The following is a 72089-nucleotide window of genomic DNA, read 5'->3' as shown; positions in this document are numbered from 1 at the left end:
CACATACAATTTCTATATGGATACATGTATAATTTGGGTATCCAATCAATATTTGTTTATCTAAACATAGGTTAAATTCGTATACAATTATAATCATGATTATATGTTTTTCATAATACTAATTTGTTGCTAAAACACTTCTACTTATGATCGCACTTTCAAATATAATTTCTTTATGACAAAGTTTCCCAGATCATTAGATACCAAACCACAATATCTCCTTGTTGTGACCTATATATATATATAATTTGAATGGCTTAGAAAAATATGGATGATACTGGTATATGAATCTTACTCCAACATTGTGACACAACACCCCAGATACATGCACCTGTCATTCGACTCTCGGTTTTTATAACTGTTATCATCCTAGCGTGTGAATCTCTCCTGCCATTGTTTCATGAGAAGCTAGGACAATACTGACTACTTGGCTTATTGATCTCTCACTTTCTGAGACAATGGGATATTTGTTCTGGTCATTCAGGTTTAATGGCTGTTGGTCACAGGTACTCCTAGGTATAGCCCAAACCTTGCCATATATATTTGCATGGCCTTCTTTGACCCTTCAAGGAGCTAGATAAGATTTTTTTTTGTGTTTGTGACCAAACATCCCTTTTGTTCAGACCACACATTTCTCAATACAGACTTGTAGAATTTTAAAAGATAGCTAATCCCTTTAACATTTGGAAAAACCTGTGAGATCTTGTACTTTGCTTTTTCAAGTTCTCCGAGAGGTCATAGTTCAATAATATCAAAATCGTGGTTCATCCACCTTTTTTTAGGCCTACGGAAATCTCTCATCTCTCTGACAGTAAATATTAAATGTATTATTTATTATAATTTTTTTTTTTAATTAATTCCCAACAATATATATATATATATATATATATATATATATATATATATATATATATACATACACATACACACACACACACACACACATATAAAGGTGCACCCTGCATCTCATAAAAACAGTTAATTTATTTCAATAATCAAATTCACAAAGTGAAACTCATATATTTTATATAGGTGCGTTACACACAGAGTGATATATTTCAAGCATTTCTTTCATTTGATTTTGATGATTGGGGCTCACAGCTAGTGAAAACCCCAAATTCAGTATCTCAGAAAATTAGAATATCACATAAAACCAATTAAAAAAAAGGATTTTTAATACAGAAATGTAGGCTTACTGAAACGTATGTCCATACGTTTAGTATAGTCTAGTATAGTATGCACTCAATACTTCGGGAGTACTGATTTTAATGACGATTAAGGTGAAAAAAAAATATTCCTTTCAATATCGTGCCTGGGGGGTGTCTATAGTATGCCTGTGAAGTGCCACGTGTTTCCTGTGTTTAGAATAGTCCCTGCACAAAATGACATTTAATGGAAAAAAAGTAATTTAAAACTGCTTGCGGTTTTAATGTGATATCTGGTTCCGGCAATATTGATGAAAATCATTGAGAAAAATGGCATAGGTAGCCCCCCCTGCCCATTATCAGCCCCTTTAGGTCTTGTACGCATATTAAGGGGAACCCCGTACCCATATTAAATAAAGGAAAGGTGTGGGGTCCCCAGGCCCTATATACTCAGAACAGGAGTATACAGGCGGTGTAAACAAGACAGGGACTGTGTAGGTTTGTTGTGTTAAGTAGAATCTGTTTGTAATTTTGAAACTGGTACATTTTTAAAGTGTAGCTCCAGTCAAAAAATCAATTTTTAAGTTTTTTGGAAAACATAGGGAAGGGTTATCACCCCTGTATAATTTGTTTTGTCGTCCGTCTTTTTTCATCTCACTTCCTGTTATCTCCTTCCGTTTGCAAGTAGGAGACGTTTGTAAGTTGGATGTTTGAAAGTAGGGGCCTGCCCTATATGCTCTGCAGAAATGGCGGAGCAAGGTGTTCGTGTTGCCACAACATTGTAAGCCCTCAAAGTGACTCTTGGTGGGCGCTGGAGCGCCCTGCTGTGAACGATTATATCAAGAATTGTAATTACATGCCATTGTTGAACAGTGGTAGAAAAACTGGGCCTTTGGTGGTTGTGGTGGTGGTGCTGGTGCCACAACACTATAAGTCCTCACAGTTACTCTCGGTGGGCACAGGAACGGGCCCTGCTGTGAAATATTATATCAAGAATTGTAATTACATGCCCCTGTTAAACAGGGGCTGAAAATCGGGCCTTAGGCACTGCTTGCTGGTGCCACAACACTGCAACCTCTCCCAGATACTCTAGTTGGAGTGCAGGAATGAGCCCTGCTGCAAAGCATTGCATCAAAAATTGCAATTACATTCCTCTGTTAAACAGGGGCTGAAAAATTGGGCCTTAGACACTGGTGCTGGTGCCATGACACTGCAACCTCTCCCATATACTCTATTTGTAGTGCAGGAATGAGCCCTGCTGCAAAGCGTTGTATTAAAAATTGTAATTACATGCCCCTGTTAAACAGGGGCTGAAAAATTGGGCCTTAGGCACTGGTGCCACGACACTGCAACCTCTCCCATATACTCTATTTGTAGTGCAGGAATGAGCCATGCTGCAAAGCATTGCATCAAAAATTGTATTTACACTCCCCTGTTAAACAGAGGCTGAAAAATTGGTCTGGTGGCATCACCCAGAACCAAAAATGTTCTTCCAAGATATCAGCGGAAGAGGATAGACAGTCAACATAACAGGACAGTCACTCAGCATCAGCATAGGCAGTCTTGAAGGGATGTGATATTTCAAAAAAAATTATTCGGTTACATCAGCTTCAGGTGCTTGGTAGCTGGTGGTGATCCAAGACTGATTCATCTTATGAAGGTCCCGCCTTCTGGAGCCTGCACGTCTATGATGGACATCCCACTGGTCCAATGCCGGGACAGCGGGACATGTGACGTCCATCATAGGCGCTGTTGGCTCCAGAAGGCGGTAATTACAAAGAGGCTGCCGCGCCACATCCCTGCTTGGCGCTCGGGCGAGCCGCTCTCCTCTCCTCCTCGGCTTCTCCTCTCCTCCTCGGCTTCTCCTCTGAGGACTGGCTGCTGTGACACCATGGCTCAGACAGGTCAGTGTATGATGTTAATGTCAGTGTAGGTAGGTCAGTGTAGGTAAATCAGTGTGTGTTAATGTCAGTGTAGGTAGGTCAGAGTGGGTAGTTCAGAGTAGGTAGGTCAGTGTATGTAAATGTCAGTGTAGGTAGGTCAGTGTGTGTAAATGTCAGTGTAGGTAGGTCAGTGTGTGTAAATGTCAGTGTAGGTAGGTCAGTGTGTGTAAATATCAGTGTAGGTAGGTCAGAGTAGGTAGTTCAGAGTAGGTAGGTCAGTGTATGTAAATGTCAGTGTAGGTAGGTCAGTGTGTGTAAATGTCAGTGTAGGTAGGTCAGTGTGTGTAAATGTCAGTGTAGGTAGGTCAGTGTGTGTTAATGCCAGTGTAGGTAGGTCAGTGTAGGTATGTTAGTGTAGGTAAATGTCAGTGTAGGTAGGTCACTACCGTTAGTGTATGTATATGTCCAGTGTATGTAGGTCAGGCAGGTGAGTGTAGGTAGGTCACTATTGTCAGTGTAGGTAGGTCAGGTAGGTAGGTCACTGCCAGCAGTGTAGGTAGGTTAGTGTATGTAAGTCACTACCGTCAGTGTCACGGCCCAGCCAAAAAAAACCTGCGTCACGTACAACACCCGACCCCCCCCCCCCCCCCGTTTTCCAGCTTGGACTCTGGGCTGAAGCCCCTGGTCCTTTTGCCACCTAGCAACGCCCCTGGGCTGCGGACTAAAAAATTGTCTGAATGCATCGGTCAGACGGCCACCTTCTGACCGAAGCCTCAGCATTACGTTGTCCAGGACCAGGAGTTTGTAACCTCCCAGTCTCTGGGAACGCTTTGCACAGACCTTTCTGCAAGGCCTCCCGGAGATGTCTCATCCTCTGCTCCCTCTGCGACGGCAAGATAAGGTCCGCAACCTTACCCTTGTACCGTGGATCAAGGAGAGTGGCCAACCAGTAATGGTCCCTCTCCTTGATCCGAAGAATACGAGGATCCTTCCGCAGGCTTTGCCGGATCAGGGAGGCCATGCAGTGTAGGTCAGCTGAGACATTCGGTCCACTGGGTCACTAAGGACAACATGATCCGCAGCCACCTCCTCCCAGCCACGTAGAAGTCCACGGGTTTCTTGGGACTGTAAATCATCCCTACAAGACTGCTGCTGCTGAGTGCCAGGCTCCACCTCCATGCTGACACAATCATCCTCCTCCTCCTCCTCCTCATCCTCTTCCTGTGTGATGGGTGGGACAGCAGGAACACTGTCTGGATAAAGGGGGCCTTGAGAGGCAAGGAAGTCCTCCTCTTCCTGCCTCTGTTCTGCCTCAAGTGCCCTGTCCATTATTCCACGCAGCGTATGCTCCAACAGGTGGACAAGAGGTACAGTGTCACTGATGCATGCAATGTCACTGCTCACCATCCTTGTGGCCTCCTCAAACGGTGACAGGACAGTGCATGCATCCCTGATCATGCCCCACTGGCGTGGTGAGAAAAAACCGAGCTCCCCCTGACCCTGTCCTGGTGCCGTAGTCGCACAGGTACTCATTGATGGCCCTCTGCTGCATGTGCAGCCGCTGCAGCATGGCCAACGCTGCGTTCCACCTGGTGGGCATGTCACATATAAGGCGGTTCTTGGGCAGGTTCAACTCCTTTTGGAGCTCAGCCAGCCGAGCACTGGCATTAAATGATCGGCGGAAATGCACACAGACTTTCTTGGCCTGCTTCAGGACATCCTGTAAGCCCAGGTACCTGCCCATGAACCGCTGCACCACCAGGTTAAGGACGTAAGCCACACAGGGCACATGGGTCAGTTGTCCCTGTCAGAGGGCGGAGAGGAGGTTGGTGCCATTGTCGCAAACCACCATTCCTGGCTTAAGCTGGCGTGGCGTCAACCACCTCTCGGCCTGCCCCTGCAGAAAAACAAAAAACAGAAGGGGATCAATCCCCTTCCGCCTGGGCAGATCGGAGGACCCATAGAGTAGAGTGGGTTTTGTCCGTGTCCTCTCTGCACGGACCTGTCATCCGCCTGCTCTGCTCTCTGTGTACCAAGTCGCTTAAGTGGCCCTTGCTCTTCAAAAGGTTGGGCACCCCTGTTCTTGAGAATCCCCTCTCTCTGCGCTCACGCTACTGCCTTCCTCTAGCTGAGTATCATCAGCAGAGCCTACAAAACACTGGGCATCCTCCTGGAGCATGTACCCAACACTGTGCTCAAACAGTTCGGGGGACTCCTCAGGAGGACATGGTGGATCTAGGGAAGGAGTGACTGATGATGACATTGAGATGAGGGAAGAGGATGCGTTGGCAGCTGCTTTGCTAGTACCGTGAGCCTGGGTGAGAGAGGATGAGGAGGATGAAGAGGGCTTGGTCATCCACTCTACCAAGTCTTCGGCATGATGCGGCTCAACACGTCCAGCTGCCGAAAATAAGGACAAGCGTGTCCCATGGCCACGTGCTGATGACGATGCACCGCGTCCACGACCAGAACTGTTGTCTCTAGACACAGAGCCTGCTTGCCCTCTTTTATTGGCTCATGCCTGTCTGCCTCTCCTTGTTGGCCTTCCAGACATGGTAATGGCCTGCAGGGAGATGGGAAAACCAGCAATTGGGTAGTGTATATTGTGCTGGAGGCACACAACACCCACTAACTCCTACAGATGCCTGTATGATAAAACACCAGCAATAAAGGGTAGATACAGGTGTATACTGCGCTGGAGGCACACAACACCAACTAACTCCTGCAGATGGCTGTATTAGAGAACACCAGCAATAGAGGGTAGATACAGGTGTATATTGTGCTGTGCTGGAGGCACACAACACCCACTAACTCCTGCAGATGCCTTATTATAGAACACCCGAAATTAAAGGGTAGATACTGGTGTATACTGTGCTGGAGGCACACAACACCCACTAACTCCTGCCGATGGCTCTACTTGAGAACAGCAATAAAGGGTAGATACAGGTGTATACTGCGCTGGAGGCACACAACACCCACTAACTCCTGCAGATGGCTGTATTAGAGAACACCAGCAATAAAGGGTAATTACAGGTGTATATTGTGCTGTGCTGGAGGCACACAACACCCACTAACTCCTGCAGATGGCTCTATTAGAGAACAGCAATAAAGGGTAGATACAAGTGTATACTGCGCTGGAGGCACACAACACCAACTAACTCCTGCTGATGGCTGTATTAGAGAACACCAGCAATAAAGGGTAGATACAGGTGTATATTGTGCTGTGCTGGAGGCACACAACACCCACTAACTCCTGTAGATGCCTTTATTATAGAACACCAGCAATTAAAGGGTAGATACAGGTGTATACTGTGCTGTGCTGGAGGCACACAACACCCACTAACTCCTGCAGATGGCTCTATTTGAGAACAGCAATAAAGGGTAGATACAGGTGTATACTGCAGGGTTAGGTTGTAAAAAAATATCCCAAGCTTTGAACATCTCACAGAGCTCTGTTCAATCCATCATCCGAAAATGGAAAGAGTATGGCACAACTGCAAACCTACCAAGACATGGCCGTCCACCTAAACTGACAGGCCGGGCAAGGAGAGAGTTCATCAGAGAAGCAGCCAAGAAGCCCATGGTAACTCTGGAGGAGCTGCAGAAATCCACAGCTGAGGTGGGAGAATCTGTCCACAGGACAACTATTAGTCGTGCTCTCCACAAATCTGGCCTTTATGGAAGAGTGGCAAGAAGAAAGCTATTGTTGAAAGAAAGCCATAAGAAGTCCCGTTTGCAGTTTGCGAGAAGCCATGTGGGGGACACAACAAACATGTGGAAGAAGGTGCTCTGGCCAGAAGAGACCAAAAGACCTAAAAGCAAAATGCTATGTGTGGCAGAAAACGAACACTGCACATCACCCTGAACACACCATCCTCACCGTGAAACATGAAGGTGGCAGCATCATGTTGTGGGGATGCTTTTCTTCAGCAGGGACAGGGAAGCTGGTCAGAGTTGATGAGAAGATGGATGGAGCCAAATACAGGGCAATCTTAGAAGAAAACCTGTTATGCCACGTACACACGACCGGACTTTTTGACAGCAAAGGTACGACAGAACGAATCCGTCGGACAATTCGATCGTGTGTTCAGACTTTTGCTGTCCAAAAATCTGATGGATTTTAGAATAAGAACATGTTTTAATTTTTTCCCGCCGGAACTCCGCCAGACCCAGTTCCTATAGGGAAACCCGTTCGTCTCTATGCTGGTCCAACGGACCAAATACGACGCAAGGGCAGCTGCAGCACCTGCCCGCGAGAAAGTTTCTCGCGCTTGTTCTCAGCTGCAGGGTACTGTACATCTTGCGCTCGCTGCAATAGGAAAAACTCATTTTCCTATTGCAGTGAGCGAGAGAGAGAGGCGACAATGTCCCTTGGGTCTGGTATGGATTTTAAGGGGAACCCCCTGTGCCGAAAAAACGACGTGGGGGTCCCCCCAAGGTCCATACCAGACCCTTATCCAAGCACGCAGCCCGACCAGTCAGGAAAGGGGGTGGGGACGAGCGAGCTCCCCCAGAACCGTACCAGGCCGCATGCCCTCAACATGGGGGTTGGATGCTTTGGGGAAGGGGGGTGCCCTGCGGCCCCCCACCCCAAAGCACCTTGTCCCCATGTTGATGAGGACAAGGACCTCTTCCCGACAACCCTGGCCGTTAGTTGTCAGGGTCTATGGGTGGGGGGCTTATCGGAATCCAGGAGCCCTCTTTAATAAGGGGGCCCCCAGATCCCGGCCCCCCACCCCATGTGAATAAGTATGGGGTACATCGTACCCCTACCCATTCACCTGGGGGGAAAAAAAACACGCTCTCCGGGTTCTTCTGCCAGGCTCCTTCGCTATCTTCTTCCAGCTCTTTTACTAGCGTTGGCCCGGTCTTCTCCTTCGTCATCTTCTTCCTTCTTCTGTTCTCCACGCTGTCTCCCGCTGTAATGCTGTGTACACTGTGCGCAACAACTTATATAGGCATGGGGCGGGGGTCACCGGGTGATGTCATCCAGTGATCCCGCCCCTTATGACGGCACAGTCCCAGCATGCCCCGGGCGGGGACGAACCCGGAGAGCGTGGAGAAGAACCGGAGACCGGGAGAAGAGGCCGTAGAGCCGGAGAAGAACCGGAAAGCGCAGAGAAGTCATAAGAGACCCCCGAAGTCGTAAGAAGACCCCCGGAGCTGCCTAATAAATTACTTTACAAACCCGTCGAGTGTGTTTTTTTATTGACACTTTTTTTTCCCCAGGTGAATGGGTAGGGGTACTATGTACCCCATACTTATTCACATAGGGTGGGGGGCCGGGATTTGGGGGCCTGTTATTAAAGGGGGCTCCCAGATTCCGATAAGCCCCCTGCCTGCAGACCCCGACAACCAACGGCCAGGGTTGTCGGGAAGAGGCCCTTGTCTTCATCAACATGGGGACAAAGTGCTTTGGGGTGGGGGGGCCGCAGGGTGCCCCCCCTTCCCCAAAGCACCCACCCCCCATGTTGAGGACATGTGGCCTGGTACGGTTCAGGAGCGGGGCCAGAGAAGTCGGAAGAGACCCCCGAAGTCGGAAGAAGACCCCCCAGAGCTGCCTAATAAATTACCTTAAAAACCTGTCTAGTGTGTTTTTTTATTGACACTTTTTCCCCCAGGTGAATGGGTAGGGGTACGATGTACCTCATACTTATTCACATAGGGTGGGGGGCTGGGATCCACCACCCATGTTGAGGGCATGGGGCCTGGTACGGTTCAGGAGGGGGGGGGCTCGCTCGTCTCCACTCCCTTTCCTGACCGGCCGGGCTGCGTGCTCGGATAAGGGTCTGGTATGGACTTTGGGGGGACCCCACGCCGTTTTCTCAGCGTACGGGGTTCCCCTTAAAATCCATACCAGGCGCCGGCTCCTGCGACGGGGCTGGCAAGGTGTCAATCTCACCGATAAAAGCGGCAAGATTGACTTCTTTTTCTAGTCCCGTCGTACCTGGAGTCACAATCAAAATGAACGGACTTTAGTCCATGTGTGGGCAAGTCCGTTCATTCAGTCCGTCGGAACTCTGTCGAATGTCCGTCGGAAAGTCCGTTGGACCTAGTCTGCTGGAAAGTCCAGTCGCGTGTACGCGGCATTAGAGTCTGCAAAAGACTTGAGACTGGGGCCGAGATTCACCTTCCAGTAGGACAGCAACCCTAAGGGCCGATTCACACAGCGATGCGCGGCGAGGCGTCTCCGACTTGCCTCACCGCGACCTGCACGGACCTCAGCGGCGACTTGCAGAGGACTTCTGTATAGAAGTCAATGCAAGTCGCCCCCGAAGTCGCCCCAAAGTAGTACAGGAACCTTTTTTCTGAGTCGGAGCGACTCGAGTCGCTCCTCTCAGAACGGTTCCATTGTACAGAATGGGGGCGACTTGCGGGAGCGAGGCGAGGCGAGCCGTGTCGCCTCGCCTCGCGTCGCAGTATGAACCGGCCCTAAACATACAGCCAGAGCTACAATGGAATGGCTTAGATCAAAGCATATTCATGTGTTAGAATAGCCCAAAAGTCCTCAAAAGGCTCAAAGTCCAGACCTAAATCCAATTGAGAATCTGTGGCAAGACTTCAAAATTGCTATTCACAGACGCTCTCCATCCAATCTGATACATTGAGCTTGAGCTATTTTGCAAAGAAGAATGGGCAAAAATGTCCCTCTCTAGATGTGCAAAGCTGGTAGATGTTGGAAGGACAACAGCATGTAATGTAAAGTGTGTGTCTTTATGTAACATTGTAGAAAATACCTTATTTACAGCGACACTTCGCACTCACGTGACTTGCTCTGGAGCTCTTCTTTCCCGCTCCGAGCACTGCTGAGAGAGATGCCGAGATCCCCGCTGATGTCAGCCCTGCTCCGAGCACTGCATAGGAAGGGGCCGCTGATGTCACGTGGAAGGAGAGGAGGAGAGATCTGGCGGGTCACATGAGCGCCCAGCGGTTCTGTAAATAAGGAATTTTCTAGATATGTGCAATTCGTTTAGTTCCGAATAATTTTTTTAACAAATTTCGACAAATTTGTTAATTTGAAAATATCCAAATTAATGAGAACCCGTTTAACAAATCTTTCCAAATATTCGTAAATTCAAATATTAAAAAATTCGTAAATTTGTACATTCAAAAATTCGTACATTCAAAAATTCGTAAATTTGTAAATTTGTATATTCGTACATTTGTAAATTCTTAAATTCGTACATGCGTAAATTTGTAAATTCAGAAATTAAAAAATTCAGAAATTCAAATATTCGGAAATCTGAAATAATAATTAAGTAATAATAACTTAACTATTAGTAACTATTAAATTCTAGGTATTGGAATTTCCTTTCAAATTTGGCTGTTAGTGAATGTAACAAATACAAATTTATCGGAAGTGACGAATGATCCGAAATAACGAATGCTGTATCTAAACGAATGAAACATAATGAATTAATAATAATAAATAAAAATAATAATAATAAAAACCTTTTATTATTATTATTTATTATTCATTTGTTAGGTTCCATTTGTTTAGATGCAGCATTCGTCATTTCGGATAATACTTAACTTCGGATAAATTCGTATTCGTTACGTTTATTAACAGCCAAATTTGAAAGGAAACTCCAATACCTAGAATTTAATAGTTAGGTATTTCAGATTTTTGAATATATCGGGTTTTCGGATTATCGAATCTTGAATTTCCATATTTCCGAATTTTTGAATGTACGAATTTACAAATTTACGAATGTACGAATTGCGATCATAACGAAAAAAAACAAAAAAAAACAAAACAAATGAAACGAAAGCGTGCAAATTTTTTGGCAGATGTCTAGTATTTTCTACAGTAATGTTACATAAAGACACACACTGGACACTATATAATCCTTTTACAGCGTGGATTACATGATTTTGCAAGGACTTTAACTAGGGCTTATTTTTTGGGTAGGGCTTATATTGAAGCCATCCTAGAAAATCGAGATAGGTCTTATTTGCGGGGTAGGTCTTATTTTCTGGGAAAAACGGTAGTAGCTATAGACCGACTTCACTTATCAAAGTTGATTAAAAAATATATGAAAAAATGATAGCCCATAGACTTCAATCATTTATCCCTTCCCTGATCCATTTGGACCAAGTAGGGTTTGTCCCTAGCAGAGAAGTGGGGGATAATACTATCAAAACAATTACCCTTTTGGACTACGCAAAGAAAAAACATCTCCCTCTTTGCCTTTTAGCGGTAGACGCCGAGAAGGTGTTTGACCGCATATCCTGGGACGTTATTTTTGCCTGTCTCACACCAATCGATGTTCCCCCAGCTTACTAACTAAAATGATGGCCCTATATGATTCACCCCTGGCTGGGGTTCGAGTCAACAGTATTCTATCTGACCCTATTTATATCCACAACGGAACTCATCAAGGGTGCCCTTTTTCGCCTTATCTTTATATTCTGCCAATGGAACACCTGGCGAACGCTATTAGCGTCTAAAACTTCTATCCAATGTCTAGCTATAGGCCAAAGAGAGATAGAACTAAGCCTTTATGCTCATGACCTATTATTGTACTTCTCTAACCCCAACATGGCTTTTCCAGCCCTAATACACAAGCTTAAAGTCTTCAGCCAGTATAGCAATTTTAGAGCGAACATGCATAAAATGGAAGCACTAAATGTTACCATACCAGATGTGACTGTTTCGATGTTGCGAGACTATTTCCCTTTTACTTGGAAAACTAAAGCTATCAAATACTTAGGTATTCAAATCCCACCTAACCTTGAATCTCTGTATGACTAAAATTATAAACCATTACTGTTATTTGTAAATAGCAGAATGAAGGACTGGCGGGTCTTCAACCATTCATGGTTCGGAAGGATTGCTCTCCTGAAAATTGATATTTTGCCCCGTAATCTATACATTTTTCAAACTTTACCAATAAACCCCCCCACATTCCTTCTTCAGTTCTCTAAAATCCTTATTTGTGCATTACATATGGGCTGATTCTCATGCCAGAATTGGCTATGACACTTTAACCAGGCCAAACATCTGGGAGGAGTAAGTTTGCTCCATATGGGTCACTTTCAAGCAGCAGTCCACACAGGCCGAGTATAAGCCCTTGTACACACGGTCGGAGATTCCGTCGGAATGTGTCCGATCGGAGCGTTTTGTCGGATATTCCGACTGTGTGTGGTATGCATCGGACTGTTTCCGTCGGAATATCCGTCGGACCAAATTCTCCAACTTGCCGGAAATATTTTCTGACAAAATGCTCCGATCGGACATACTCCGATCATGTGTAGAGAATTTCGATCGGACAAAGTGCATGCTCAGATCAAATTCCTACATCAAAGCTATTGGCTACTAGCGTGAACGTAGTCCCATCGTAACTAAATTACGTCATCACGTTCTGAAAGATCGGATTTTCCGACAACTTTGTCCGACTGTGTGTATGCAACAGTTTCGGACAAAATCCAACGGATTTGGTTGTCGGAATCTCCGACCGTGTGTACAAGGGCTTAGACTGGTTTCACAACTCTTGAGAAAACTATGGGTACAAACTGAGGAACCACTATCCCCCTACACTCTTGTGTCTTTACCATGGATTTTGCCATCTTTATATCCTCAGTTAAATTCTACACCCTCATTTGTTCTATCAACACTTAAAATCTGGGACCATCTTCTTATATAAGTCCACTGACGCCACTCACAGGCAATCCAGAATTTCCCCCAGGGTTGCCATCAAGGCCTCCTCCCTCTTCTGCTATTTCCAAAACCCACTTCTTAATGACTTATTTTTACTGATTTAACTGGCCTGAACCCATTGACGCAATTGAATGATTTCATGCACTGTCACCCAAATAGGTGGCTACTGTATTTCCAACTTCGTAACTTCTATAACTCATTAAAAACAAGCAGCGACCTTCATCGTCCCTTTACTGTTTTTGAATCTTTATGTACACAACCTGACCTCCCTACTCATACGATTTCTTTTCTTTATAACTCTATCCTAACTGAGATTTTCTCCGACAAACCTTCTTCCTACTTTGTGGAATGGGAAAGGGAGCAACAGTAGGAGTCACTTTTGAGGAGGAAGAAGTTCGTAACTCCTGTATGTGAACCCATAAATCTTCTGTTGTGAGTAAAATACAGGAACGAAACTACAAAGTCATCGCAAGATGGTATTACTGTCCTTGGATATTACATCACATATTTCCAAATGCATCAGATCAACGTTGGCGATGCCTATCTCACATAGGCACCATGCAACATATATGGTGGAGTTGCCCTGTCTTGAGCCCATTTTTTTAAAATATACAATGTCTTTGCCTCAGAGACAGACTCCCCAAATAGCTCTGTTATTTATGTTCCCAGAAACCGTCTCAAAAGTCATGAAGGGGATTTTTTGTTTCTTTTTAATGGCTGCCAGGTCGATAATTGCACGACAATGGAAATCCCAGCACACTCCGTCTATAATAGAATGGATAACTGAATTAAATAACTGAATTAAATAACATAACATAATAAAAATTTTTGGCGCAGTTTCATGACCGATATTCTCATTTTCAAGATGTATGGCTCTCCTGGATATCTTTTATGAAAAACCCTGAGTTTGCAACTTTACTATTCTAAAACCCTCCCATTTGACTATAAAACACACTTTTTCTTATACAGTAATGGACGTTCTGTCGACAGGCTCAAGTCGCTCTTTTTTTTCCCCCCAAATGTTTTTTTTCCTTTTTTTTTCTTTCTTTTTTTCATATTTAACCCCTTCGTGCCTGTGCTATAGCTGAAATACGGCTACAGCGTGGGCCTAAATTGCCGGGAGGGCATCCACGTACCTCCTTCCGAGCATGTGCTGCCTGCGCACCCCCTGCGGCGCGCTCTGTGATCAGAGACTCCACGAGACTCGGCTAATCATAGCTCGGAGTAAGGGGCCGATCCCGACCCCTTAGCACATGATCAGCTGTCAACCAATGACAGCTGATCGTGTAATGGAAACAGAGCCGGTGATCAGCTATTTCTTTCTTCACACTGACAGCATGAGGAGAAAAAAAATCAGTGCCAACTAGTGCCACCTACCAATGCCCACCAGTGTCACCTATCAATGCCCACCAGTGCCACCTATCAATGCCCACCAGTGCCACCTATCAATGCTGATCAGTGCTGCCAATCAGTGCCCATTAGTGCCTCATCATCAGTGCTACCTATCAGTGTCACCTACCAGTGCCTATCAGTGTCACCTATCAGTGCTACCTATCAGTGCCACCTATCAGTGTCCTTCAGTGCCATCCATAAGTGCCCATCAGTGCCACCCATCAGTGCCAGATTTCAATGCCACCTATCAGACCCCATCAGTGCCACCTCATCAGTGCCCATCACAGCCTTATCAGTGCCCATCAGTGCAGCCTATCAGTGCCTATCGGTGCCCATCAGTGCAGCTTCATCAGCGCACATTAGTGAAGGAGAAAAATCACCTGTTTGCAGCATTTTATACCAAACTATGAAAACTGTTTAGTTTTTTTTCAAAATTTTGGGTCTTTTTTTGTTTGTTTAGCAAAGAATAAAAACCCCAGTAGTGGTTAAATACCACCAAAAGAAAGCTCTATTTGGGTACAGTGTAGCATGACCGTGCAATTGTCATTCAAAGTGTAACAGGGCTGAAAGCTGAAAATTTCCATGGGCAAGAAGGGGATGTCCAGTCAGCAAACGGTATATTAGGGTTGTTAATGCTTAATCCCTAATGCAAAAAAAATTAACAATCAAGGAGATCTAACCACCAGTGGCTGATTAAACCCACCAGCATCTATACATGACGAAAGTTTCTGTATTGGGTAAGCTGACTTCTATGACTTCTCTTTTCAGTCACCTATAAATGACCATGGGTGAACAAAGTAACTTTTGGCAGATTTCTCCCAATCATTTTTCTTAGCGCAGTCTTAAACTCTTTGTTCCTCATCGTATAAATGAATGGATTGAGCGTTGGTGTGACCACCGCGTAAATCACTGGGGCTATTTTCTGCTGGTCCGTGGTTTGTTTTGAGCTACGTCTAGGATATGCGAATAGTGAAGTGCCATAAAACAAGGAGACAACAATCAGATGAGAGGTACAGGTGGAAAAGGCTTTCTGCTGTCCTTTCCTAGACCTGATCTTCAGTATGGTGGAAATAATGTGTATATAAGATATCACAGTCAAAATAAAAGAGCCCACGCCATATCCTCCACCAACAACAGTGAGTACTATCTCAGTAGATAGCGTGTCATCACAAGCCAAACTCAGCAAGGGTCGGATGTCACAAAAGAACTGGTTTATGACCTTAGAGGAACAGAAATTGTGGTGGAAGGTACAGGTGGTGTGGACCATAGAGTTGATGAACCCACTGATCCAAGAGCTAAAGGCTAAAACAAGACGAGTAGGACGGTCCATGACAGTCACATAATGCAGGGGGTGGCAGACAGCTAAATACCGGTCATAAGCCATAACGGCAAGCAAGGAGCATTCAATGCTACCAAGAGCTATGAATAAATACGTCTGAACAACACAGGCAACGAAGGAGATAGAATTAGTGTTGAGAAGAATATTTAGAAGCGTTTTTGGAATGGTGACCGAGGTATAAAATATCTCAAGTAAAGATAAATTGCTAAGGAAAAAGTACATGGGAGAATGGAGCTCCAGGCTGAATGAAGTTGTAGCAATGATAACTACATTTCCTGTTAGGGTTAGCACATAAATTACAAGAAATGTATAAAATAGAATGATTTGGATAGAAACAAGGTCTGTAAATCCAAGGAGAATAAATTCTGTCACAATACTGCTGTTCCTCATAGTCATTCCTGCATGCCGGGATATAGAAACCTTACTGGGAGTACTGTGGTTATTAAAGGATAGGCACTGTTAGATAACCTATATTCCTTATACATGCAAAATAAGTAAATACTGAAGAAAACAATTTAATTTAATCCATTACGATTCACTAGATGTTATATATAGTTGAAAATACCATCAATTAAAAATCCTTTGCCGACCGCCTGCAGCTGTGCCCATGGATCCTGTAAGTCCTTAGAGGAATCCGTGTTTTTATTCCATTAAAGTGTTTGTTATCCCTAACAATTAACATCTCTTATTTGCTCCCTTTTGGACTGTTAAATATACGAATGAAATTGTGTGTATAATTTCCCAAATCAAATGGATATTTGAATTGAAAGTCTTTTTCTGTGCCTTTGTTTTAAAATTATGCAGGCAATAATTTACAGAGTGGACTTTTTTTTTTTTTTTTTTTTTTTTTTAATCAGGTACATTTTATTACATTTTTTTTACAGCAAGTTTGCACCAATAAATGAAAACAATATTAAAACATCAAATTTACTTTTTAGAATTTGCCAAGGCAAATTAGACATGTGCAGAACGGAAAAATTTGTTTTGTTGATAGATTCGTTATGTTACTAATTTTATTTTGTTGATTAGTTTTGGAATTCGTTTGTTTCATATAATTTTGCTTATTTATTTTCTAATGAATTCCAAATTTTCCGACCAATTCCAATTAGGATTGGTCGAAAAATGATTGAGTTATTTTGAATTCTGTGTTAAGAATAGCTGGATGTTAAGGAGCGTGCCAGGAAGCGGGCTGCCGCGTCCTTAACAACAGATGGGACATCAGCTGTCAGCGGGCTTCCCCGCTAAGAGCTGCAATGTAAACAAAAGAATGCTGAAAAGAAGCCTATCCCACACCCACCTAACTGTCCCCGTGCCACCCCCATCAAATCATTCTCTGCAGCTATTACCTTTTGTACCACCACCCCCTCCCTTTAGAATGTAAGCTCTACGAGCAGGGCCCTCCTATACCTTTTGTATTGTACTGTAATTGTGTTGTCCCCCCCATACATTGTAAAGCGCTGCGTAAACTGTTGGCGCTATATAAATCAATAATAATAATGCTGGCAATAGAAAAGTCAGAAAAAAACAGCATGCCCCCCCATCCATACCAGGCCATTCGGGTCTGGTATGGTATGCATACTAAGGAGAACCCCACACCAAAAGGAAAAAAAATGGTGTGGGGCCCCCCTAAAATCATTACCAGACCCTTATCCAAGTATGCAGCCCAGCAGGCCAGGAAAGAGGGGATGAACAAGTGAGCATCCCCCCTCCTGAACCATTCCAGGCCACATGACCTCAACATGGGGGAATGCTTTGGGGCAGGGAGGGCTCTGCCCCCCCAACCCCAAAGCACTTTGTTCCCATTGTTGATGGGGACAAGGGCCTCTTCCCCACAACCCTGGGGAGTGGTTGTGAGGGTCTGCGGATGGGGGGCTTATCGGAATCCGGAAACCCCTTTAACAAAGTGGCCCCAGATCCTGCCCCCCCCCCCCATGTGAATGAGTATGGGGTATATAGTACCCTTAGCCATTCACCAAAAATAGTGAATAAAGACACTATACAAATTTTTGTCTATTTCTTTATTTAAAAAAAAATAAATAAATAAAAAAGTTCCCCTATGTAGGTCCATCATCAATTACGCCACCCACTGCATTGCTGGGCCCAAAAAAAATAAAAAAAAATGTTCTGTCTCATCGAAGGCTCCCCACCGGCTGCCTGCTCCTCCGTCTGACATTTCTTAAATAGGTAAGGGGCAGAGACGACCAATGACCTCAGCGGTTGACCCAGCTCCCTTGTGAAGTCACTGACTGAGGCAGGCTAGGTGTAAGGACTTACCTAGGTTGGAGTCCATGGTGCAAAGATGTAGGCTCACCCTTGCAAATATACACAGCCCACGGTAACAAAGAGATAAGCTACCTACCTGGGCTGTGAATCTGTGCACGGGGGCTTGACAAGAATTTGCCAAAGGATTGTCCAAGTAAAGCCCTAGTCAGGGATTCCAGAAGTCAGAATAAACGATATACAAGCCAGGGTCAGAAGCCGGGGTCAGTCTTGGAACACTGTAACTTGAACACAGGAACCTTTGGCAACGATAGAGACAAGAGACAATGAACTGACAAAGCCCCAATGCCCCGTACACACGATCCGAATATCGTACGACCGATCGGTTAATAATTGCAAGTAGAAATTGAATAGCTAAATAAAGTCACGAAAATTCTCGTACGATAGAAAAAAAAATGTAAGTGATGTCATGTGTTGTAATGTATTTGTATTGTATTTTCGGACAACAACTATACTGACAAAACGAAAATAGTACAATCTGGAATCATATGAGCAAAATTTGGGTGCATGTCCGATCGAATAATATCGGATGAACGGTCGTGATCGGCTGTCGAAAGTAGTGTACACACAATCCGAAAATCGTATGATCCTTCCTCGGACGACCATTTTCGTATGATATTCGGATCGTGTGTACGGGGCATTAGAGTGAGGCACTGCTTTATACCCAGCTGATTGGATAAACTGCCTCAGCTGAACCAGGAGTGAAAGGTACTAATCGTAACAAGATCCAGAGTATGGTCCTAGTATTTTATGCAGAACTGTGCAAAGCTGGAAAGCAGGCTGAAAGGAACTGGAGTGTGGCTCAGAGGCAAGGTAACAGGAGCACTAAACATGCAATATTAGGTTCAATACCTCTTTGAGCCACTTGGGGTGTGACCACGCCTGGCTGACTAGGTCAATGACATCACAAGGGTGTGGGGCTGCACCCCCCCCCCCCATGTTGAGGGCATGTAGTCTGCTATGGTTCAGGAGGTGTGCTCATCTGGTCTTCCAAGGCTGCATGTTTGGATAAGGGTCTGGTATGGATTTTGGGAGGACCCCACGCATTTTTTCTTTTTTAATTTTAGCGTGGGCCTGGTATGGAATGAGGGGGGGGGAACCACTCTGATTTTTTAAAATTCATTTTCTATTGCTGCCAATTCTTTTGTTTACATTTCAGTTCTCAGCAGGGAAGCTAAGGACACGCCGGACATTCGGACCAAAACAAATTGCACATATCTACCCTCTATGTTTTAAAATAATACACACAAGGCGTAGGGTATGTCCCATATGATGGATCCATTCCCGATGGGTTGGTGGTTGCACCAATTTCCAATACTGTAAAAAGAGTTTACTAGCTTGGAATAGAGCCCTGGAGACAACGGCTTTGAAGTGATCTACAGAGTGGATTAAATTTTTCTATACCAGTATAAGCATTATAAACACAGAACACCTGGTTCACTGAGAGACTAGGGGCTAAGTGGAATGCTCTGATGAGGAGTAATCAGATAAATGGATCAGACCCAATGCAGTCAGCACAGCATGGAAAGAGATGCAACAGTCAAAAAAAAAACACACAAAATGGAGCGCTCTGAAAGAATGATCAAATAAATTCCAACGTAGTACTGTATACATAAAGAATGCTATTTATTCCATAAAGTAAAAAAATGGTTGAACAGTCAAAGTTTAAAAGAAATGGTAGTGAACGTTACCAGTGACCTCAGAGTGGATAAGGGGGATAGGGGGTGGATAAGTGGGGAACAATGATGCGGGAGGCTAGCCTGGAGATGGTTTGAACATCAATCACCCTACAAGGAAGTGGAGGGGAGAAAATTCAGTTCCCAGACGGGGAGCGTAGTGGCTGCTGGCAAAACCTACCAGCTCTAGGTGGATGCCAGATACCATGGCTGGATGGTGGTCAGCAGGGCAGGACTTACCATTGTGCTTGACTGGGCTCAAGCCCATGGGCCCCGCTAAATAGGGGGCCCCGCCGAGATACATAGCCGAGTGTACTCGGCTCCGCTCCGCTCATAGTCACGCCCAGTCCCGCCCTATGATGGACATAACACAGGGACTGGGCGTAACCGTGAGCCAAGCTGAGTACACTCGGCTACTCTCTGCTCCGCTCCGGACTACGTCAGGACCCGAGAGCCGCCGAGATACACAGGACTCTGTATCTCGGTGGCGCCATTTTTAAACTTCAAGACTGCAATGACAAGGCTACAAATGACAAGGCTGCAAATGACACTGGGGCAAGGCTGCAAATGACAAGGCTACACTGACAAGGCTGCAAATGACACTGACAAGGCTGCAATGACACTGGACAAGGCTGCAGATGGATGGGCAAGGTTGCAGATGGACACTGATAAGGGTGCATTGATGGGCATTTAAATGTAAGTTTTTTTTCCTTAAACTTCACTCTTAAAAGTTTTTTTCCTTAAAATCCCCTCCTAAACTTCGGGTGCGTGTTATACGCCGGTGCGTATTATGCGCCGATAAATCCAATAATGTATAGAAGATAGGGCCCAAAAGTGTCTCAAGCCCAGGGGCCCCCACCACCCTAAGTCCTGCCCTGGTGGTTAGCAGGATGGAACAGTGGACGCTTATGCAACTGACTTCAGGACACCTTTCCCCTTCATCTCTGGAACAGCAGTGACGTCACAGAAGGCGCATAGGCGTGCTGAGAAGATCGACCTTTTTCTGCTGAGAAGATCAACCTTGCTCGGCTTGGTTGTTCCCTCTGGAGCTGTTTACATCACACAGGTTGCCTCCTGTTTCTGTGAAAACTCAAACATTTTGGATTTCCCATAACTTTTTGTACCAGGAGACAATTGTCACCAGAACCAATAGAGAAGGTATATTTTAGCACAGGTATATCTTTTCTCTGTTGTAACGTAGGCCAGTGACCAGACCTGAATCTAGTGGCTCTCCCTCACCTTGTGTCTTTATGCCCCATGTTGGCATGGTGTCCACTATAGCATTTGCAGTGGCAAAGCAGTGTAGGACTGGCCATAAAAGGGATTATTTGACACAGTCGGCCAGCTTAAGCATGTATTGAAATGTGTGAACTAACAACCCCTGTTTTTTATTGCATAGTTTGCTGGAAAGGGTGTATAGCAGTGTGCAGAGGGTCCATCCAGAATTTGTACCAACAGAGAAGGTGACTATCACCTTGGGAGAAAGATGGCAACAAAGCCCTAATGGGATTCTAACCATTCCACATTTATCCAAAGCTAATAAAATCTTTTGGATTTGAATATGCTTTGATACTACAATTTGTTCCCTCAATTGGCTTTAAGTGTAAGATAAAGACATGGCTATAGAGAACTTTTGGTGGGTTTCTTCACTAGAATTTCCATATATCTTAACTCATTTGCTTAATACTCTACTTAATACTCTACTTAAAACTACTAGTCATGTGGGATTCTTTAAATAAGATGTATAATTTAGTAAGAACATCCCTCAAGGCTCTCTTCACCTCGTTATTTCTCAGACAGTAAACAACCGGGTTCAGGAATGGGGGAACAATACTGTACATTAGAGAAGCTATTTGGACAAAGACAAAGGAATCTCCAGAGTTTGGACCATTATAGTTGAAGATAGAAGTAAAATAAAACACTGTTACAACAATGAGGTGGGCTGAACACGTGGAGAAGACCTTCCGCCTTCCTGCGGTGGAGCGGATTTTCAGTATGGTGGAAATTATACGGATGTATGAATTCGTAACAAGTATGAATGGTGTTATCCCAAGAAAAAATGTAACAACATGTAATAGAACCTGACTGCCGTATGTATCACTGCAAGCAGCTTGTAACAATGGAAGAACATCACAAAAGTAGTGTCTGATATGTCGGGCACCACAAAAAGTTAGTTTCCAGGTCATCATGGTGTGAAATACAGCGTTCACTGATCCACTGAACCAGCATACCACCACAAAGATTAAACAGACCTTCTTATTCATCGCGGTGATGTAGTGGAGCGGGTTACATATGGCCACGTATCGGTCATAAGCCATGACAGCTAGGAAAAGACATTCAGTTCCTCCAAAGCAGACAAAGAAATAGAGTTGTATAAGACACCTATTGAAGGAAATCTTCCTGTTGCCTGTTATGGCATTAGCCAACATGGCTGGGAGAGTAACCGAAGAGTAACAGACATCTAATAAAGATAGGCAAGCCAGGAAAAAATACATTGGTGATTGGAGGTGACTGTCCACTTGAACGATGCCAAAAACAGAGAGATTTCCTAGAACAGTTATTGTGTAGATTAGACCAATTAAAAGTGATAATGGTATGTGTTCTTCTGGAAACCCCAGTAAGGTAAAGACATCCAAGGAAGATTCGTTTGCGGCTGCCATGTACTCACCCAAACCCTATAGGAAGAATGTGAGAAGGAAATCAATAACACCTGTGAGAACTAGCATCAAATGTAGAACTTTTAAGGACACCACCACTCGCTTTTCAAGTGCTTTTTTTTAAGGGCTTTTCTTGCCAATTTTTATTAAAAGAATGTTCAGCAAACACAAACATGAGTTTCCCTTGCAGGGGTATTCCGCATTCCTTCTTCTTTAACATAAACAACATTCAGCCCTTCTGGCTTGTACTTGCAGCCAGTGGCAACTCGTGCTCGATAATTCGGGGGGGGGGGGGGCGGCAAACTAATGCCCCCCACCCCGTGCAGGAGACGAGGCAGTTCATCAGGAGAAATTATTACGGGGAATGTGGGGAGCAACCCCCCTCCCCCCGCGAGACGGACAGCCTCATTACCTGCCCGGGAGGACTTTGATCTCCCCTCCCCTTTCCAAGTTCCTGATGGCTGAGCCGCTGCGGGTGAGCCATCCATGGTCACAGTGGCGGCTGGTGGGTCTGTCCTTCTCCTCCAGCCGTGTTCTCCGCTCTCCTCCTCCTCCTAGGCATCCCATAGTATCGCCTGGCATTTTGGCCAATCGGGAAACGTGTCTCATAACCCACTTCCTGATTGGCGGAGAAGAGATTCAGTGTGAAAATAGTGAATGTTCATTCGCTATTGTCACACAACTGGGTGGGCTTGGAGCACAGTGCTCTGTGCCCCAAGACCACCCTTTTTTTAAGCCTTTTAGAGCCTCTGGCTCTAATCACGTGCTTGAAAAAAAACACCCCCTTTATTGGAATCCATGCGTCCGGCGCCCTGTATGTAGAGCAAGGAGTCGGATGCATGGATGGGGGGAGCGGTGCCGGTTCACCCCTTATGGACGGGCCGTCACTGCTTGCAGCACTGCCGCTCTGGCCTTAAACTTCTCCTACAGACTGTTCACTGACCAACTTGGTGCACAGTGCACACAGCTAGCAGTCTCTTGCTACACTGGCTCCCACTTTGTTTCTAGTTGGAGTTCTCCTGACTTCTGGGCCAGACTTCCTGTCTGCCTGGGTGGAGCCCAGAACCATGGTCAGGTCATTACCAAAAGCCCAGAACACACCTGACCAATTAGCCAACTAGCCTGACCAATTAGCATGCTGGGTGTTCTGAATACCTGGACCCAGGATTTGGAGATTTCCTCCCACCCTGATCACTTTGAAATCTCCAGGCTCCAGGTCCCAAAATGGACTTTAGAAAACAACGAGGAAACTGAAAAGCCAGTTTCCTCTGCAATAAAGAAAACCCCCTGGAGCCAGGTTGAGAATTCTGGGTCAAAATCGCTTTCTAAACCCTGGCAGGGCAAAGCTCTGCAACACTCCATTAAACACCTTTTATATCAAAATGCATTAGGGTTGATTTACTAAAACTGGAGGGTGCAAAATCTGGTGCAGCTTAGCATAGAAACCAATCAGCTTCCAGTTTTTTTGGCCAAAGCTTAATTGAACAAGCTGAAGTTAGAATCTGATTGGCTGCCATGGACAGCTGCACCAGATTCTGCATGTTCAAGTTTTAGTACTTTGTGCACAGGCTGAAATTAATACTTCCCTGAGGTGTCATTCAGGACCAGTTTAAGGTCAACGGATGCTAGCTGTCCAAGCATGTAGAACGACAGGCAAGGAAAGAGGGGGGTGGACAGGCGAGCCCCCCCCAAACCATACCAGGCCACATGCCCTCAACCTGGGGGAGTGCTCTGCCCCCAGACCCCAAAGCCCTTTGTTCCCATTGTTGACAGGGACAAGGACCTCTTCCCCACAGACCTGGGGGGTGGTTGTGAGGGTCTGCAGGCGGGGGACTTATTGGAATCTGGAAGCCCCCTTTAACCATAGTACCCTTACCCATTCATCAAAATAGTGAATAAAGACACTATACAGGTTTTTGTCAATTTTTTTATTAAAAAAAAAAATAAAAATAAAATGTTCCCTGATGTAGATCCATCATCAATCATGCCACCTACTGCACTGCTGGGCCCAAAAAAGGAAAGAAAAAATGTTCGGCCTCATCGAAGGCTCCCCGCCGACTGTCTGCTCCTCCGTCTGACATTTTTTAAATAGGTAAGGGGCGGAGATGCCAGATGACCTCAGCTGGTGACCCGGCTCCCTTGTGACATCACTGGCCAAGGCAAGCTAGGTCAGTGACATGCCAAGGGGGCGGGGTTGCACCCCCCATGTTGAAGGCATGTGGCCTGGTATGGTTCAGCAGGGGGTATTCGTGCCGCTCACCCCCCCACCCCCCCCTTTCCTGGCCTGTCAGGCTGCATGCTCGAATAAGGGTCTGGTATGGATTTTGGAAGGGATCCCATGCATTTTTCTCTTTTTTAATTTTAGCGTGGGCCTGGTATGGCTTGGGGGGGGGGGGGGGGAACCCATGCTGTTTTTTTTTTCAATTAATTTTCTATTGCTGGCAATTCTTTTGTTTACATTTCGGCTCTCAGCAGGGAAGTCCGCTGACAGCTGAAGACTCAGCGGTTGTTAAGGGCATGCCGGACATTCTGACCAAAACAAATGGCACATATCTACCCTCTATGTTTTAAAATAATACACACAAGGCGTAGGGTATGTCCCATATGATGGATCCATTTTCCGATGGGTTGGTGGTTGCTCCAAATTCCAATACTGTAAAAAGAGTTTCCTAGCTTGAAATAGAGCCCTGGAGACAACGGCTTCAATGTGATCTACAGAGCGGATTTAAAAATAAAATTCTATACCAGTATAAACATTATAAACACAGAACACCTGGATCGCTGCGAGTCTAGGGGCCAAGTGGAGTGTTCTGATAAAGAGTACCGTATTTGCCGGCGTATAAGACGACCTTTTACACTTAAAAAAACTGAGCAAAAAGGAGGGGTCGTCTTATACGCCGGGTCCGCTGCTGGGATGCCTTCTGGCTGTCCGGTAATACTGTATGTAGCTTCGGCTACATACAGTATATACCACTGAACCAATCCCAGTGAGCGATGTATTCAAATGAATACAGAGCCTGCTCGGATTGGAGCAGCAATCTCTGCCAATCCGAGCAGGCTACACACAGTAGCCTGCTCCGATTGGCTTTGAGAGTGAGGCGCGGGCTGATGATGTAACAGCCTCCGCCAATCCCAGCAGGCTTTGTATTCATTAATAGAATACATTGCTCGCCGTGATTGGCTCCAGCACCAGAAGGAAGAAGGAAATGGCTCCAGCAAGAACGAAGAAGAAGAGGGATATGAAGCGTCGGAAGCCTCGGAATCGGGGGTCGTCTTAAACGGTGAGTACGGGCAAAACATTTTAACTGTGCAGGTTTTTAGGGGGTCGTCTTATATGCCGGGTCGTCTTATACGCCGGCAAATACGGTAATCAGAAAAGTGGATCAGACCCAATGCAGCAAGCAGATGTGACAGTCAAAGAAAAGACACACAAAATGCAACGCTCTGAAAGAATGATCAAATAAATTCCAACGTAGTACCGTATGCATAAACAATGCTATTTATTCCATCAAGTAAAAAGTTGAACAGTCAAAGTTTAAAATAAATGGTCACTTTTTATGCCGCGTACACACGACCGGACTTTCCGGCAGACTAGGTCCGACGGTCTTCCCGACAGACTTTCGGCGGAGTTCTGATGGACTTTCCGAACAAACGGACTTGGCCACACACAAACGGACTAAGTCCTTTCGAAAGTCCGTTCATTTGGAACGTGATGGTGTAAGACGGGACTAAAAGAGGAAGTTCAATAGCCAGTAGCCAATAGCTTCCCTTGCGTCGTATTTGTTCCGTCGGAGCAGCACACAGACAAACGGTTTTTCAGATTTTAGTCTGCCGGAATTGAGTTTGTTGGATAGATTTAAAACATGTTCTATTTCTAGGTCCGTCTGATCTATTTTATGAAAAACTATCGGACTAGCCCACACATGATCGGATTGTCCAACGGACCAATCCCTTTGGACCTAATCTGCTGGAAAGTCCGGTCGTGTGTACGCGGCATAAGTGTTGTTGGCCCCTTGTGAGGACCGGTAGTCGATCACTGCAGTCCAGGGCCTTGGTCTTGACACAGCCCCTTCTTGGTGATGTCATCTTTGCTCCTGGAGTCTTCAGGTTCTGCATGGACCCAGCCAATGGGAAGTGGTCAAGTGATCAAGACAGACTAAAAAGAGGTCCTGCCACAGTGAAGAAAATAGAAGACTCAAGGCCAAGAGTGTCATCTGAACACAGATTCAGGTAGGTGTTTGTGGCCTTTAGATTAGTATTATTTTATTGTTGCAATAAATACCCAGAGGAGGTTGGGGATAATGTTTATACTGAAAAAAAAAACACAAAATGCATCCAAAGCCAAAAAATGGCTGAGCAGTCAAAGTTTAAAATAAATGGTTGTGAACGTTACCAGTGACCTCAGAGTAGATAAGGGGGGGAACAATCATCTGGGAGGCTTGCCTGGAGATGGTTTGAACATCAATTAGCATCTTAGCATCCAAAGAAGTGGAGGGGAGAAAATTCAGTTCCCAGACGGGGAGCGTAGTGGCTGCTGGCAAATCCTGCCAGCTCCAGGTGGATGCCACGGCTGAATGGTGGTCAGCAGGATGGATAGAAAGACTACCAGTCCTCACAAGGGGCCAACAACACTGAAAAGTGAGGTCAAGTGAAAAAAAGAGCTTCTCTGATGTTTTTTAATGGTGAATGGGTGAGAAAGATGGGGGAGGGGGGGGGGATTATTGACGGAAATAACAATTGGAGGTAAGTATAATGTAATAATTACGCTCACCTGTATGCTGTCTTTTACCAGATATGAATAGGTTGGTGTTTGGGGAGGCAATGGACGTAGTTGAGGTTCTTTTCTTGCGGCTGTACTGTATGTTTTTTGTCTTTTTATGAGATGCTGTACATCTTTTTAACCACTTGACCTCCAGAAAGTTTTACCGCCTTCATGACCAGGGCATTTTTGCTTTTCAGTACTGTGCTACTTTACCTGGCAATTGCGTGGACATGCAACGCCGTACCCAAATTAAATCTATCCACAAATAAAGCTCCATAGGTTCATAAAGACACGGATGAGCGAGTTTGGGGTGGCGGAACTTGACTCAATCCCGACCTCAACCCGACAGAACACCTTTGGGATAAATTAGAGTGGAGACTGTGAGCCAGACCTTCTTGTCCAACATCAGTGCCTGACCTCACAAATGCGCCTCTTGAAGAATGGTCAAACATTCCCATAGACACACTCCTAAACCTTGTTGACAGCCTTCCCAGAAGTGTTGAAGCTGTTAGCCCTTGTACACACGGTCGGACATTCCGACAACCAAATCCGTCAGATTTTGTCCGAAACTGTTGCATACACACGGTCGGACAAAGTTGTTGGAATGTCCGATTGTTCAGAACGTGATGACGTTATTTCGTTACGACGGGACTACGTTCAGGCTAGTAGCCAATAGCTTTGATGTAGGAATTTGATCTGAGCATGCGTGGCACTTTGTCCGATCGGAATTCTCTACACATGATCGGAGTATGTCCGATCGGAGCATTTTGTCTGAAAATTTTACCAACAAGTTGGAAAACTTGGTCCAATGGAGACCACACACAGTCGGAATATCCGACAAAACGGTCCGATAGGACACATTCCTTCGGAATCTCCGACCGTGTGTATAAGGGCTTATACCTGCAAAGGGTGGGCCAACTCAATATTGAACCCTATGGACTAAGACTGGGATGCCATTAATATTCATGTGCGTGTAAAGGCAGGCGTCACAATACTTTTGGTTATATAGTGTATATATACAGTGGGGAGAACAAGTATTTGATACACTGCCGATTTTGCAAGTTTTCCTACTTACAAAGCATGTAGAACTGTGAGAGACGGAATCTAAAACAAAAATCCAGAAAATCACATTGTATGATTTTTAAGTAATTAATTTGCATTTTATTGCATGACATAAGTATTTGATACATCAGAAAAGCAGAACTTAATATTTGACACAGAAACCTTTGTTTGCAATTACAGAGATCATACGTTTCCTGTAGTTCTTGACCCGGTTTGGACAAACTTCAGCAGGGATTTTGGCCCACTCCTCCATACAGACCTTCTCCAGATCCTTCAGGTTTGAGGGCTGTCGCTGGACAATATGGACTTTCAGCTCCCTCCAAAGATTTTCAATTGGGTTCAGGTCTGAAGACTGGCTAGGCCACTCCAGGACCTTGAGATGCTTCTTACGGAGCCACTCCTTAGTTGCCCTGGCTGTGTGTTTTTCGGGTCGTTGTCATGCTGGAAGACCCAGCCACGACCCATCTTCAATACTCTTACTGATGGCCCCATCCATCCTCTCCTCAATACTGTGCAGTCTCCCTGTCCCCTTCGCAGAAAAGCAGCCCCCCCCCAAAGAATGATGTTTCCACCTCCATGCTTCACGGTTAGGATGGTGTTCTTGGGGTTGTACTCATCCTTCTTCTTCCTCCAAACACGGCGAGTGGAGTTTAGACCAAAAAGCTCTATTTTTGTCTCATCAGACCACATGACCTTCTGCCATTCCTCCTCTGGATCATCCAGCAGGTCATTGGCAAACTTGAGACGGGGCCTGGACATGCACTGGCTTGAGCAGGGGGACCTTGCATGCGCTGAAGGATTTTAATCCATGACGGCTGTGTGTGTTACTAATGGTTTTCTTTGAGACTGTGGTCCCAGCTCTCTTCAGGTCATTGACCAAGTCCTGTTGTGTAGTTCTGGGCTGATCCCTCACCTTCCTCATGATCATTGATGCCCCACGGGGTGAGATCTTGCATGGAGCACCAGACTGAGGGAGACTGACCGTCATCTTGAACTTCTTCCATTTTCTAATAATTGCGCCAACAGTTGTTGCCTTCTCACCAAGCTGCTTGCCTATTGTCCTGTAGCCTATCCCAGCCTTGTGCAGGTCTACAATTTTATCCCTGATGTCCTTACACGGCTCTCTGGTCTTGGCCATTGTGGAGAGGTTGGAGTCTGTTTGAGTGTGTGGACTGGTGTCTTTTATACAGGCAATGAATTCAAACAGGTGACGTTAATACAGGTAATGAGTGGAGAACAGGAGGGCTTCTTAAAGATAAAATAACAGGTCTGTGAGAGCCGTAATTCTTACTGGTTGGTAAGGAAATGAACATGCAATTATTATGCAATAAAATGCAAATTAATTATTTAAAAATCATACAATGTAATTTTCTGGATTTTTGTTTTAGATTCCGTCTCTCACAGTTTAAGGGTACCTATGATAAATATTACAGACCTCTACATGCTTTGTAAGTAGGACAACCTGCAAAATCGACAGTGTATCAAATACTTGTTCTCCCCAACTGTATATGTATTGAACAAGAAACAAAAAAAGTTTGTCAGTATGAAAATTGATGGTAATAATGATGTATTCTTTGATTAATATCCAGTGTATCACCATATGTCCTGAAGAAGTGCGTAGATGAGAAACTCGTGAAATGTGCCTTGCCAGATACTCTTATGGATGTGACTGTTATAACAATTGGATGGTCAATATTATTATGGCAGGGATCTAGTTCTGATCCCAGGTGGTGTTCAGTTATATTCATGTTTTGGTCTTTTTATGAGATACTGTGCATCTTAAAAAAAAAAATTAAATACATTTGTATTTTTTCAAATAGTTTTTGTCTGCCTTGGGTTGTACTGGAAAAGTCCAATATTGTGGAGCAATGAGATTTGTTTCTCCAATGTCTTTTGCTTACTATAGAGCAGGGGTCTCCAAACTTTCGAAACAAAGGGCCAGGTACCTGTCCTTCAGACTTTGGGGGGGGGGGGACTGTGGCTAGTGGGAGTAGAAAGGGCCCCAACATAAGTGGGAATAAATTGTGCCCCTTCTTTGGTGTCAGTGGGAGGAATGGCACCCCATCAATGATGTCAGTGGGAGGACTTGGTCTCATTATGAGGAATTGTGCTTCATTGTTGGTGTCGTGGGGAATTGTGCCCCATTGTTGTTGTCATTGTGGGGAATTGTTCCCAATTGTGGGGAAGTATGCCCCATTATTGGTGTCATTGGGAGGAATTGTGCCCCATTGTTGTCATTGGGAAGAATTGTGCCCCATCGTTTGTGTCATTGGGAGGAATTGTGGGCCATTGTTGGTGTCATTGGGAGGAATTGTGCCCCATCGTTGGTGTCATTGTGCCAGGTACCTGTCCTTCAGACTTTGGGGGGCCGGACTGTGGCTAGTGGGAGTAGAAAGGGTCCCGACATCAGTGGGAATAAATCATGCCCCTTCTTTGGTGTCAGTGGGAGGAATGGCACCCCATCAATGGTGTCACTGGGAGGACTTGATGTCATTGTAAGGAATTGTGCCCCATTGTTGGTGTCGTTGTGGGGAATTGTGCTTCATTGTTGGTGTCATTGTGGAGGATTTGTGCCCCATTGTGGGGAAGTGTGCCCAATTGTGGGGAAGTGTGCCCCATTGTTGGTGTCATTGGGATGATTTGTGCCCCATTGTTGTCAATGGGAGGAATTGTGCCCCATTGTTGTCAATGGGAGGAATTTTGCCCCATTGTTGATGTCATTGTGGGAATTGTGCCCCATCGTTGGTGTCACTGGGGGGAATTGTGCCCCATCGTTGGTGTCACTGGGGGGAATTGTGCCCCATTGTTGGTGTCATTGGGCCTTATGGTTGGTGCCATTGTGAGGAATTGGGCCCCTCCATTGGTGTCAGTGGATGAAATAGTGCCCCAAGGGTTGGATAAAAGCAAGCAAAGGGCCACATCTGGCCCCCGGGCCACAGTTTGGAGACCACTGCTATACAGGAAGAGTTACTCTACCAACACATGACATTTAAATGACCTATAAGTTAATAAAAAAGTTATGTCCACTTTTGCACAAATTTTGGTACAGCCCTCGTGTGTTATAGAAAGAAAATAAATATTAACAGAAAGCACCGGGAATGAATGTATTACATAACTAGCTGTACTGAAATAAACTTACTACTGTAAATGGTCTTTTTTAAAATTTACAATTAGTTAATATAAAATTAAGTAGATACATAATATAATCAAAATATATATAAATATTATCCACATTTAGTTTGGAATCCAAAAAAGAACAAAATAATTATTGAATAATAAATGCGAAGGACTCCATTAAGTGCTATTACAGATAAACTGCAAGACACATGTAGCAATTTAAGGCCGGGTACTATTGGGAATTATATGTGCGTTTCGCCGCATCCAATTCGCATAGCAGGAGATTGTGAGCCGGTTCACACATCTCCGCAGCGGCTCCGCTGCGAATTTGCACAGGCACCCCCGCGTGTCTTTTGGTCTGTTTCAGATCCAAATTCAGCCACAATTTCGGGGCTGAAATCGGACCTGAAACAGTGAACGGCGACGCACCGGACCCCCTGCACTGCTGTGTGAACCCGGCCTAAAGAATATAAAATATAAAATGGGAAAACGTTTAGAGATTAAAACAGAAAAATCAACCTATACAGAGTGCTAATGCTGATATGGCTTTCAACATCCAAGGGTTTGCTTGTTAGTGTTATGATATTTATTGAGCATCAAAGAGGGTGTGCATCTGAGGGTGTGCATCCAGGGAAAACAGATAAAAAAAAAAAAAAAATTCTTAATTTATTTACAGGAATAAATTGTTCTCATATGATTATATTTACTAAATATACTAACTAAAAATTCTAATTAAAAACATAATTATATTGAGTTAATGATGTACCAAATATAATTAATGGAAAAACACAAAACAGTCTACGTACAGTGCCTTGAAAAAGTATTCATACCCCTTGAAATGTTCCACATTTTGTCATGTTACAACCAAAAACTTGATAAATGATAAATGTTTTTCACATTTTTTTAAATAAATATCTAAATAAGGGTGGCATGCATTTTTATTCTCGCCTTACTCTGACACCCCTAGCAAGGTGAGCGTTCATCAGAGAAGAGCCAAGAGGCCCATGGTAACTCTGGAGGAGCTGCAGAGATCCACAGCTCAGGTGGGAGAATCTGTCCACAGTCATGTTCTCCACAAATCTGCCCTTTATGGAAGAGTGGCAAGAAGAAAGCCATTGTTGAAAGATAGCTATAAGAACTCCCGTTGCAGTTTGCGAGAAGCCATGTGAGGGAAACACAGCAAACAAGTGGCCTGCCAGGAGTTTGCATGTTCTCCCTGTGCCTGCGTGGGTTTCCTCCGGGGTACTCCGGTTTCCTGCCACACTCCAAAGACATGCTGGTAGGTTAATTGGATCCTGTCTCAATTGGCTCTATTATGTGTATGTATGAATGTAGATTAGGGACCTTAGATTGTAAGCTCCTTGAGGGCAGGGACTGATGGGAATGTACAATGTATATGTAAAGTGCTGCGTAAATTGACGGCGCTATAGAAGTACCTGAAATAAATAAAATAAATAAATAAGAAGGTGCTCTGGTCAGATGAGACCAAAACTGGCCTAAAAGCAAATGTGTGTCAGAAAACTAACATCATCCTGAACACACCATCCCCACCGTGAAACATGGTGGGGGCAGAACCATGTTGTGGGGATGCTTTTCTTCAGCAGGGACAGGGAAGCTGGTCAGAGTTGATGGGAAGATGGATGGAGCCAAATACAGGACAATCTTAGAAGAAAACCTGTGAGAGTCTGCAGGAGACTTGAGACCGGGGCGGAGGTTCACCTTCCAGCAGGACAACGACCCGAAACATACAGCCAGAGCTACAATGGAATGGTTTAGATCAAAGCATATTCATGTGTTAAAATGGCCCAGTCAAAGTCCAGACCTAAACTCGATTGAGAATCTGTGGCAAGACTTGAAAATTGCTGTTCACAGACGCTCTCCATCCAATCTGACAGAGCTTGAGATATTTTGCAAAGAAGAATGGGCAGAAATGTTCCTCTCTAGATGTGTAAAGCTCAGGGCAGTTTTTAAGGCAGGGAAAAAGGGCCAGCTTCCCTGGGCCCTGTCATTGTTGTGGGGCCCAAAGCAGCTGCCTCATACTTGCCAACTATCCCAGTTTACGACGTCCAATGACGAAACGCGTAGGGCGTGGCTTATGGTGAACACTCTCTCTCACAAGGCGGCGGCGGTGAATACAAACAGTTTTTTAAAGGCATATTACTGAGGCGCTGTTTTCTCTCTTATTTATGTGAGTTGCAACTTTTGCATACAATAAAATCTTGGATTTTAAACTGGATTACACTATGTACGTTTTATTTTTGTTCACAATGAGGAAATGAGAAGTAACTGGATGGTAACTGGAGCAGCTCTATATAGCGTCAGAGGGGCTCACACTGTGGAGGCGATTTAACCCCTATTGGGGCAGGGGAGCTGGGGAGTGCGGAATATTGTCCTATGCTTCGGCCATTCTCGGCAGTTTTCAGCCGCCTTCGGCCGTTCTCGGCAGCTTCCGGCCATTCTCGGCGGCCGAAAGCTGCCAAGAACAGCCGAAAGCTGCCGAGAACGGCCGAAGGCAGCCGAAAGCTGCCGAGAAGAGCCGAAGGCGGGTGGAGGCCGCCGAGAACTACCGCGCGCCGCCGAGATACACAGGACATGCGGCTCTGTATCTCCGCGGCGGCATTTAAAGAAAAAAATACAACTGACAAGGCTGCAATGGTGGACAAGGCTGCAATGTTGGACAAGGCTTACTGACAAGGCTGCAATGGTGGACAAGGCTGACTGACAAAGCTGCAATGGTGGACAAGGCTGACTGACAAAGCTGCAATGGTGGACAAGGCTGACTGACAAGGCTGCAATGGTGGACAAGACTGACTGACAAGGCTGCAATGGTGGACAGGGCTGACTGACAAGGCTGCAATGGTGGACAAGGTTTCAGATGGACACTGATAAGGCTGCATTGATGGGCATTTAGATGCAAGTTTTTTCTTTTCCTTAAACTCCCCTCCTAAAAGTTTTTTTCCTTAAAATTCCCTCCTAAACTTGGGGTGCATGTTATACGCCGATAAATACGGTATATGCCGATGACACTCACATTTATCACTTTACCCCTCAGCTCACCCCATCAGTCTCCTCACACATCACTGATTTACTAACAGACACATCAGCCTGGATGTCACACCACATCCTCAAACTGAATCTATCAAAAACCAAGCTCCTAATATTTCTTCCACCACGTGCCCCTTCCCCTGACTCCTCTGTCAAGATCAATGGCACAACTATCAGTCTGTCCCCACATGCCAGGGTGCTAGGGGTATCACTTTTCAAATCATGCCTCCTTAGCTTCTGCAACATCTCTAGAATACGCCCCTTTTAAACCAATGACACCACCAAGCTTCTAATTCACTCCCTGGTCATCTCTCGCCTCGACTACTGCAACTCCCTCCTCATTGGATAACCTTTACATAGACTTTCCCCCCTTTAGTCCATAATGAATGCTGCTGCAAGGCTCATCCACCTTACCAGCCATTCAGTGTCCTCCACCCCTCTCTGACAATCCCTTCACTGGCTTCCACTCACCCAACGAATAAAATTCAAAGTACTAACAATAATTTTCGAAGCCATCCATAACTCTGCCGGCAGCTACATCACTAACCTAGTCCCAAAATACCAACCAAGCCGCTCTCTTCAGGCCTCCCAAGACCTCCTGCTCTATAGCTCCCTTCTCACCTCCTCCAATGCTCGCCTCCAGGATTTGTCCAGAGCTTCTCCCACCCTTTGGAACTCCCTACCCCAATCTGTCCAACTGTCCCCTAATATATCGATCTTTAGACGATCCCTGAAAACTCTTCTCTTCAAAGAAGCCTGTCCTGCTTCTAACTAATACACTGTTCTACTTTCTCCATTAGCTCATCCTCTACAGCTATTACCTTTTGTATCAATCTCCTTCTTAGATTGTAAGCTCGAATGAGCAGGGCCCTCTGATTCCTCTTGTACCAAATTGTAATGTAACTGTATTGTCTGCCTTCATTTTGTTAAGTGCTGTGCAAACTGTTGGCGCTATATAAATCCTGTATTATAATAATAATAAAAAGAAGAAGTAGTATTAGCCTGAATTCACTTTAATTCTTGAAGTTGTTTTCTCAACTGGTTGTAAGTGGAAAAAAAGGCAGTCTGGAACTTTGGCAGGTTTTATCACTAGAAATTCCCAATATATCTACGAAATATGTTTCATACCAACCTGAAAAGAGATCCATATGAAGCCCTACTATGTAAACCTATCCAAGAGCTCCTTCGCCCAGAGCGCCAACTAGCCCAACACCTTTTTAATGCAACAAAACTGACCATTGCGCGCTCTTGGAAAACTCCTGTACTCAGCTTCGAGGCAGTCAAAAACCGTATGAATGACATCATGGTCAACGAGAAACTAAGTTCCCTAACCTCCGACACGCACAATAAATTTCTTAGAATCTGGAGTCCCTGGATATCTTGTAATCAATCCTCCAGATTTAATAGTCGCTTGCTGTCAATCTAAAGGCTCTGTGTGCACCCCCCTTCCCCTAGTGGGACGGACTCTCTCCCTCCTTTTTCTTCTGGCCTTTCCCATCTATCTTCTTTACCCTCCTTCTGCCTTTTGCTACTAACTTACTCCAGACTTTTTCTGTCTACATGTGTACTCCTTCCTCCAACCTAGGTTGTGAAGGACCCAAATTAGTCGTGTTGGTTATGGAGGTTGGAAATAGCCTAACCCGATAGATTGCACTATATTTTCATCTTTCTCCTCTTCTACATAACGATCTTTTGTTACATTTATAAGCGTTTGTTCATTTTGGGTGCGTTTTTCAATGTTTCTCAGCACTCATATTGATGTACACAGTACTATATATGTAATATTTTGCTGTCGGGATTTTTTCTTTGTTGATATCTAATGTAACCAGCAATCATTTGGATATTCTTGTTATATTTTATTCTTTAATAAAACTTTTGTAAAAGAAATTCCCAATATATACGCACATTTGCACAATACTCTAAATTATTTCCAGAGTTGGGTGGGATTATTGTTTAAATAAGATGTATGATTTAGTAAGAACATCCCTCAAGGCTCTCTTCACCTCGTTGTTTCTCAGACAGTAAACAACCGGGTTCAGCAATGGGGGGACAATACTGTAAAGAAGAGAAGCCATTCGGACCAAGACAAAGGAATCTCCAGAGTTTGGACCATTATAGTTGAAGATGGCAGTTGAGTAAAACACTGTTACAACAATGAGGTGGGCTGAACATGTGGAGAAGACCTTCCGCCTTCCTGCGGTGGAGCGGATTTTCAGTATGGTGGAAATTATACGGATGTATGAATTCGTAACAAGTATGAATGGTGTTATCCCAATAAAAAATGTTACAACATGTAATAGAACCTGACTGCCGTATGTATCGCTACAAGCAACTTGTAACAATGGGAGAACATCACAAAAGTAGTGCCTGATATGTCGGGCACCACAAAAAGTTAGTTTCCAGGTCATCATGGTGTGAAATACAGCGTTCATCATTCCGTTCAGCCAGCATGCGACCACAAGGTATGAACAGACCTTCTTATTCATCGTGGTGATGTAGTGGAGAGGGTTACATATGGCCACGTATCGGTCATAAGCCATGACAGCTAGAAAAAGACATTCAGTTCCTCCAAAGCAGACAAAGAAATAGAGTTGTGTAAGACACCTATTGAAGGAAATCTTCCTGTTGCCTGTTATGGCATTAGCCAACATGGCTGGGAGAGTAACCGAAGAGTAACAGACATCTAATAAAGATAGGCAAGCCAGGAAAAAATACATTGGTGATTGGAGGTGACTGTCCACTTGAACGATGCCAAAAACAGAGAGATTTCCTAGAACAGTTATTGTGTAGATTAGACCAATTAAAAGTGATAATAGTATGCGCTCTTCTGGAAACCCCAGTAAGGTAAAGACATCCAAGGAAGTTTCGTTTGTGGCTGCCATGTACTCACCCAAACCCTATAGGAAGAAGAATGTGAGAAAGAAATCAATAACACCTGTGAGAACTAGCATCAAATGTAGAACTTTTAAGGACACCACCACTCGCTTTTCAAGGGCTTCTTTTTTTTGTTAAGGGCTTTCCTTACCCATTTTTATTAAAAGGAAGTTCAGCAAACACAAACATGAGTTTCCCTTGCAGGGGTACTCCTTTAACGTAAAGAACATTCAGCCCTTCTGGCTTGTACTTGCAGCCAGCCAACCAATGCCACCCCCCGGCAGGAGACGAGGCAGTTCCCCCTGAGGGGAAATGAATACAGGGAATGCAGGGAGCAACCCCCCTTCCCCGTGAGATGGACGGCCTCCTTACCTGCCCAGGAGCACTCCGATCTCCCCTCCTTCCCCTTTCCAAGTGCCGGATGGCTGAGCCGCTGCGTGTGACTGTCACAGTGGCGGCTGGTGGGTTGGTCAGTCTTCTCCTCCGGCTGTGTTCTCCTCTCTCTCCTCCTCCTAGGCATCCCATACGATCACCTGGCATTTTGGCTAAGTGGGAAACGGGTCTCATAACCCACTTCCTGATTGGTGGAGAAGCGATTCAGTGTGAAAATAGTGAATGTTCATTCGCTATTGTCACACAACTGGGTGGGCTTTTTTGAAGCCTTTTAGAGCCTCTGGCTCTAATCACATGCTTAAAAAAAACACCCACCTAAATGGAATCAATGCGTCCGGCACCCTGTATGTAGATCAGGGGGCCGGATGCATGGATGGGGTGAGCGGCGCCGGTGCGCCCCTTATGGACGGGCCATCACTGCTTGCAGCACTTACACTCCAGGCCCTTGTCTGTCTCCTACAGGCTGTCCAATGACCAACTTGGTGCACAGTGCACAAAGCTAGCAGCCTCTTGCTACACTGGCTCCCACTATGTTTCTAGTTGGAGCGCTCCTGACTCCTGGGCCAGAGCTCCTGTCTGCCTGGGTGGAGCCCAGAACATGGTCAGGACATTACCAAAAGCCCAGCACACACCTGACCAATTAGCATGCTGGGCTTTTGGTAATGACCCGACCATGTTCTGGGCTCCACCCAGGACCAATTAGCATGCTGGCTGTTCTAAATACCTGGACCCAGGATTGGAGATTTCCTCCCACCCGGATCACTTTGAAATCTCCAGGCCCCAAAACGGACTTTAGAAAACAACGAGGAAACTGAAAAGCCCATTTCCTCTGCAATAAAGCAAAAACTCCTAGAGCCCCTCAACCCGCCAGGTTAAGAATTCTAAGTCAAAAATCACTTTCTAAACCCTGGTAGGGCAACGCTCTGCCACACACCATTAAACACTGTTTGTATCAAAATACATCGGGGTTGATTTACTAAAACTGGAGGGTGCAAAATCTGGTGCAACTTTGCATTGAAACCAATCAGCTTCCAGGTTTTTTGCCCAAAGCTTAATTGAACAAGCTGAAGTTAGAAGCTGATTGGCTGCCATGGACAGCTGCACCAGATTCTGCATGCTCCAGTTTTAGTAAATGTGCACAGGCACAGGCTGTCCAATTCGCATGACAGGAGACTGTGACCGGCTCTCTATCTCCGGGGCCGCTGAGGAGCGGATTGCACAGGGGTCCCGTGCGTCTTTGGCTCTGTTTCAGGTAAAAATTTCGGCCTGATTCGTCCCTGAAACGGAGAACAGTGCCTCCCCCGGACCCCCTGCTGAGAGCCGCGTGTGGCATAAGTGTGAAACCAGGCCTGTAACCTACTTGCGATCAGAAGCTGCCAATGATGTGACCTCTGTGCCAAAGTGGTCATATAATTAGAAAGCCCTCCTGCACCTTGGCATTTAGACCCTCTTAAAGGGACAGGGGACAGTGGTAGTAAAGATCATAGAGCTAGCCAAGCCGAAATAGCTCAGTTGGGAGAGCGTTAGACTGAAGATCTAAAGGTCCCTGGTTCGATCCCGGGTTTCGGCAGAAGCTTTTTGGTGGTGATAGATCAGGATTTGCGAATGATAGCTCTGTGATAATTTAAAGTGGTTTTGTACAGAAAATTGCAAGTTCGTCTTATTCAAATGGCTTTGGAACATAGATGCAGTTATGACCATTGAAATAAAATAATATGCAGTATTTACCTTTTATTTTTAATGTTTATGCCGACTTCTGGGCTCTCCTCCCGTGGGAGTAGGCGTGTTTATAGGCTTCGCAATGGTCCCTGGGAACTTTTTTAGCTGTTTCCCAGGAATCCATGGGGGACACAGTCAAGCCGAAATTGCCATTTTGAAAGTGGGCAGGCAGCTCTATCAGCCATTACCACTATAGCACAGGAGACAAAAGGAAGGAAAACAAAGAGGACACTCAATGAGCATGTGCGAGATGGAGCAGTGGATGCTGGGAGCTCAGTGTCATCGCATCCAGGAAGTAAATGCCTGGGGGCTTCAAACGCCCACAGTGAAAATGGAAACCGCCGGACTGCTTTTTTTAAAGTTTTCCTTAGCAATGAAATCGTCACGCCGGGGGTTAAAAAGACGCCGATCGTGGCTGCAAAGACCCGGTAGGAATCGCCCAACAGTGACACAGGTAAAAAAAAAAAAACGGCAGTGGAATCCCACTTTAATACACAGATATAAGACTCACAATAAATGAATTAAATAATACATAGAAGTCCAATGTTTTTGTATAAACACATACGTTTGGAAAAGCAAAGTTTTAGTTGTAAAGTGTCAAAACATTACTGTCAGAAGTGGGATTCGAACCCACGCCTCCAGAGAAGACTGCGACCTGAACGCAGCGCCTTAGACTGCTCGGCCATCCTGACATTATAGCCAGGGCTGCCACCTAATATGACCTTGTAGTATAATACCTAGTGTTTCTGTGAAAACACATATTTGTGTTGCTACTTCCAAAAAGTTAAACTTTTGTATTTAGTTAAACTGCGCCATTTAAATCTGAATGTTGGGTACAAAAAGGATTGTAGGATGTGATTTTTTAAAATCCTGTATAATACTGATGTATATATGCACTATTGTCAAAAGTTTTGGGGCACTTGCCTTTACACGCACATGAGCGTTACTGACAACCCAGTAGTCCTCCTGATGACACTGATGGGGCATTATTTATTTCACTTATACCAATGATGGGGAATTATTTATTTCACTTATACCAATGATGGGGAATTATTTATTTCACTTATACCAATGATGGGGAATTATTTATTTCACTTATACCAATAATGGGGAACTATTTATTTCACTGACACCAATGATGGGGCACTATTTCTCCCAGTGACATCAATAATGGGGCAATATTTATTCTACTGACACCAATGATGGGGCACTATTCCTCCCACAGATGCTAATTATAGGGCACTATTACTCCCACTGATGCCATTGATGGGGCACTATTCCTTTCAATGATACCAATGATGGGGCTCTATTCTTCCCACTGATACCAATGATGGGGCACTATTTATTCCACTGACACCAATGATGGGGCACGATTCCTCCCACAAATGCCAATGATAGGGCACTGTTCCTCCCACTGACACCAGTGATGGGGCACTATTTCTCCCACTGATGCCAACAATGGGGCACTATTTATTGCACTGACACCAATTTTGAGGCACTATTTATTCCACTGACACCAATGATGGGGCATTATTCCTTCCACTGAAACCAATGACGAGGCACTATTCCTCCCACTGAAACCAATGATGGGGCACTATTCCTCCCACTGATGCCAATGATGGGGCACTATTCCTTCTACTTACACCAATAGTTAGGCACTATTTATTCCACTGACACCGATGATGGGGCACTATTCCTCCTACTAATACTAAAGATGAGGCGTTGTTTACCCCGTCTGATGCCGGGACATTTTTTGCTCCCACTGGCCACACTCTGGCCCCCCTAAATTCTGAAGAATAGAAAACTGGACCTTTGATTGGAAGGTTCAGAGACCCCTGATATTGACTAGCCTGGACAGAGTCCTGACCTAAATCTGATAGAACACCTTTGGGATGAACAGAGACTGCGAGCCAGGCCTTCTCGTGCAACATTAGTGCCTGACCTGACAAATGGTCAAACATTCCCATAGACACATGCAAAGGGCGGGCCAACTCAATATTGAACCTTACGGACTAAGACTGAGATGCCAATAAAATTCATGAGTATGTAAAGGCAGGCGTCCTAATACTTTTGGTAATATAGTGTACATAGTAATAAGGTCAATGAGGCTGATGTACTAAAGGAGTTGAGAATCTATTACTCAATTACGTGAAAAGCAAATTCCTGTGTACTTATTCTGTCTGTTTATGATTGGAAAGTTTATTGGTGAAGATTCTCATTTAATTTCATTTCAATTCAATCAACCCAAAAGGTTTCAGAATTTCATAGAAAAGACATTTCTTCCTCTATCACAGATCCTTAGGCTTGAGACCTCCTTCTCTGGCACATCCTATTGGTTCTGTGGCCAGGTGTTTGTCTTGTATGCAGGGCCATCTTTAAGGCAGGGCAAATAGGGCAGCTGCCCTGGGTCCCATCATTGTTGTGGGCCCCAAAGCAGCTGCCTCATACTTGCCAACTATTCCAGTATAAATTCCCTTGTCCCTTGAAGTTTTAGTCCCGTGCTGTGTCCCGATATCTCAATGTAAAGTTCTGTTGCTGCTGCCCAGCTCTGCCCTATTGCCATGTACAGATGACTCTTCTACAAACCCTGTGTTTACATGTAAATAACCTGCAGTGATATGTAAATAGCCGTGGACCGGCGACATTGATATGTAAATAGAGGCTGCATTCATATGTATATCATATCATGCTCCCTGAAGTCATATCCACCATCACTTCTGCTGAATGCTGCCCACTGGGAGGTAAAGGGATATGCTTGAAAGACCTGCCTACAACTATGTTCATTTAGCCGAACATCGGCCTGTTCTGCAAAGGTAAGCAGATTGGAGGTGGAACCCTTTTTCAAAATGACATGGTGCCACAGCACCCTGAATTTTGGTGTATGTGAATACGCACATCTCAACAGATGCATGAGGGTGTCATTAACAATTAATGGCACTGCTGTGTATCTGCTAAAGGGCAGCACACTTCTGTGGTGTCACAAAATCGATTTTGCATGCGTTCCCAACACACACACAAATGTGAACCCAGGTTAAATGTCTCAGTTACATTGGTGGTCAGTGTAAATCTTCTCATTACATTGGGGCTTGGTGTACAATCCTTTCATTCACACTAGTGGCCAGTGTGAAGGTCCCCCTTACATTGGTGGTCAGTGTAAATCCCTTCTTACATTGGTGGTTACTGTGAATGCTCCTATTACATTATTGGTCAGTGTAAATCCCCATTACATTGGTGGCCAGTGTAGAAAATCATCTTTATATTGGTAGTCGGTAAAAAAAAACTTGCATTTGTGGTCAGTTTCAAATCCTTCCTTACATTGGTGGTTCATGTAGAAGCCCCCTTTAAATTGGTGGTGGGTGTAAATCCTCCCTTACATTGTTGGCCAGTGTAGAAATCCCCCTTTATTGGTTGTTGTTGATGTAAAGTCCCCCATTACATTGGTTGTCCGTGTAAATTCTTCATTACATTGGTGATCAGTGTACATTTTCCTTTACATTTTTGGTAAGTGCAGAATTACCCCTATGCTGTTGGTTAGTGTAAAGCCTACTTTGAATTGGTGGTCGGTGTAAAAGTGTCACCTTACATTGGTGGTCAGTACAAATCTTCTCGACAATGGTTGTCAGCGTAAATTCCCTCTTACATGGAGGTCATTGTATATACCCCCTTACATTGGTGGTTGGTATAAATACACCTATTACATTGGTGTCAGTGTAGAAATCCCTCTTTATATTGGTGGGTGGTGTAAAATTTCCCATTACATGGTGGTCAGTGCAAATCCCTCCTCAGATTGGTGGTCAGTGCAAATCCCTCCTCAGATTGGTGGTCAGTGCAAATCCCTCCTCACATTGGTGGTCAGTGCAAATCCCCCCTCACATTGATGGCCAGTGCAAATCCCCCCTCACATTGGTGGTCAGTGCAAATCCCTCCTCACATTGGTGGTCAGTGTAAATCCCCCCTAGTATTGGTGTTCATTGTTAATGCCCTATTACATTGGTGGTAAGTGTAGAATCCACCACTCTATACTTGCCATACATTTCCAGATTTGCTCTACATGACTCAGAATTTTCCACAGCGTACTGCCTCCTAACTAATCCCATCCCCCCGCCACTGCCACTGATTCTATTAACCCACCAGCATTGCCACTGATCACCCCCCCCCCAGCACTGCCACTGATAACCCCCCCTTCTCCTAGGATCCCTAGGAGTTTTCTGTCTATTGATGGGTCCCCTCACCTCCTCAGTCCATGGTGTGCAGGCAGTGAGGAGATGATGTGCAGTAAACTTTAGCAACCAATCAGTGAGCAGTAATGATGTGCACTAACCTCTTGCAACCAATTATTGAGCGGTAAGGATACGTAGTAACCTCTAGCAACCAATCAGTGAGCAGTAATGATGTGCAGTAAACCCTAGCAACCAATTAGTGAGTGGCAAGGATGTCCAGTAACCTCTAGCAACCAATCAGTGAGCAATATTGATGTACAGTAATCTCTATCAACAAGCAGAAGGCATGTGCTGTAACCTCTAGAAAATGATCAGTGAGCCATAATGTGAGCTGTAACCTCTAGCAGCCAGTCAGTGAGCGGTAATGATACACTGTAACCTCTGGCAACCAATCGTAATCGCTGCCTGATCTGATTCAGTAAACTGCTATTTTTTGTGTGTCTCAGAGCAGGTGGAGAACGAAATTGCATGGAAGGGGAGGGGGGAGCCCAAGAAAATATTTAACCAGGGTCCAATCAATATTAAAGACGGCCCTGCTTGTATGCTGGTGCTTCACAGCTTTTCCAATGCATTTTCCTATTTATAATAGATATTCCTTCATTATGGTTCAACATAAGCAAATATAAGTCATCCCTTTGTTAAAGGCTTATTATACTAAAATCAATGTCTACTAGCCCATACATGTCTCTTCCCTACAGCAACAAGTCAACGGCAGCTAATATTTATATATTATAAGATGGAAATAAATAGAACCAGAAAACATTGGAAATGTATGTACAATATGTATGATATAATATATGAAACAAAAACTTACTACTATACAGGATCTTTTTTTTTTTTTTTTTATTCAAATCCAGTTAATATAATATGATGTACTCTAAAAATATATAAATATGCAAATTCAGTTGGAATCCAAAACAGAACATAATAAAAGTGAAGGGCTCCACTAAGCACAATGTACCGTATATACTCGAGTATAAGCCGAGATTTTCAGCCTCTTTTTTGAGGCTGAAAGTGCCCCCCTCGGCTTATACTCGAGTCATCGCTGTCTGCCCGCTCGATCAGCGTGTCGAGCAGACAGACAGCGGCCATTCTAGAATTCAAAAGCCGCGCCTCCGGCTCCGCCTTCGCCTGTGATAGGCGGAACACTGAATTTCCCAGCAGCCTGTGTTCCGCCTATCACGGACATCGTATCATCCTCGTACTACGGACGAGGATGATACGATGTCCGTGATAGGCGGAACACAGGCTGCTGGGAAATTCAGTGTTCCGCCTATCACAGGCGAAGGCGAAGGCGCGGCTTTTGAATTTTACAATGGCCGCCGAGGCGCCGACGAAGAGGGCACGGGACGGAGGCAAGGCAAGGCACGGCACGGGACGGGACGGGACGGAGGCAAGGCAAGGCACGGCACGACACGGGACGGAGGCAAGGCACGGCACGGGACGGAGGCTCGGAGGCAAGGCACGGGACGGAGGCTCGGAGGCAAGGCACGGGACGGAGGCTCGGGACAAAGGCTCGGGACACAGGTAGGCTGGACACACACACACACACACACACACACACACACACACACACAACACGGATGGAGACACACACACACACACACAGGGATGGATGGATACACACACACACAGGGATGGATGGATGGATGGATGGAGACACACACACACAGGGATGGATGGATGGAGACACACACACACAGGGATGGATGGATGGATGGACACACACACACACAGGGATGGATGGATGGATGGACACACACACACACAGGGATGGACGGACGGACACACAGGGATGGACGGACACACAGGGATGGACGGACACACAGGGATGGACGGACACACACACAGGGATGGACAGGCATGTCTCACCCTCGGCTTATACACGAGTCAATAAGTTTGCCAGTTTTTTTGGGGGTAAATTGGGGGCCTCGGCTTATATTCGGGTCGGCCTATACTCGAGTATATACGGTACATTTCAACTGATAAAAAAAAAAAGTTAGTCTGATGCAATTGTAGCAGAGCCACAAATGTTCTTGTTAAAAAATGTACCTTTTATTTGGTCTCAGTAAAACACATGTGTAGCAATTTAAAAAAAATAAAAAAAATTGCAAAAAAAAATACAAATTAGAGACCAAAAGAGAAAAATCGGAAGATTAGTTTCTACAGAATGCAAGTCTTGGTATGCTTTCAGCATCCAAGGGGTTGCTTGTTAGAAGAGATCATATTTATTGAACAAAAAAACAAATCTACTGGGGATGTGCACCCAGGGAAAACAGATGTAAAAAGTCTTAATTTATTTACAGGAATAATGGCTAAGTAGAAAGAAAAACATTAGTGTTCTATGATTATGTACTCTAAGTATATTAACTAAAAGTTGAAATTAAAAACATAAAAATATACATGGAAGGCAAAATATGGGACTTTGAAGGTGCACTTATATTAGAATATATATGATAAACACACTATATTAAAAAAAATTTTTTTATATATATATATATATATATATATATATATATATATATATATATATATATATATATATAAATTTATTGTAATACATAAGAAAAGCTTAAAATAGCATTATATAAATTACACCAGCATCCTTTTAGGTAGAAAAGGACATGTTTTGATGTTGTACTGCTGTAATCCACACTTGTACATGTTTCGTCCTGAGGCTTCTTCAGGAAAAGCGTGGAATCTTATCTACTGAATAATAGAACATACATATCAGGTAAATATTGTTACCGTATATACTCGAGTATAGGCCGACCCGAATATAAGCCGAGGCCCCCAATTTACCCCCAAAAAAACTGGCAAACTTATTGACTCGTGTATAAGCCGAGGGTGAGACATGCCTGTCCATCCCTGTGTGTGTGTCCGTCCATCCCTGTGTGTCCGTCCATCCCTGTGTGTCCGTCCATCCCTGTGTGTCCGTCCGTCCATCCCTGTGTGTGTGTGTGTCCATCCATCCATCCATCCCTGTGTGTGTGTGTGTCCATCCATCCATCCATCCCTGTGTGTGTGTGTCTCCATCCATCCATCCCTGTGTGTGTGTGTCTCCATCCATCCATCCATCCATCCCTGTGTGTGTGTGTATCCATCCATCCCTGTGTGTGTGTGTGTGTGTCTCCATCCGTGTGTGTGTGTGTGTGTGTGTGTGTGTGTGTGTGTGTGTGTGTGTGTGTGTGTGTGTGTCCAGCCTACCTGTGTCCCGAGCCTTTGTCCCGAGCCTCCGTCCCGTGCCTTGCCTCCGAGCCTCCGTCCCGTGCCTTGCCTCCGAGCCTCCGTCCCGTGCCGTGCCTTGCCTCCGTCCCGTGTCGTGCCGTGCCTTGCCTTGCCTCCGTCCCGTGCCGTGCCTTGCCTTGCCTCCATCCCGTGCCCTCTTCGTCGGCGCCTCGGCGGCCATTGTAAAATTCAAAAGCCGCGCCTTCGCCTTCGCCTGTGATAGGCGGAACACTGAATTTCCCAGCAGCCTGTGTTCCGCCTATCACGGACATCGTATCATCCTCGTCCGTAGTACGAGGATGATACGATGTCCGTGATAGGCGGAACACAGGCTGCTGGGAAATTCAGTGTTCCGCCTATCACAGGCGAAGGCGGAGCCGGAGGCGCGGCTTTTGAATTCTAGAATGGCCGCTGTCTGTCTGCTCGACACGCTGATCGAGCGGGCAGACAGCGATGACTCGAGTATAAGCCGAGGGGGGCACTTTCAGCCTCAAAAAAGAGGCTGAAAATCTCGGCTTATACTCGAGTATATACGGTACATTGTTCAAAACACAAAAAAATTAAAAAAAATAGTACATGAAAGAAAAACATAATTTGATGTGTACATATGGGTGTGTCAGAACATTTGATATCAAATGAATTTTATATATATATATATATATATATATATATATATATATATATATATATATATATATATATATATATATATATATAAATTCATTTGATATCAAATGTTCTGACACACCCATATGTACACATCAAATTATGTTTTTCTTTCATGTACTATTTTTTTAAATTTTTTTGTGTTTTGAACAATGTAACAATATTTACCTGATATGTATGTTCTATTATTCAGTAGATAAGATTCCACGCTTTTCCTGAAGAAGCCTCAGGACGAAACATGTACAAGTGTGGATTACAGCAGTACAACATCAAAACATGTCCTTTTCTACCTAAAAGGATGCTGGTGTAATTTATATAATGCTATTTTAAGCTTTTCTTATGTATTACAATAAATTTATATATATATATATATATATATATATATATATATATATATATATATATGCCTTTATATTATGTATATTTTCATGGAGGCTTTGAGCAAACCCAAAGCCATTGTCAGGGATCAGATTGGAGACTGAGTTAACGAGGTCGGCCTCTCTTATATCTCCTGTCCTGGCTCCGCTGAAGGTGAAACAGAGGAAGCCAAAGGGCAAGAGTGACACGATTGCCTGAAGGGGGTGGTCCTGGGTGGACTGCTTGCCAGGATCCAGTAGTCTGGAACAAGCTGTGGTGTGCAGAGCAGGAACAGAAGGTAGCCAGGCAGGTAACCGAGGGTTAACTGAAGCAGGGTCTCAGAAACAGCCGGGTTTGTCAGCAGGTGGGCAGCGCGGCACCAAATCATCAGGCAGAAGCAGGGTCAAACAGGAATCCGGGATCAGAAACCAGTAATCAGAGGTATGGAGAAGTCCAGGAGCAAGGTCAAGGATAGCCAGAGGTTCAGCAACGGGTATCAATCAGGCAAGGCAAGGATCACTAGGTACGGGTACGGGACAGCCGAAGATCGGTCAGCAAGATGCTGGGAACAGGACTCCCCTTAAATAGGCCGTCTGGCGGGGATTACAGGCGTGTGCGCGTGAGTGCGCGCACGTGCGCGTGTGTCTGCGGATCCCCGATCGCATGCGCGCACCTGTTCGCCATTCTATTGCAGAGCCTATGCGCTTGCGCACATCTATGCACAAAGTGTCTTACAGGAATTACCTGACAGCCATCTTGTATTTCTTTTTAGAGGTTAATTTGAGTTCACTGTATTTAAAGTGGTTGTATACTCTTTTTTTTTTTTACTTTTACCTACAGGAAAGCCTATAATAAGGCTTACCTGTAGGTAAAAAAAATATCTCCTAAACTTGTACGGTTTAGGAGATATTCCCCTCGGTGTGCGCCGCTGACTGCAGCGGCGCATGCGCACAAGGGGATTCTCGGCAGTGGCCGACCGGCCGGGATGAAATCTCCCGCGCGCATGCGCGGGAGTGCGATATCGCGGCTCCGGCCACTCACAGCGCCGGAGCCGCGATACCCGGAAGCTGACATGCTCCCTCGGCGTGGATCGGGCCAGATGTCGGGGCCTCGTTCTAAGGTAAGTATTTCATAATGAGCTAGTATGCGGTGCATACTAGCTCATTATGCCTTTTGCTTTGCAGGTGGTAAAAAAAAAACATTAGCGGGTTTACCACCGCTTTAATGAATAGACATTGTTTTCTGTCTTATGAGACTGTATAAGTCTGTACCATTATCCCAGGTTATATATCTCTTGTCTTTGAAACTTACAGATAAGGGGAGATCCTACAGACTAAACTTGAGCAAGGCCGTCTTTAATATTGATTGGACCCGGGGCAAAAATTTTCTTGCCCCCCCCCCCCCATGCAATTTCACTTTCCACCTGCTCTGAGACATACAATAAATAGCAGCTAGACTTAAAATCAGTTTACTGTGTCAGATGAGGCAGCTATTGCGATTGGTTGCCAATGGTTACAGAATATCATTACTGGTTAATGACTGGTTGCTAGAGGTTACAGCACACATTACGGCTCACTGATTAGCTGCTAGAGGTTACAGCAAATGATTTCTGCTTGTTAATTGGTTACTAGATTTTACTGTACAGTAATACTGCTCACTGATTGGTTGCTAGAGATTACAGCACATCATCTCCTCACTGCAGGGGAGCATGATATACATATGAATGCCACCTTTATTTAGAATATCAATGCTGCCAGCTGCAACCATTTACATGTGAATGCTGGTTATTTATATGTAAACACAGGGTCTGCGGGTAAGTCATCTGTACACAGCAATAGGGCAGAGCTGGGCAGCATTAGTACCAGCACATCACACTGAGATATCGGGACATAGAACAGGATTAAAACTTCAAGGGACGAGGGAATTTAAACTGGGATAGTTGGCAAGTATGAGGCAGCTGCTTTGGGCCCCACAACAATGACAGGGCCCAGGGCAGCTGCCCCTTTTGCCTTGCCTTAAAGACGGCCCTGTAGCTAGCTATCTTGCTCTTTTTAAATAGAGCTTGCAGTTAGTTGTAGGAGATTGTGTGTGCTGTCTGCGTGCCCTGACCGCAGAATACACCGTTATATCCACCTACATAGCTCTTCTCTAATTGAGCCATCTGCCATCTGCAGGAGTGGGTGTTGTGTGTGCCTCCAGCACAATATACACTACCCAATTGCTGGTTTTCCCATCTCCCTTCAGGCCATTACCATGTCTGGAAGGCCAGAAAGGAGAGGCAGACATGCTTGAGCCGATAAAAGATGGCAAGCAGGCTCTGTGTCTAGAGACAACAGTGCTGTTCGTGGACACGGTGCATCGTCATCATCAGCACGTGGCCATGGGACACGCTTGTCCTTCTTTTCGGCAGCTGGACATGTTGAGCCGCAACATGACGAAGACTTGGTAGAGTGGATGACCAAGCCCTCTTCATCCTCCTCATCCTCTCTCACCCAGGCTCAGGGTACTAGCAAAGCAGCTGCCAACGCATCGTCTTCCCTCCTCTCATCATCAGTGACTCCTTCCCTAGACCCACCACGTCCTACTGAGGAGTCTCCTGAACTCTTTGAGCACAGTGTTGGGTACATGCTCAAGGAGGATGCCCAGTGTTTTGTAGGCTCTGATGATGATACTCAGCTAGAGGAAGGCAGTAGCGTGAGCGCAGAGAGAGGGGATGCTCAAGAAGGACAGCAATCTGGCAGTCATGTTCCACAAGCTGCAGCATACTGCCAGGTTTGCTCCAGCGATGAAGAGGGAGGGGATGATGAGGGCACTGACTCCACGTGGGTGCCTGGTAGGAGAGAGGAGGAGGAGGAGGAGGAGGAGGCACATGTCCAATGAGGCAGGATGCCCTCCGGGGGCCAGCTTAGGGGCAGCACACCGACTGAATCACACCGCAGAGCTCCGCCTGTGCAGGGCGCTGCCTCTGCGCGTTATTCTAAAAGTTCTTTGGTGTGGGCCTTTTTTGAGACGAGTGCATCAGATCGCACCGCTGCTATTTGCAACATATGTCTCAAGCGTATCTCGCGTGGCCAAAACATCAGCCGCTTGGGCACCACATGCTTGACCAGACATATGTTGACCTGCCATGCAGCTCGTTGGCAAGCGTACCTCAAAGACCCACACCAAAGAACAAAGCCACTAGACCTTCAGTCCTCTCTGAAACCTGCACTGAGAGGAATGAAGGTGTAGAATTAGGTGTGTCACAGCCAAGTGCTTCCGGGCACTCTGCTAGCAGTACACCCACGTCCGATTATAGCAGGCAAATGTCCCTGCCCCAGCTGCTGGACCGCCGAAAGAAGTTCACTCCCAGCCATCCACATGCCCAGCGGTTGAATGCTAGCTTGGCTAAATTGCTAGCACTTCAACTGCTGCCTTTTCAGTTGGTAGACTCAGCCCCCTTCCGTGAGTTTGTACAATGTGCGGTTCCTCAGTGGCAGGTCCCCAAACGCCACTTTTTCTCACGGAAGGCAATTCCGGCTCTCTACCAGCATGTGGAAGGCAATGTCCTTGCCTCGCTGGACAGGGCGGTCAGCGGTAAGGTACATATTACCGCTGACTCATGGTCCAGCAGGCATGGACAGGGAGGTTACCTGTCTTTCACGGCCCATTGGGTCACTCTTCTGGCAGCTGGGTAGGATGCAGGACAAGGTGCAGTAGTGTTGGAGGTTGTTCCGCCACCACGCCTCCAAAATGCTACCATTGGTTGTGACACACCTCTCTCCTCCACCCCCTCCTCTTTTTCTTCCTCCATGGCCTCTTCCAGTGCTCTGTCCTCAGAACCAGCGGTGCTCCGTAGGCGTTCCAGGGGCTACGCAAGTATGCAGGCAAAACGATGCCATGCCGTGCTTGCGCTGATTTGTTTGGGGGACAGGAGCCACACTGGGGCAGATGTTTTGTCAGCTCTGCAGGGGCAGGCCGAGAGATGGTTGACACCACGCCAGCTTAAGCCAGGAATGGTGGTTTGCGACAATGGCACCAACCTCCTCTCCGCCCTCCGACAGGGACAACTGACCCATGTGCCCTGTGTGGCTCACATCCTTAACTTGGTTGTGCAGCGGTTCTTGGGCAGGTACCCGGGCTTACAGGATGTCCTGAAGCAGGCCAGGAAAGTCTGTGTGCATTTCCGCAGATCATTTAATGCCTGTGCTCGGCTGGCTGAGCTCCAAAAGGAGTTGAACCTGCCCAAGAACCGCCTTATATGTGACATGCCCACCAGGTGGAACTCAATGTTGGCCATGCTGCAGCGGCTGCACATGCAGCAGAGGGCCATCAATGAGTACCTGTGCGACTACGGCACCAGGACAGGGTCAGGGGAGCTCGGTTTTTTCTCACCACGCGAGTGGGGCATGATCAGGGATGCATGCACTGTCCTGTCACCGTTTGAGGAGGCCACAAGGATGGTGAGCAGTGACAGTGCATGCATCAGTGACACTGTACCTCTTGTCCACCTCTTGGAGCATACGCTGCGTGGAATAATGGACAGGGCACTTGAGGCAGAACAGAGGCAGGAAGAGGAGGACTTCCTTGCCTCTCAAGGCCCCCTTTATCCAGACAGTGTTCCTGCTGTGCCACCCATCACACAGGAAGAGGATGAGGAGGAGGAGGATGATTGTGTCAGCATGGAGGTGGAGGCTGGCACTCAGCATCAGCAGCAGCAGTCTTGTAGGGATGATTTACCCAAGAAACCCGTGGACTTGTACGTGGCGGGGAGGAGGTAGCTGCGGATCATGTTGTCCTTAGTGACCCAGAGGACTCCAGACCGAATGCTTCAGCTAACCTACGCTGCATGGCCTCCCTGATCCTGCAAAGCCTGCGGAAGGTTCCTCGTATTCTTCGGATCAAGGAGAGGGACCATTACTGGCTGGCCACTCTCCTTGATCCACGGTACAAGGGTAAGGTTGCCGACCTTATCTTGCCATCGCAGAGGGAGCAGAGGATGAGACATCTCCGGGAGGCCTTGCAGAAAGGTCTGTGCAACGCGTTCCCAGAAACTGGGAGGTTACAAACTCCTGGTCCTGGACAACGTGTTGCTGAGGCATCGGTCAGAAGGAGCGATGGAGAAGGTGGCCGTCTGACCAATGCGTTCAGACAATTTTTTAGTCCGCAGCCCCAAGGTATGATCGGTTCCAGCAACCATCGCCAACGTCTGATTTACATGGTGCAGGAATACCTAGGGGCAAGGTCAGACTTGGACACCTTCCCCACCGAAAATCCTCTGGCTTACTGGGTCTTGAGGATGGATCACTGGCCAGAGCTTGTACAGTATGCAATTGAGCTACTGGCCTGTCCTGCATCCAGCGTTCTTTCGGAACGCACCTTCAGTGCTGCTGGTGGCTTTGTTACCGATCACAGGGTGCGCCTGTCCACCGATTTAGTTGATCGACTGACCTTCATCAAGATGAATCAGTCTTGGATCACCCACAGCTACCAAGCACCTGAAGCTGATGTAACCGAATAATTTTTTTTGAAATATCACATCCCTTCAAGACTGCCTATGCTGATGCTGAGTGACTGTCCTGTTATGTTGATTGTCTATCCTCTTCCTCCTCCGCTGATATGTTGGAAGAACATTTTTGGTTCTGGGTGATGCCACCAGCCCAATTTTTCAGCCCCTGTTTAACAGGGGCGTTTAATTACAATTTCTAATGCAATGCTTTGCAGCAGGGCTCATTCCTGCACCACAACTAGAGTATATGGGAGAGGTTGCAGTGTCGTGGCACCAGTGCCTAAGGCCCAATTTTTCAGCCCCTGTTTAACAGGGGCGTTTAATTACAATTTTTGATGCAATGATTTGCAGCCGGGCTCATTCCTGCACTACAACTAGAGTATATGGGAGAGGTTGCAGTGTCATGGCACCAGCACCAGTGCCTAAGGCCCAATTTTTCAGCCCCTGTTTAACAGGGGCATGTAATTACAATTCTTGATATAATATTTCACAGCAGGGCCCGTTCCTGTGCCCACCAAGAGTAACTGTGAGGACTTATAGTGTTGTGGCACCAGCACCACAACCACCAAAGGCCCAATTTTTCTACCACTGCTCAACAATGGCATGTAATTACAATTCTTGATACAATCGTTCACAGCAGGGCGCTCTAGCGCCCACCAACAGTCACTTTGAGGACTTACAATGTTGTGGCAACACCAACACCTTGTTCCGCCATTTCTGCAGAGCATATAGGGCAGGCCCCTACTTTCAAACATCCAACTTACAAACGTCTCCTACTTGCAAACGGAAGGAGACAACAGGAAGTGAGATGAAAAAAGACGGACGGCAAAACAAATTATACAGGGGTGATAACCCTTTCCTATCTTTTCCAAAAAGCTTAAAAATAGATTTTTTGACTGGAGCTACCCTTTAAAAATGTACCAGTTGAAAATTACACACAGATTCTACTTAACACAACAAACCTCCACAGTCCCTGTCTTGTTTGCACCGCCTGTATACTGCTGTTCTGAGTATATAGGGCCTGGGGGCCACACGTATTTCCTTTTTTTTAATATGGGTGCGGGGTTCCCCTTAATATCCGTACAAGACCCAAAGGGGCTGGTAATGGGCAGGGGGGCTACCCATGCATTTTTCTCAATGATTTTCATCCATATTGCCGGAACCAGATATAACTTTAAAACCGCAAGCAGTTTTAAATGACGTTATTTCCGTTAAATGTCATTTTGTGCAGGGACTGTTCTAAACACGGGAAACACGTGGCACTTCACAGGCATACTACAGACACCCCCCCAGGTACGATATTTAAAGAAATATTTCACTTTTTTTTTCACTTTAATCGTCATTAAAATCAGAGCTCCCGCCAAAACGGCCATTTTTAAAAACATTTTAGGCATTGACCCATGTCCCCTAGGGCAGGAGCCAGGTCCCCAAACCCTTTTTTAGGACAGTATCTTGCATATTAGCCATTAAAATTAGCACTTTTAATTTCGAACGTTCGAGTCCCATAGACTTCAATGGGGTTCTAAAGTTCGGACAAATTTTGGGTCCGTTCGAAAGTTCTGGTGCGAACCGAACCGGGGGGTGTTCGGCTCATCCCTATTCAGGAGTGAAGAATGGATGAACGGGCAGCAGAACAAGTAAAGCCTCATACACACGATCGGGTTTTCCACAGACAAAACCTCAGACTTTTGTCCGAACGCGTGTGCCTGGATTTTGTCTTGCATACAAACAGCAAGGAATTGTCGGCCAACAAACACGAACGTAGTGACGTACTACGTGGTTTTTCAGCTCTTTAGCGCCACCCTTTGGGCTCCTTCTGCTAATTTCATGTAAGTAGAAGTTTGGCGAGTGCTGATTCGCGCTTTTCATTTCACACTTTTCAGTTTGTTTCTGAACGGCCGTTCGTCAATCAGTCATGTTGCGGAATCGGAGGAGATAACGTGTTATTTATTATTGGCCTTGGAGTTATTGATTTGACCCAAGTCCAGTCCAGGAACAGGAGGAGGCGGATTTCTTGGACAACAATTGGTTGCTTTAGTAAACGTGACCAATTATGTCATATGCCTTTGCTGTGGGAGCTCCAGGAGAATAATCCAGATGATTTTCGGAATTATCTCCAGGTGACGGACCCCTGCTTTCACCAACTTTTGGCATTGTTGACCCCCTATATTAAGTAGCAGGACACATGCATGAGGCTTTTATTTTTATTTTTGGTTGAATAATAATGATTTGATTTGGTATATTTTCTATATTTTTGGATGCATAGAATGCACTTTTTGGTTAAGTTCTATTGGCAGATATCATGTCTAATTTTATTTTGTTGTGGAGAATAATACTTGGCTATGTGTTTTACTTCAAATGACAGTTTGGGAGTAGGCAGTTACATAAAAAAATAAAAAATACAATGTAAAATGGACACCAACATAGTTGTATCTTTGATCTTAAAAACTACAGGATAATGGTGTTGTGGTAATTTGCACCAAAAAAATTAATAAATAAATAGCAGAATAATATTATTCTTGATATCACAAAAAAAAAAAGCCTTTGAAAATTTGTTTGCAATAATTCCATCAGTATCACCAGCAAAGCAGCTTCATTATTATCCCATTAAAGAAGAAGAGAATTGTGCGCTGCATTTCCAGATTTCATAATTTGCCGCGTCACAAATTTTAATTCTCCATTACGAACGCGAGTTTACAAGACCGACCGCTTCTGGCTCGTCCTTACTTTCCAGCAGGCGTGTTTATACTTTGGACATTTGTCCGACTGACTTGTGTACACACAATCGAAAATCCGACAACACACATTTGTTCGCAGAAAATTTTAAAGCCTGCCATCCAACATTTGTCCACGGAAAAATCCGACAACAATTGTCCAATGGAGCGTACACATGGTCGGATTTTCCGCCAACAGCCTGTCACCACACAATTACCGCCGGAAAGTCCGAATGTGTTTACAAGGCTTTAGTATGAACTCTCTTTGCTTTGCAGGTCGCACTTTTATGTATCTTATGCCGCGTACACACGTAGCCGTCTATCCGACGGACTTAGAGCCGTCTATCCGACGGACTTAGTCTGGCGGACTTCCCGCCAGAATGTCCATCGGACTTTCCGAACGGGCTACTTGCCCACACACTGCACTTTTTCAGCGGACTAATACTGCGTACTAAGTCCGCCGTACTATCCGCCCTACTGAACGGACTCGCCCACGCACGCGGAGGAAAGTCCGCTCATTTCGAGCGCGTCTCCAGGTAGGCGGGGCCCGCGAGGGAGACGCCGCTGGCCCCGCTACCTGGTATGGACTTAAAGGGGAACCCCAACGCCGAAAAAAATCGGCGTGGGAGTCCCCCCCCAAGTCCACAACAGACCCTTGTCCGAGCACGCTACCCGGCCGGCCAGGAAAGGAGGGGCGAGCGAGCGCCCCCCCCTCCTGAGCCGTACCAGGCCACGTGCCCTCAACATGGGGGGTGCCTTGGGGAAGGAGGGGCCGTGTGGCCCCCCCACCTAAAGCACCTTGTCCCCGTGTTGATGAGGACAAGGGCCTCTTCCCGACAACCCTGGCTGTTGGTTGTCGGGGTCTGCGGGCGGGGGGCTTATCGGAATCCGGGAGCCCCCTTTAATAAGGGGGCCCCCGGATACCGGCCCCCCACCCTATGTGAATAAGTATGGGGTACAATGTATCCCTACCCATTCACCTGTAAAATAAAGTACAAAAAAAAAAACACAACACACAAGATAAAATAATTTATTGCACAGCTCCGGGGGTCTTCCGTCTTCGGGGGTCTTCTCGCCGGACTCCTCCGTTATCTTCTTGTAGCTCTTTTGCTAGCGGAGGAGCCCGGCTTTCTTCTTCGTCGCCGCGGCCTCTTCTTCCGACTTCGGGGGTCTTGTCCCCCTCTTCGGTTCTTCTGCTGGGCCACCGTGCCTTCTTATAGCTCTTTTACAGGCGGTGGCCCGGTCTTCTGTCGCTGCCGCCGCTGCCGCCTTCCGTTCTTCTTCTCCTCCTTCTCCTGGAGATGTTGACTCGACGTTCTCTCCAGCCACAATGCCAGGGACGCGCTGCGCAGCGACTTATATAGGGACAAGGGGCGGTGTCACATGGGTTGATGTCACATGGGTTGATGTCACATGGCGACAGTCCCAGCATTATCCGGGACTGTGACATCGTAAGGGGGCGGGGTCACCATGTGACATCAACCCATGTGACATCAACCCATGTGACACCGCCCCTTGTCCCTATATAAGTCGCAGCGCAGCGCGTCCCTGGCATTACGGTCGGAGAGAACGTTGAGTCAACATCTCCAGGAGAAGAAGGAGAAGAAGAAGAACAGAAGGCGGCGGCGGCGACAGAAGACCGGCAGAACAACCGAAGAGGTGGACAAAACCTCCGAAGTCGGAAGAAGAGGCCGCGGCGACGAAGAAGAAAGCCGGACTCCTCCGCTAGTAAAAGAGCTACAAGAAGATAGCGGAGGAGTCCGGCGAGAAGACCCCCCGAAGACGGAAGACCCCCGGAGCTGTGCAATAAATTATTTTATCTTGTGTGTTGTGTTTTTTTTTGTACTTTATTTTACAGGTGAATGGGTGGGGGTACATTGTACCCCATACTCATTCACATAGGGTGGGGGGCCGGGATCCGGGGGGCCCCTTATTAAAGGGGGCTCCCGGATTCCGATAAGCCCCCCGCCCGCAGACCCCGACAACCAACGGCCAGGGTTGTCGGGAAGAGGCCCTTGTCCTCATCAACATGGGGACAAGGTGCTTTGGGGTGGGGGGGCCGCGCGGCCCCTCCTTACCCAAGGCACCCCCCATGTTGAGGGCACGCGGCCTGGTACGGCTCAGAAGGGTTTTTAAAGTAGTTTATTAAGCAGCTCCGGGGGTCTTCTTCTGACTTCGGGGGTCTTCTTCAGACTTCTCCACACTTTCCGGTTCTTCTCGCCGGGCTCCTCCGCTATCTTTTGCCGCTCTTTTGCTAGTGGAGGAGCCCGACTTTCTCCTTTGTCGTTGCCATCTTCTTCTTCTTCTTCTTCTTCCTTCTTCTGTTCTTCCGATATTGACAAGACGCTCTCTCCCGCTGTAATGCTGTGGACATGGTGCGCAGCGACTTATATAGGCATAAGGGGTGCGGTTACTGGGTGATGTCACCCGGTGACCCCCACCTCTTATGACGTCACAGTCCCGGGGCATGCTGGGACTGTGACACCATAGGGGGCGGGGTCACCGGGTGACATCACCCAGAGATCCCACCCCTTATGCCTATATAAGTCGCCACACACCGTGTCCACGGCATTACAGCGGGAGAGCACGGAAGAACAGAAGAAGGAAGAAGAAGACGGCAACGACAAAAGAGAAAGTGGGGCGAGAGGAACCGGAAAGCGCGGAGAAGTCGGAAGAAGACCCCCGAAGTCAGAAGAAGATCCCCGGAGCTGTCTAATAAACTACTTTAAAAACCTGTGTAGTGTGTTTTTTTATTGACACTTTTCCCCCAGGTGAATGGGTGGGGCACCCCCTTCCCCAAAGCACCCACCCCCCCATGTTGAAGGCATGAGACCTGATGCGGTTCAGGAGGGGGGTGCTCGCTCGTCCCCACCCCCTTTCCTGACTGGCCGGGCTGCGTGCTCGGATAAGGGTTTGGTGTGGACTTTGGGGGGACCCACATGCCGTTTTTTCTGCATGGGGGTTACCCTTAAAATCCATACCAGGCGACGGGGCTCGCAAGGTGTCAATCTCGCCGGTGAAAGCGGCGAGATTGACTACCTTCTCTAGTCCCGTCGTACCTGGAGTCCCGTTCATTTGGAAAGTCTGTCGGACCTCCACCAAAAGTCCAGCGGGAAGTCCGTCGGACCTAGTCCGTCAGAAAGTCAGTTCGAGTGTGTGCAAGTCCGCTTGTTCGGAAAGTTTGGTGGACCTCCACTGCAAAGTCATTTTTCCCCTTCACTGATAGGTGCTGATGAGGCAGCACTGATTGACACTGATAGGCTGCACTGATGCACACGTCACAGGTCCCAGAAGATTGCCTGGCCACTAAGAGAGCGCAGAGTGACTCGCATATGCTGTCGCAGCCGGGTGCCCATACTGCAATGACGGTGCCGCGGAGAGGAAGGGGAGAGGACCGAGGCTTCGGGCACCCACATTGCTGGACCGTGGGACAGGTGAGTGCCTGTTTATTAAATGTCAGCAGATACACTTTTTTGTAGCTGCTGACTTTTAATAAACTGAAAAAAAGACTGGAACTCCGCTTTAAGAATGTTAGTTTGATTTTCTAATGGTGAGTGGGGTCAAATCAGCATTTATTTTCAACTCTAGTAATGAGGAAATTCAAAGGAGTAGGATGGAACATGTTTTCCAAATGAACAAATTTCCGCTGATTTGGTCCCTAGGTTCATTTTCCAGTAGGTGCTCCAGCAGGCAGGCACAGTCTCAGGCTTATTTATCAGTCTTTTTGATGCATTATTGTAAAAGATGGGTGCAGGGTAACTGTGGGATACTCCTGCAACATTAAAGTGGAATCTTACCCAATAGGGGAAGTTCTGCTTTTTCTCCTTCCTCCCTCCTCCTTTGCATTTGGCACATTTTTATTTTGGTAGGGGGGGAGTGGGTATCTGGTTTTGACAGGTACCCGCTCACCCACTTTCGATCAGATCATCATGGCGATCTGAGCAGAAGTTGGGCCCCTCCTCCTTTCCCCTGTAGCCTTCTGGGACATGTCACGGGTCCCAGAAAGCTACGGGGCCAATCAGATGGCGCAGCGGGGCTCGCACAATTCCAGTAAGCAGCCGGCTGTGAAGCCACAAGTTGTCACAGCCGACTGCCCACACTTAGCATGCTGGTGCCGGCAGCCGAAGCTCAGTGAAGAAACCAGCCAGGTGAGGATACCTCTGAATCCTGGGACAGGTGAGTGCCTAATTATTAAAAGTCAGCAGCTACATGTTTTTTAAAAAAAAATTTGACTGAAGCACCTCTTTAAAAGAGAAGTTCAGGATTTTTTTGACTGCCCCCCGCAATCACTGGAGCACTAGGCTGTGGAGTGGGAGCGGCTGGCTCAAGCTCTCAGCTGCTTGCTGAGAGGCTGAACTAGGTGCCAGTCCAGGGTTGTGGCCTGATCCCGACCATATTGGCTGTACAGCTTTGGCTGTATGTCTCCTTTAAGTAGAAACTTGAGGGCACCTATCCTACTCCTTAGGATTCTGAGCACAGTGCTTGTGACAGCAAATAATGGGATGAGCTACACAGGAACACCAAGAACAATGTCTACCGGCCAGTAGAAGCTGACTCCGACTCAAGAGGGTTGGCAACAGCACACAGTCACTGGGATCTCACACACTGGTCTGTACTCACTAATGTCCTTGGATAATTGGAAGCCACCTTCTGGTATCTTCCAGACACCTCTCTTGTGAATGCTCAAGACCAGATCCCCAAAATAAGTCCCTCGGTCAGCTCCAGAGGGATTCAGCAAAATAAGCTCCACTAGCCAGATGGGACCTTGATGAGCAGTAGAAAAGCACAGATGGACTGCTCAGAAGGGCAACAGCCCTTCAGGCTGGGATATCCTCCTCTTGGACAAGAACCTCTCAGTTCCAAGCTCTACCATCTGGGCACTCCCCCATAGGGTTTGGCTGGGACTGCATAAATATTCAGCTTCTGATTTGACTCTCCCAGCCCACTACTTTCCAGAATCTTCCAGAAAACAGAGGTAAGTAGTCAAACCTGCAACCAGTGAGATGCAAAACAGCTCAAAACCATCCTGAATGAGCCAGACTGGTAAAGTAGGTTTCCACTCCATTTCTGTCATGACTTTGGATTGGAAAGAAGGACCCAGAAAGTAAAAGATAATAACACAGCACAGTGGTGTAGTGGGTAGCACTCTCACCTAGCAGTAAAAAGGGTTGCTGGTTCAAATCCCAACCACGACACTACCTGCCTGGAGTTTGCATGTTCTCCCTGTGCCTGCGTGGGTTTACTCCGGTTTCCACCCACACGCCAAAGACATGCAGGTAGGTTAATTTGCTTCTGTCCAAAATTGGCCCTAATATATGAATGGGGACCTTGGATTGTGGGCTCCTCGAGGGTAGGGACTGACGTGAGTGTGCAATGTACAGGGATAGGGACAATTGTAGACACTTGCACTGGATGGACTGGTGTCTTTATTCAACCTAACAAACTATGAAACATTTAGGTTTTTTCACTCCATCTAAAACTAAAAAAAGTTTTGGCTAACTGAAGAAACTTTACCCAAGCTCAACTGGTCTGTTACCACATAGATTGCTGATGGCCGGTGCTCATGGCTGGAGTGGGTGCTACCAAGGCATCAATCCATAGAAGAAATTAGCCGGCAAGCCGGTACATTCAAAGCATTGCTTTGAAGAAGGCCGTCATCACTGAAAAATGTTAGCTATTTTGTGTCACTGTTAGTGTAGCCTAATTAAGAATTTGGAATGTGGAATGTACCGGGTTGCTGACTAATTTCTTCTACAGAAAAAAGTTTTGACTTCAGCTATAATTTTGAACCAATGCAAACCCAAACACTAAAATGTTCAACAATATTTAATATGGTAAAGCCAATTCAAGGGGTCTTTGAAAATGTTAATTCTGCAACTTTTATTAAAATTATCCCTGATTATCCTGCCATGAAAGGCCCTGTTCCGGTGCTTCCTGTTATAGGGTGACAACGGTCTGTCCCTGTCTTCCAGGATGCGGTAAGAACCAGCTCCTTAGCAACAACCAGCTATTTACTGGTTGTTAAGGAAGCAGCGGGTGCTGGCTCGTTAACAACCAGCTATTCCCTTGTTAAGGATGCTGGCATGTGCCAGTTTTAAAATACCGCTAGTTACCACCTCAAGAATAAGTCCATGTGGTATTTTAGTAGCATTTTTTTGTGAATTGCAAAAAAGTTGAAGAATGCCATGAGCTATTTTACCGCTGATCTTAAAGTGGTAGATAATATTTTGTGAATTGAGATTATTGTGCCATTATGGTCACCATCAAGAAACTCACCCTGTGAAATGCCATACAGCCATTGCTGGAGTGAACATAGACTGGAAGTGGGTGCAAAGAGATGCCATAAAGGAGAAAAAAAGGAGAAACATTTTTTTTTTATGATACAAGGGGGGAGATTTACTAAAACTGGAGAGTGCAAAATCTGGTGCAGCTGTGCATGGTAGCCAAACAGGTTCTAGGTTTCATTGCCAAAGCTTAATTGAATGTAGTACCCTGATGTTTAGGCAGGGTTGCTAGTAAATTTACCTGCCAGGTATAGTTGCCGTGGCCAATTGATAGGCGATCAATTGATTCCACCCTAATTCTGGAATTTCTGCACGTCTCTCACTAGATGGCTGGTTATCTGGTGGCATTAGATAAGACAAGGGCATTGCAAGGACAGATTGGGAATAGATGGGGTATCTCAGCCAATGGGCAGGGATCTTCTTGGGTCCCTTGGCCTGCTGGGAGAGCCTATTTATTTGGGTGAGGTCAGGTGATCGGTGTTCTGTGCCACCTGGATGGCTGTCTTGGTGGATGTATGATGTACTGCCCCGGGCTGCTAGGCCAGAAGCCTGGGGCCTATCACGGGCATATCTGGCTGCTAGACTCTCTGAGGGCCTATCCAGAAGAAAGAGAGCAGCGTAGGGTTGGGATTGCGGCTTGCAGTCTAACCAGAAGTAACAGTTCTGCCGGCCGGAGAAGCTGTCTTGGTCGGAGGTAGAGGGGAAGCTGTCGCCACAAAGGGACCATCCACCTTGTTACCAGGGACCACTGTGAGTAGCTGAAGCAAGTACCAGAGCAGTCTTCTCACCAACCGGGGACGGTGAAGAATTGGGAAACTTCAGCAGATGTCAAGCCAGGGACCCAGGCAGCGGAGGTAACGCTTGCAGAGCAGCCTTGTGTGCCAAGCCATTGACCGAGCAGGCCAGTGGGGTGGTGCTTGAGAAGTATCTTGGATGAGAAGCTAGGGACCCAGCAGGGATGCGGGGTTGACGCTTGAGGAAGATACTGAGCGAGAAGGTTGAAAGAGCTCTGAAGATCGAGTGGCAGTGGATCAGCAAGTCTAGTGAGAGAGACTGGGAGCTCAGTTGAGTGAAGATCTACAATAGGAGATTGTAGACCAAGTGAAAGGGTTCATTGTAACCTGTTAGGAACTGTTCAAGATTGTTGCCATAGGTGGCAGTGTGTCTACATATGCAGATGTGGTGCCATGCTGGGTGCCTTTCCCTGCTTGACTGTCTACTTATAGAAGTCTCGGGTCTGCCTATTAACATCGCAACTACTACAGGGTGTCCTGGCCCTAACCCTCTCTCCCACAGTTCTGTTTAAAAGACAGTATATCTCCTTACATTCAAGTGTCTGGCGCCCATGAATCTACTTTGCATCACATCCACTATGCCTAGTAACCCACTCTACATAGAAGGATGTCAGCTGTCCCTAACTCTGGAGGTTCTCATTAGACCAAAGGGGACCCGGGACCAGGGGCGGATCCAGAGTCTAATCTCGGGAGGGGCACTGCTATAAAATATGTTTTTTGGGGGGCAATTTATATGGGAAATGGCTGGTATTGGCGCTTCAATCATTACGGCACCATGGTTGTTATGGTGTCAGGATGATTGAAGCGCATTATTTCTATTAATACATTGTAATATAAAATTAAATGGTTCAACTCACCATAATGCAGAATCAGTGGGAGCCCCAAGGATGTCACTTGCCATGTCGCCTGCCACCAAATGTGGATTGTCACTTGTCACCAAATGCGGATTGTTACTTGCCACGTCACCTGCCACACATTGCGGATTGTCACTTGCCACGTAGCCTGCCACACATTGCAGATTGCCACTTGCCATGTCACCTGCCATACATTGCGGATTGTCACTTGCCACGTCGCCTGCCACCAGATGCGGATTGCCACGTAGCCTGCCACACATTGCGGATTGCCACTTGCCACGTCACCTGCCACACATTGCGGATTGTCACTTGCCAAGTTGCCTGACCCACATTGCGGATTGCCACTTGCCACGTCACCTGCCACACATTGGGGATTGTCACTTGCCACGTCACCTGCCACACATTGCGGATTGTGACTTGCCACGTCACCTGCCACACATTGCGGATTGTCACTTGCCACGTCGCCTGCCACCAGATGCGGATTGCCACGTAGCCTGCCACACATTGCGGATTGCCACTTGCCACGTCACCTGCCACACATTGCGGATTGTCACTTGCCAAGTTGCCTGACCCACATTGCGGATTGCCACTTGCCACGTCACCTGCCACACATTGGGGATTGTCACTTGCCACGTCACCTGCCACACATTGCGGATTGTCACTTGCCACGTTGCCTGCCACACATTGCGGATTGCCACTTGCCACGTCACCTGCCACACATTGCGGATTGTCACTTGCCACGTTGCCTGCCACACATTGCGGATTGCCACTTGCCACGTCACCTGCCACACATTGCGGATTGTCACTTGCCACGTTGCCTGCAACATATTGCGGATTGCCACGTAGCCTGCCACACATTGCGGATTGTCACTTGCCACGTCACCTGCCACACATTGCGGATTGTCACTTGCCACGTCAACTGCCACACATTACGGATTGTCACTTGCCACGTCACCTGCCACACATTGCGGATTGCCACTTGCCACGTAGTCTGCCACACATTGCGGATTGCCACTTGCCACGTAGCCTGCCACACATTGCGGATTGTCACCTACTGGTGGTCTTTTGTTGGGTTACAGAGTGAACATAGGCAGCAGAGAGATGATGCAATCTCTCTGCTGCACACAGCTTCCTACACAGTGAGGGTGGAACTGGAGGGATGCAGGGCAGTGAGAGATGATGTCATCTCCCTGCTCCCCTGCCTGCTGGCTTCCTGATTGGCCAGCAGCCCTCCTAAGCCGCCCAGCTGCCCCCCCCCCCCTCACCCGTCCACTCAGCGCGGGTACCCGCGGAACCGGCCGCGATTGGACCCGCGGAACCGGCCCGCGGGTACCCGCGGAACCGGCCGCGATTGGAGCCGCGGAACCGGCAGCGGGTACCCGCGGAACCGGCCGCGATTGGACCCGCGGAACCGGCCCGCGGGTACCCGCGGAACCGGCCGCGATTGGACCCGCGGAACCGGCCGTTCTGTCATCAGCTGGCGGTATTCTCGGAGGGGGCAATTGACCCGTTGCCCCCCCCCTGGATCCGCCCCTGCCCGGGACTTGGTTACATGAATAAGCTGAAGTTCGAAGCCGAATGGCTACAGTGCACAGCTGCACCAGATTCTTTGTGCACCACTTTTACTTAACCACTTTCAGACCGGACCATTTTGCTGGTAAATGACCAGAGGTCTTTTTACACTTTGGCACTGCGCTGCTTTAACTGGTAATTGCGCGGTCATGCAATGTTGTACCCAAACAAAATTTGCGTCCTTTTCTTCCCACAAATAGAGCTTTCTTTTGATGGTATTTGATTGCCTCTGCGATTTTTATTTTTTGCGATATAAACGTAAAAAGACCGCAAATTTTGAAAAAAAATGATATTTTCTACTTTTTGTTATTAGAAAAATCCAATAAACTCAATTTTAGTCATACATTTAGGCCAAAATGTATTCAGCCACATGTCTTTGGTAAAAAAAAAGTCAATAATTGTATATTTATTGGTTTGCGCAAAAGTTGTCACATCTACAAACTAAGGTACGTTTTCTGGAATTTACGCAGCTTTTAGTTTACGACTGCCTATCTCATTTCTTGAGGTGCTAAAATGGCAGGGCAGTACAAAACCCCCCCAAATGACCCCATTTTGGAAAGTAGACCCCCTAAGGAAATTGATAAGAGGCATGTTAAGCCCATTGAATATTTTATTTTTTTGCCTCAAGCGATTGAATAATGACAAAAAAAAATTTTTTTTTTTTTTTTTACACAAAGTTGTCACTAAATGATATATTGCTCACACATGCTATGGGCGTATGTGAAATGACACCCCAAAATAAATTCTGCTGCTTCTCCTGAGTACGGGGATACCACATATGTGGGACTTTTTGGGAGCCTAGCCGCGTACGGGGCCCCGAAAACCAAGCACCGCCTTCAGGCTTTCTAAGGGCGTAAATTTTTGAGTTCACTTCTCACTACCTATTACAGTTTTGAAGGCCATAAAATGCCAAGATGGCACAAAACCCCCACAAATGACCCCATTTTAGAAAGTAGACACCCCAAGCTATTTGCTGAGAGGCATGTTGAGTTCATGGAATATTTTATATTTTGCCACAAGTTGCGGGAAAATTACAAACTTTTTTTTTTTTTTTTTTTTTTTCACAAAGTTGTCACTAAATGATATATTGCTCACACATGCCATGGGCATATGTGAAATGACACCCCAAAATAAATTCTGCTGCTTCTCCTGAGTACGGGGATACCACATATGTGGGACTTTTTGGGAGCCTAGCCGCGTACGGGGCCCCGAAAACCAAGCACCGCCTTCAGGCTTTCTAAGGGCGTTACAGTTTTGAAAGCCATAAAATGCCAAGATGGCACAAACCCCCCCCAAATGACCCCATTTTTGAAAGTAGACACCCCTAAATTTAGGGGTACACTAGTGAGACTAGGTAATAAATGGCGGGTGCCCTGAAACTATAAAAAAATAACTAACCAACCAGCGTCACCTGTAACAGTTATATGGTGATCACTGGTGAAAGGGTTAACTAGGGGGCAATCAGGGGGCTTTATGCGGTAGTATATGGGGGTCCCTGGCGCTATAAAAAGCTGCGGCGAACCTAAATACCTACCTGCCTAACTAGCGTCACCTGTGACACTAATACAGCGATCAGAAAAACGATCGCTTATTAGGCTGGGTTCACACTGGAGCGATGCGGGAACGCCACGAATGCGCGGCGGGTTCCCGCATCGCATGCCTCCCGGCGGCAGTTCACACTGCCCTATGCGAACTGCTGGGAGTGTCAGTGAAATGTTACTGACACCCCCAGATCAGTTCGCATATCGCAGTGCGATCTGCAAACTCGGATCGCATGGTGTGAACACCCATGCGATCCGATTCTGCTGCGGGCCAAAAAAAGGGTCCCGTGCGAATTTGCGGCGGGTGCGGCGGGTGTGGCGGGTGCGGCGGGTGCGGCGAATGGCTGAACTCGAATCGCACAGAGATCGGATGTGATTTGCACTGCAGTGCGGTGCGAATCACATCCGTTCTCAAACCGCTGCAATGTGAACCCAGCCTTAGTGACACTGGCGACGGGGGGTGATCACGGGGTTAAACCTTTATTGGGGGGGTTAGGGGGGTACCTTAGAACTAAAGGGGGCTAACCCTAACTGCCCTAACAGTTATTAGTCACAAATGACACCCGCCGGGTGATCAGGGGGTTAAACCTTTATTAGGTAATAAATGGCGGGTGCCCTGAAACTATAAAAAAAGAACTAACCAACCAGCGTCACCTGTAACAGTTATATGGTGATCACTGGTGAAAGGGTTAACTAGGGGGCAATCAGGGGGCTTTATGCGGTAGTATATGGGGGTCCCTGGCGCTATAAAAAGCTGCGGCGAACCTAAATACCTACCTGCCTAACTAGCGTCACCTGTGACACTAATACAGCGATCAGAAAAACGATCGCTTATTAGGCTGGGTTCACACTGGAGCGATGCGGGAACGCCACGAATGCGCGGCGGGTTCCCGCATCGCATGCCTCCCGGCGGCAGTTCACACTGCCCTATGCGAACTGCTGGAAATGTCAGTGAAATGTTACTGACACCCCCAGATCAGTTCGCATTTCGCAGTGCGATCTGCAAACTCGGATCGCATGGTGTGAACACCCATGCGATCCGATTCTGCTGCGGGCCAAAAAAAGGGTTCCGTGCGAATTTGCGGCGGGTGCGGCGGGTGTGGCGGGTGCGGCGGGTGCGGCGAATGGCTGAACTCGAATCGCACAGAGATCGGATGTGATTTGCACTGCAGTGCGGTGCGAATCACATTCGTTCTCATAAACCGCTGCAATGTGAACCCAGCCTTAGTGACACTGGCGACGGGGGGTGATCACGGGGTTAAACCTTTATTGGGGGGGTTAGGGGGGTACATTAGAACTAAAGGGGGCTAACTCTAACTGCCCTAACAGTTATTACAGTCACAAATGACACCAATGCAAAAAAAAAATAAAAAAAAATGACATTGGTGTCACTGTGACTGGGGGGCAGGGGTAATTGGGGGGGTGATCGGGGGGTAAAGGGGGGGTGTGAGTGTGCCTGGCATGTTCTACTGTGTGTGTAGAGTGTTGGTGCAACTCACCGATCCGCTCTCCTCCGTGTCGGAACGAAAAATACCGACACGGAGGAGAGAATACATCACTTCCTCTCCTGTGTTTACATTACAGGAGAGGAAGTGATGTCACGGGGGATTTCCATTCGTCGAGAGCGATCGCGAGGGGGTGGCCATGAATGAATGGCCGCCCCCTCATCCCGGATCGCTCTCGAAGGAATGCCGACCGCCGCAGGCACCGGGGGGGGGCCCGATCGGGCCCCCCACCCGCGGGCAGGCAGGGACTTATATATACGCCCATATGCCTGCCCGTGCCATTCTGCCGACGTATATCGTCGTGCGGCGGTCGGCAAGTGGTTAAAGCGGAGCTCCACCCTAAAGTGGAGCTTCCGCTCATTGGAACCCTCCCCCCCTCCGGCGCCACAATTGGCACCTTTCAGGGGGGAGGGGGGTGCAGGTACCTGTACAGTACAGGTATCTGCACCCACTTCCAGCATAGATATCTGCAGAATATACTCCCCTTTCCGCAGAATCTACGCCCCTTTCCGAAGGTCCCCCGCTGTCTGCTGGGAAACACACGGATCCCAGAGACAACGGGGACCATCCTTATTGCGCAGCGCGACTCGCGCCTGCGCAGTAGGGAACCGGGAAATGAAGCCGCAAGGCTCCACTTCCTGATTCCCATACCCAAGATGGCGGCGGCAGCACCCGAGAGACGATCGAGAGATCGGCTTCGGGTGCCGACATCGCGGGCGCGCTGGGCGGGTAAGTGTCCTTATTTTAAAAGTCAGCAGCTGCAGTATTTGTAGCTGCTGGCTTTAACCACTTCAGATCCGCGCTATTGCCAAATGACGGCATTAGCGCGGACCTACATTTCCGGGACTACGTCTATTGACGTCGTCCCGGTTACGAGCGGCCTGCGCGCCCTGTGATCGGCGAGTCTATGAGACTCGCCTGATCACCGATCCGTGCAAGGGGTCGATCCCGACCCCTTATCACGTGATCAGCTGTCAGCCAATGACAGCTGATCATGTGATAGAACGGAGCCGGTAATTTCTGCACGTCTCTCTCTCCGGCCGGAGAAGCTGTCTTGGTCGGAGGTAGAGGGGAAGCTGTCGCCACAAAGGGACCATCCACCTTGTTACCAGGGACCACTGTGAGTAGCTGAAGCAAGTACCAGAGCAGTCTTCTCACCGTCCCGGTTACGAGCGGCCTGCGCGCCCCCTGAGGGGCGCGCGCGGCGCGCTCTGTGATCGGCGAGTCTATGAGACTCGCCTGATCACCGATCCGTGCAAGGGGTCGATCCCGACCCCTTATCACGTGATCAGCTGTCAGCCAATGACAGCTGATCATGTGATTGAACGGAGCCGGTAATCGGCTATTATTCCTCCTCGCGCTGACAGCGCGAGGAGAGAAAAAAAAAGCCGATCACTGGCGGCCGTGATCGGGACATCAGTCCCGATCACGGCCATCAATACAAGGGACCACCTGCCACCTGCCTGTGCCCACCTGCCTCCCGCAGTGCCATCCTGAAGTAAAATAAAAGCAAAAGTAAGTGCCCCCCGTCAGTGCCCCCCGTCAGTGCCCATAGTGCCCACAGTGCCACCCACAGTGCCACCCACAGTGCCACCCCACAGTGCCACCCACAGTGCCACCCAATCTGCCTCAAAGGTGCTGCACCCCAGTGCCGCCCATCAGTGCCCAGCAGTGCCGCCCATCAGTGCCCAGCAGTGCCGCCCATCAGTGCCCAGCAGTGCCACCTATCAGAGCCACCTATCAGTGCCACCTATCAGTGCCCATCAGTCCCATCTATCTGTGGTACCTATCAGTGCCCATCCGTGCCACCCATCCGTGCCACTTATCCGTGCCACCCATCCGTGCCATCTTATCTGTGCCCATCTTTGCCCATCAGTGCCGCCTTATCTGTGCCCATCGGTGCCGCCTTATCTGTGCCTATTAGTGCCGCCTTAACTATGCCTATCAGTGCCCACCAGTGCAGCCCATCAGTGCCCACCAATGCAGCCCATCAGTGCCCACCAATGCAGTCCATCAGTGCCCACCAATGCAGCCTATCAGTGCCGCCTAATCAGCGCACTTCAATGAAGGAGAAAAATGACCCGTTTGCAAAATTTTATAACAAACTGTTAAAACATGATTTTTTTTTTTTTTTTGCATCTTTTTTTGTTTATTTAGCAAAAAATAAAACTCCGAGCTGTAATTAAATACCACCAAAAGAAAGCTCTATTTGTGGGAAAAAAATGATAAAAATTTCATTTGGGTACAGTGTTGTGTGACCGCGCAATTGTCATTCAAAGTGCATCAGCGCTGAAAGCTGAAAATTGGTCTGGGACTGAGGGGGGTTTAAGTGCCCAGTAAGCAAGTGGTTAAAAAAAAAAGCGGCGGAACTCCCGCTTTAACCACTTTCAGACCGGACCATTTTGCTGGTCAAAGACCAGACCACTTTTTGCGATTCGGAACTGCGTCGCTTTAACTGACAATTGCGCGGTCGTGCGACGTGGCTCCCAAACAAAATTGACGTCCTTTTTTAACCACAAATAGAGCTTTCTTTTGGTGGTATTTGATCACCTCTGCGGTTTTTATTTTTTGCGCTATAAACAAAAATAGAGCGACAATTTTGAAAAAAACGCATTATTTTTCACTTTTTGTTATAATAAATATCCCCCAAAAATATATAAAAAAAACATTTTTTTCCCTCAGTTTAGGCCGATACGTATTCTTCTACATATTTTTGGTAAAAAAAATCGCAATAAGCGATTATTGATTGGTTTGCGCAAAAGTTATAGCGTTTACAAAATAGGGATAGTTTTATAGCCTTTTTATTAATAATTTTTTATTATTTTTTTTTTACTAGTAATGGCGGCGATCAGCGATTTTTATTGTGACTGCGACATTGTGGGGGACCCATCGGACATTTTTGGCACATTTTTGGGACCATTGTCATTTCTACAGTAATCACTGCTATATAAATGCACTGATTCCTGTGTAAATGACACTGGCAGTGAAAGGGTTAACCAGTGGGTGGCAGTGTAGGGGTTAAGTGTTCCTAGGGGTGTGTTACTAACTGTGGGGGGGTTGGGCTTTCATTTAGTGAACACTGATCTCTGCTCCAATCACATGGAGCAGAGATCAGCGTCACTAGTTGCTAGGCAGAATGGAGAAATGCTGTTTACAATGGCATTTCTTCATTTGGCCGCTCCGTGAGACGATCGCGGGTATGCCCGCGGCGATCGAGTCCGCGGGTCCCGCGACCGGACTCACGGAGGTCCCGACCAGCGCGGGAGCGCGCCGGCGGCGGCGTGCTCTCGATGGCAGGGCGGCAAATTTAAAGGGACCTAAATGTACGCCCATTTGCCTGCCCGTGCCATTCTGTCGACGTACATCGTCGTGCGCTGGTCGGCAAGTGGTTAATCTCCCCCACACAGCTTTAGCAAACTAAAATGGCATTCATTTTGGATTTACATGCACTTTGCAATACATCAACCAAGTTTATTTTGTAACCGAGCCTGAGTTTCTATAATCTGTGAGGTTATAAGGCAGGGGTCTCAAACTGGCAGCCCTCCGGCTGTTGCGAAACTACAAGTCCCATAAGGCATTGCAAGGCTGACAGTTACAAGCATGGCTCCTTCAGTCATAGGCATAATGGGACTTGTAGTTCCGCAACAGCTGGAGGGCCACCAGTTTGAGACCCCTGTTATAAGGGGTATCCACCGTATTTCTCTTAATGGATTAACTATAAAACATTTGGTCACCCCATTCAAACAGACATAACACTGGTAAATCTGTAAATACAATACAGTGTCCACAGGGCCCATTTCTGTAGATAAAATTACGATTGTTTGATACCGTTGGCTCCAGGGATTCATTAAGACGGCTCTA

At 46.6% G+C, this 72089-nt stretch overlaps 3 protein-coding genes and 1 non-coding gene across 4 annotated transcripts; 1 reads left to right on the top strand and 3 right to left on the bottom strand.

Moving 5' to 3' along the window:
- Positions 1-14823: 14823 nt before the first annotated feature.
- LOC143933300 (olfactory receptor 5V1-like) lies at positions 14824-15921 on the bottom strand. The gene has a single exon (XM_077456176.1). The coding sequence runs from the start codon at positions 15814-15816 to the stop codon at positions 14854-14856; it is 963 nt and encodes a 320-aa protein (XP_077312302.1). The 5' UTR covers positions 15817-15921; the 3' UTR covers positions 14824-14853.
- A 3879-nt stretch (positions 15922-19800) lies between these two features.
- Positions 19801-22045, bottom strand: LOC143933299 (olfactory receptor 8U3-like). Its single transcript, XM_077456175.1, has one exon. It carries the CDS (start codon positions 22034-22036, stop codon positions 21077-21079), a length of 960 nt encoding a protein of 319 aa, XP_077312301.1. The 5' UTR covers positions 22037-22045; the 3' UTR covers positions 19801-21076.
- Positions 22046-35914: 13869 nt separating this feature from the next.
- LOC143933298 (olfactory receptor 8U3-like) lies at positions 35915-45418 on the bottom strand. Its single transcript, XM_077456174.1, has 2 exons — positions 45278-45418; positions 35915-36916 (listed from the first exon to the last, which is right to left on the bottom strand). Exon 2 carries the CDS (start codon positions 36899-36901, stop codon positions 35966-35968), a length of 936 nt encoding a protein of 311 aa, XP_077312300.1. The 5' UTR covers positions 36902-36916; positions 45278-45418; the 3' UTR covers positions 35915-35965.
- On the top strand, positions 38784-38856 carry TRNAF-GAA (transfer RNA phenylalanine (anticodon GAA)). The gene has a single exon. It is a non-coding gene; the product is annotated as a tRNA-Phe (tRNA).
- Positions 45419-72089: the final 26671 nt, after the last annotated feature.

Source organism: Lithobates pipiens, unplaced genomic scaffold, assembly GCF_037356315.1.
Source record: "Lithobates pipiens isolate NorthernLeopardFrog02 unplaced genomic scaffold, aLitPip1_a1.2 Scaffold_27, whole genome shotgun sequence".
NCBI classification, from domain to species: Eukaryota; Metazoa; Chordata; class Amphibia; order Anura; family Ranidae; genus Lithobates; species Lithobates pipiens.
This window is presented reverse-complemented; position numbering and strand designations above follow the sequence as displayed.

Bases quoted from the DNA above. Each gene is read 5' to 3' on its own strand.
- LOC143933299 (XM_077456175.1), bottom strand. From the start codon at position 22,036: ATGGCAGCCGCAAACGAATCTTCCTTGGATGTCTTTACCTTACTGGGG.
- LOC143933298 (XM_077456174.1), bottom strand. From the start codon at position 36,901: ATGGCAGCCACAAACGAAACTTCCTTGGATGTCTTTACCTTACTGGGG.
- LOC143933300 (XM_077456176.1), bottom strand. From the start codon at position 15,816: ATGACTATGAGGAACAGCAGTATTGTGACAGAATTTATTCTCCTTGGA.